Source organism: Rutilus rutilus (assembly GCF_951802725.1).
Source record: "Rutilus rutilus genome assembly, chromosome: 10".
In the NCBI taxonomy this organism is placed as follows: Eukaryota; Metazoa; Chordata; class Actinopteri; order Cypriniformes; family Leuciscidae; genus Rutilus; species Rutilus rutilus.
The window spans coordinates 39,677,063-39,749,151 of record NC_140215.1 but is presented as its reverse complement, the minus strand read 5'-3'; the positions used below and the strand labels follow the sequence as shown (position 1 = coordinate 39,749,151).

Here is a 72,089-nt window from a genome sequence, read left to right as displayed (position 1 = left end):
TTCCCAGATGATTACCAACATTAAGATGAGAAAAAAATGTATTACAAGGTTTCTGTAATTTAATGTTTAAATATGCAAATTAGGCAATATCTAATTAAATATGCGCTAATTTGTATATATTTTAAAAAACGAAATCTGAGTATTGGATAAAGCCAGATTAAAATTTATTTTTTCATTGTGTTCACATATTTGATGGGGAAAAAATTACAGAGGGATTTATGGATATCTACTTTTGTTATCCTGTAAATCAGAATATACTGTCAGTAGCCTTAAAAAAATGATTTTCGCCATGTTTTTTGGAATAAAATGTTATATAAATCAGGCTAGGAATAATATATTTACAAATCCCTCTGTAAATGTCTTCATAATATAACTAGGTACAAGACTGGAAAGTTTGGTGTATAAAGGTGCTACTGAAGTGGAGATTTCGGAGAGAAAGGTCATTTTGAGAAAACGGGCTTTAAAGATTTATCATTAGCCAATGAGATTGCGCATTCAGCCCTTTTACTTTCGGCGATTGGTTGCTGATAAAAAGGAAATGGCCATTTTTGGATCCGACAGCATTGTACAGTGAAGAGAGAGCTTTCCAGCGGTGCCTGTGATGACAGAGAGCAGACAGAGATCGCGGATCGGCGGGATGATTTACAACGACACCTTTTGTTGAATTTATGAGAAGACACAAACAGACATGTGTAATAAAATAAAGACCTAAATGTGTATTTCAGACTTTTTTTCACCACAAGTCTGAAAGAAGACATGTTATTGAAGACAAATATCCAAAAATCTCAAAATTGACCAGTAAAAAACAAACAAAGTTTTTGCCTGCCGTGTCTCGCCTTAATGAATATATGCTCAGCTTCTCATCTGAGGTGATGCGTGTTCCAGTACCGTCGTCATAACTGGCTACATTACATATAACCTATAACACGCTCTCACACGTTTATTTTTTTAGCATTTTTGGGAGGAGTACAATTTACATATGTGGTTTCAACAACCAGATGCATTTACACTTGTCCAGTTTCGTCTGGAATGCGTCTCAGACCTCCTCCTGAAGTGGCTTGAGCGATCGGATTCAAATCCGTCTCGAATGCATTTCGGAGGGCATTTACACCTGGTCTTTTCACGATCGGATAGCTATCCGGTCACAGAAAACGCATGAAGTGGCCAGGTGTAAACAGCCCCTAAGCGTGACTTTGAAGATGGCTAGGTTAAACTATAATTGATAGCTGTCCAATTATATTACAGTGTTTCCCATACATTGGTTCACAATATCAACACAGCCTTTTGGAAAATCTGTTTGTGGTTGGCATTGACATCGTTGAATAAACATGAGCACTGCACATTTCAAAATCAAAAGGCGGCGCGGGTGTTTTTATATGAATGTATGTGAAGTTAACTGACGGTCTTTAGAAAAGCTTCTTTGTTATTACGATTGAATCTTTCTTTATCTTTCCTGATAAAGCAGCTGTTATGAGCGTTGCTGCTTTGTGTACAGCCGTTACCGGGGAAACCGCTATTTCTGCCGCTCCTAAAGCGCCTCTTACACCCAGTCATGCTTGGAAAAAAAAAACGTCATATACCGTGAAACCGGTGTAATTTAGAAAAATACCGTGATGTGGATTTTTGGTCATACCGCCCAGCACTAACTAATACAAAAGAAAACATTTGTATTCACAAAAATGTCTCCATTTGTACAAATTGCTTCACATTCATTCAATTTAGAATTTTTCACACGCAAGTTGAAAGGCATGGATAAAACATTTCTGCAACATGTATCAAGTTCATTGATAAGTGTGCTTGCACGTGTTAATCATTTTGATACTATATTCATCCCATAACTATGATCCTGGGCCCGTATATATAAAACTTCTCAGAAATGCTCTTAAGAATAGTCTTAAGCTTTGTCTTAAAGGTGCTCTAAGCGATGTTGGGTGACGTCACTTCTTGTTGACGCTCGAAGTATTGTCAAACAAAATGGAGGCTAGACCCTCCCTCCTCCTCATCCCGTGTGTCAGCCATGTAAAAATTCTCAAGAATATAAAATTTTAATGTTAGTCGTTGTCTAGGACATCTCTCCTCTAGCTAACTTCCCTCTTCATGCTTCTCTCTCCTCCACTCCCCACACCCCCCTTCATGTGCACGCGAACAATGGAAATGAATCAACACTGAACTCACTTAAGCTGGACAATGACACTATTTTCTTCTAGATCTGCTGTACAGCCAAAACTAACTTTGTTCCATTATTTTCCTGTAATCAATATAAAGCTGCTTTGAAACAATCTGTATTGTAAGAAACACTATAACAAATGAAGATGACTTGACTTGGAATAATTTTGTCAGATAAACACCTTCACTAAGTTTAGTGTTTCTTCCCTCATATTTTAAAATATTTAAAAAATATTAATATACAAAAAAATCCTCATAATTTGATGGTTTAAGCAAACTTGTAGGGTCATTTAAAAAAAGAAGCTCCACACATCACTTCTGGCCACTACTGTATGTATTGTGTGGTCAGTGTAATCAAGCTCTTCAAATTGTCACCTAGTTCTCTTACATGGTTACATTCATATTTAGAGGGAAGGCAACAGTGTGTTAAGGTTAATGGGGTGATGTCAGATCTCTGCCCTAACAACATGGGGGTTCCTCAAGGATCAGTACTGGGGCCATTGTTGTTCACAATGTACATCAATGACTTCCCAGATAGCTGCCAAGGTGCCAACTGCCAGCTGTATGCAGATGATACAGTCATCCATCTATCTGCTAAAACCCCAGCTATGGCAGCGCAGCAGTTGACACTTGCCCTAGTAGACATCTCTAAATGGTTTGAGTCATCTCACCTAACCTTAAACATGAAGAAAACTGTTGCTGTCTGTTTTTCAATTAAAACAAGACCTTCTGACAGCACCTTTGAAGTAAGCATAAACAATGAAATTATTCAAGAAGTAAAAGAGACCAGATATCTGGGAATTATTCTTGACAACAACCTTCAATTTCAAAGTCAAGTCAAAAATGTTTGTAAAAAGGTCAAATCCAACTTGAATTGTTTACGTTTTATCAGGAGGGATCTGTCTCAGCAGGCCGCCCTGTTATACATGCATGCAATGATTTTCTCACATCTGTCTTACTGCGTCACATCCTGGTCACAAACCTCTCCGTCCACACTCAAGCCGGCTGTTTCAGTGTACAAACAGGCAGTCAAGGTATTTGCCAGAAAACCTATGAGATCACATCACTGTGATATCATTCATAGACATAATCTTTTTACTTTTGAAAACTTTATACATTTTAGTACTCTGAAATTGGTTTTTAAATGTTTGAACAGTCATGTGTCGCCGCTGTTTTCTGCTCTCATCATTAGCCGTCAGGGCTCACTTAGACCTTCCACCAGAGCCTCAGTCAGTGGGGACTGTGTTCTTCCAAGATTTACAAAATCTTTTGGTCAGTCCAGTTTCTCTTTTAATGGATCGAGACTATGGAACTCTCTGCCCACTAACTTAAAATTGCAGACAGACATGATCAGCTTTAACAGAAGTCTGAAACAATGGCTGAAGTCAAGTCAAAGCTGCACACATGGTAATGCTTATTGAAATATATTTTGATGATGTGTATTGTTTACCCTCTTAAATATTGTACTGTTTTGCATTGTGTTTTATATACTGTATTTTGTTGTGTTTTGTGAAATGTGTAGCCTCCTATGGACAAGTGTTGCAAATTAGCAGTTTTGCTATAACACTAAAAACAATGTATCTGGTTTGTCCAATGCAGTTGTTATGTCCATATCAAATAAATAAATTAAATAAAAAAATAAAAAAAAATAAGTGCCACAATAGTGCTATTTCAGACCCTGGTTACTGTGGACTGATGAGCTCAAGTCATCACCGGTGCACTGCTACTTTTTACCGTCCTCAAAAAATAATGATCAATTTCATTTCTGCTGTTAGAGCATTGATTTGTAGAGTGGGAGAAGCTATTACATTTCTTAAAGGTCTGTTACAAAAAGAATTCCTTGATGATCAAGCTTTTATCGTTTGATCAACTCTGTCATCATTTAACTCCAATACATTATGGGCCCTATTTTAACGATCTAAGCTCATGGTCTAAAGCGCACGGCGCAAGCGTGTCCGAATCCACTTTTCCTAGTTTAAGGACGGGAAAAATGGTCTGCGCTCCCGGTCTAAAAGGGTCATCCCTATTCTCTTAATGAGTAATGGGTGTGTTTTGGGCGTAATAAACCAATCAGAGTCTCATCTCTCACTCCCTTTAAAAGCCAGTGGCGTTCGCGCCATGACGGATTCGCTATTTACATGGAGGAATTTGCAAGCGGAAAAACTGAATGCTTCTCTAGCGAGGAAACAGATCTGCTCGTGCGCGAGGTTAAAGTGCGCAAGCAAACCATCAACAGGACAAAGTGTTTGAGCGTTGTGGACCCGCCTATAGGCGCATATTAGTAACTCACTCTTTAAATAACAAAAAATATATTGTACTGTTCTTCTCGATCTTTGTTACCTGCAGGAAATGTATGTGATCCTGTGTGTGTGAAAGCTGCTCCAGCTCAGCGTCTCTCCTCCTCAGATCATTGATCTCCTGCTCCAGTCGCTCCAGTCGTTCTTCAGCTCGACTCACTGCAGTCTTTTCCTGATCTCTGATCCGCTGTGTCGCCTCAGAGCGGCTTCTCTCAATGGAGCGGATGAGCTCAGTGAAGATCCTCTCACTGTCCTCCACTGCTGTGTGTGCAGAGCGCTGTTAGGACACACATCACAATCACACAGTGAGCTTCAGTGAGTCCTGACTGAGACTTCTCAAACTTCTCTTCTTCTCCAGACTCACCTTATGAGACTCTACAGCCTCTCTCAGCTGCTGAAGATCTTTCTCTCTCTGCTGGATCCTCTGCTGGAACGACCTCTGCGTCTCCTTCAGCTGCTTCTGCAGCACAAACCAATAACACAGATGGCACTTTATACTGTCACTGTATCATCATGTGAAGAGTTTAAAAAAAGTTTCTGTTGATAAATGTTTGTGGTGTATTTTCACAATTTTTTTTATATATCATTTTTTTCATTCATATTTTCTGTTAAGTTCAATATGAAAGTTAAATGTGAAGCACAAATACTCTCAGCAGTGAAAGTCCACTTACAGCTTCTGTTCACTTCTGTGACGTCTGCAGTGTGAATGATGTTTCCTGATCATATGGTGCCAATATAAAGAGTGTCAACATTATTTCATCAGTGTGTAGTTTCATACCTGTTTCTCTGTCCTCTCTGCTGCAGCTGATACAGTGTCGTGGTTTTTATGATCGTCCATCGTACACAGCACACATATAAACTTCTGGTCAGTGCGACAGAAAACCTCAAGGAGTTTATCATGTGTTTGGCAGATCATCTCCTGCAGTCGTCCAGTGGCATCCGTCACTTTATGTGGCTTACGGGAGTGAAAATCCTCATGACGGTCAAAATGAGTTTGACAGTAAGACTCCAGACACACCAGACAGGACTTGACAGCTTTGTGTTTTCTTCCAGTACAGACGTCACACTGCACATCTCCAGCTCCAGCGTAACAGTCCGCAGGAAGTTTAGTCTTCTTCAGTTTCTCCACCAGTTCAGCCAGCATGGTGTTTTTAGCTAAAGCAGGTCTTGGCCTGAAGGTCTGTCTGCACTGAGGGCAGTTGTAGACTCTCATCTGATCCTCCTGATCCCAGCAGCCTGTAATACAGATCTTACAGTAACTGTGTCCACAGGGAATGGCCACTGGATCCTTCAGGAGATCCAGACACACTGGACACAGGAACTCATCCTGAGAAAATCTGGCTTCTGCCATTTTACTGCATGAATACTGAGACACAAACACACAACAGCTCAACTGCACTTTAGTCTCTTTCCCGAACTCTTCCTGCTTCCTGGTTCCGTTTGAGTGACGTGTGCAAAACAGGTTTATCAAGTCTATAAACCCTCAAAAAGCTTAATTCCTGCTGAGTTCAGATTCTACAACAGTAAATGCAAAAACCTTCACTGTAAACCCTAATGCTCAAAATAAGTAATTGGTTTGAGAAGGGTAAATTTAAATTAAACAAATTAGTTATATTTTATATGTATTTAGAACTTTATTTTTCTTCTGAGTTTACAAAACTTGTAAGTAACACATTGTAAGTAATCTGAATTGTTTAATTGTTTAAAGTTTTAAAGCTTTGAATTTAGACAAACTTATATATATAACTGAAACTGGGCTGGGATTTCTATTACTCAGAATTGTGCAAGATCAATGTTAAGTGGGAGATGTAGTAGTGTTTAATGATTTGCTATGCTAATTTAGAAAAGTTTCTGTTATGTGATGTTTTTTAGGGGGTTTCTATCAGTGGAGCATGAGTTTGGTTTGAGAACAGATATACAGTTATATGTTATATATTGTTGTACTCATTCAACAATTGATATGCTAAAAAAAATTCTGCCAGTTCTGCTAACTTAAACTTTTAATTTCTTAACTTAACATTTTTTATGTGACCGATTACCTCAAATATTTTGAGTTCCCTTTCAAGCTGCGTCGAGACCCTGTGGGAACGCCCCTGCACTAGCTTCTGTGTCCTCAGCAAGCGCTGTCTGTGATACCGTTTCTGTCTATTTAGTGTTGTATTGGCATTGCCGTTTCATTATATATATATATATATATATATATATACAGGGTTGGGGAGTAACGGAATACATGTAACGGCGTTACGTAATCAGGATACAAAAATCCAGTAACTGTAATCCGTTACAGTTACGTCAAAAAACGTAGTAATCAGATTATAGTTACATTTTAAAAAAAGGGGGAATACTTTCAGGATTACAATGGTTTAATTTAAAACTAAATAAATAAGTATTTTGGCATAATAACACTATATTAAGCGCTGCTTGATTATACAGTAGTTCCTGGTTCTGTTGCCAGTATGACTCACGTGTGCCACGCGCTGGTGCATGCGCAAATAACAGCTGTCTACAATCTCCTCAGACGCAGATTGAATCACTGCTGCTAGTAGAAACGATGCTGCCTGCGGGTAAAATAGCTTTTAATTCATGGAAATTCCGCTGCTATTTTGTAGAAATTAGGAGAGTATCTTTTTTAGTACTCAAAATGTCCTTTCTTAATCTTTTCTCACGTAACGGGATGTTCGCTGTCTAGGTAACGTAGGGGAACTCCCACTGCCAACGCCACAAGTTCAGTCAGGCAAATTAAGAAAGATCACGGCTTTAGTCAACATGTAGGCCTATTTTAAAATAAACTAATATGTAGATTGTGTAATTTTTTTAAATGTTGTGTTTTTATTTTTTTGTTAAAAATTAGTTACAAATAAAACAAAATAATCTGTAATACCATACATTAGCCACTAGATGTCTGTATAGCCCTTTACATATATATTCAGGCCTGTGTGTATATTTTGAAAATATTGTAATGTACACTGAGCCAAATTCTTAATAAATAAAAGTTTTTTAATATATTTTTTTAAATAATATTTCTTCTTGCTTGACTTTATTTATATACGTGACCTTGAAGTAATCCAAAAGTAATCAGTTACATTACTTTCATATTATAGTACTTGGATTACGTTACTGAATACTTTTTTTATGAAGTAATTTGTAACTGTAACGGAATACATTTTTAAAGTAATCCTCCCAAGCCTGTATATATATATATATATATATATATATATATAATTTATAGAATAAGAATAAGATTTTAGAATAATTTACAGTTTTTCTCGATTGTTTACACACATTTTCTGAATGTGGCGCGTGGGCACAAATAAACTGATGTGGATTTTAAATTATTTTATCAGCTTGAAATACAGGCATATTTTTGTAGATGTGTTCCTAAAAATATGCATATATTTTACGTTTGCATGTGATTGTTTTAAATCCATGTTTAGACCCATGTTTAGACCCGTGTTTCCCCCGTGTCCGACCGGACCCGCACCCGTATCCGACACAGTTGGATTATTTTTTTTTTTTTTTTTTTTATGTAAACAAAAACTTTTTATTTATTTATTTTTTATAATTCTCTTTATTGAGGTTTTTTACATATCAAATACAAAAAGACAAAAACACAATAACAAACAACATACATCAGAGGGCATCATTTCCATTTCCATGCTAAGCCAATCAATTAAACATTCTCACCAAAGTAATCTATGAAAGTTTGCCACATTGAATAAAATATTTCAGACTTCCCCCTCAACAAGTATTTCATTTTCTCCAATTTCAAATGAACCATTATGTCTTTCATTAAGGCTGAGTGAGCAGGGGGCATTTTTTGTTTCCAACACAAGAGAATCAATCTCCGTGCTAACAAGGTCATAAAACAAGCCATGCTGTTTTGGGTGTCCGAAAGTTGTACATTGACTGGTTTCACACCAAAAAGAGCCCAGATTGGTTCTGGCTTAAGCTGTTTTTTCAAAATCTTGGAAAGGGTTTGAAATATAGTGTTCCAGTGGGTCGTAATGTGAGGACAATTCCAAAACATGTGCAAGAGAGGCTGGCCCTTGTGAACATCTGTCACAAGGACTAATGGAAGGAAACATCTTTGACAACTTTAATTTGGATAAATCCAATCTGTGTAGCACCTTGAACTGCAAAAGACCATGTCTAATACATACAGAGGTAGAATGAACATTTCTTTGGGCTTTTGACTATTGATTGTCTGTAACAGACACCCCTAGGTCATCTTGCCAGGCTCTTTTCAAATGGTCCAATGTAGGTGTTGTTTCTTCCTGTGATAGCACATTGTGGATTTTAGCAATTAGCCCTCTTTGAAATGGGTTAGACAAAAAACACTGTTTCCATTGCAGAATTTGGGGGCTGATTAGGGAAAGACGGAAATAAGCCCTTAACAAAACTTCGGATCTGTAGGTATTTAAAGAAATCTTTACTTTCCAATCTGTATTTGCTCTGTAATTGTTTGAATGTGGGAAATATATTTTCAATAAATAAATCTTTTATACATCGAACACCTTTATGTTCCCACTGAAGAAATGTCATATTTAAGACTGATGGAGGAAATGTATGATTATTTATCAATGGACTTAAAGCTGACACGCCCCTCCATCCATAATGCATCCTAATCTGGGACCAGATCTTACCTGAATGAGAAACTACTGGGTTCTCAAGTTTTTGTTTTGAAATAGGCAAAGCTGAATAAAGTAATGCTTTTAACGAGGTAGGATAGCTTTCATTCTCCATCCTACTCCAATCAGCCCCCTGAGTGGACAACCAAAACGACATTGAGCGGATATTACATGACCAGTAGTAACGTCGGAAACAGGGTAATCCCATTCCTCCCCGACAAGTTGGTCTCTGCAAGAACATTTTCTTGATTCTTGGAGTTTTTCCATTCCATATAAAATATGACATGAGGGAATCTAGTTTATTACAGTTTTTCTCGATTGCTTAAACACTATAACCAGGCTTTTGAACTAAAATTTCAAAACCATAATGCCATTTATCAAAAAGCACACCCATTTCAAACACTATTCCCTGTTTTGACACATGAGTCAGATTTGTTGAACTGTCATTGCAAAACTCTACACACAAATCCCTTCATTTCTCATTGCCTACACCATGTTGTCATTTAGAAAGCACTAGCATTCAATATTGTTCACTCAAGTCAGCACAGCTTCAGCTCAGTTAGCACACAATTACCCAGGTGGAAACACTAAGAGTCAAAATTTAACACACATCAATCAGATCCTTCTAAAGAGAGATAAAATGGCCCAAATCAGTTTACAGTTTTTCTCGATTGTTTACACACATTTTCTGAAAGCATGCCTCATATTCTCAGAACTCTACACACAAATCAAAACACACACACACAATGGGCAAAACCCCTCAATTCTCCTGCAAAATGAAACTTTACATTCAAAACAATGTTATTTCTTCTCAAAATGGTATTTTGTTTTCAAATGACACACACAAACCATCATATGAATAGACATTTATAAGAACCAGTTGAACACTGATGTGCTCAGTGTAAAACACTATGATGAATGGAAAACACTTCTTCTCCATTCATCATAATGACTTAGGCCTTTTTTTGTTCAGTGTTACACTTACTACAGACAGTATAAGTGTGTTGTAAAATATTTGAGAATATTGTTTTTATACTCAGAACACACAAATACACGGTAACAAATATATTTTATTTTTCCCACAAAAACAATGTACACAGTGTACATCCCAACCAACACAAAGTTGTACATACAGTGGTCTACATTAAAAACAACAGAAGAATTGACTGTATACAGTTACAGTAAAAAAAAATAAAAATCCAATGTCGGCATCCATTGCTCCATTGAAGAGCTCACCTGTTGCCCTTTTATGCTAAAGCTCTGATTGCTAATTGTAAAACTGTGTGACGGGTGTTTGCCCATATGATGAGTCAGTGTGCATATTTGAATGGCAGTGTGTTCCTTGTGAAAAAAAGAGATTTTCTGCATGAAAATTGTGCCAAAAGTAGAGAATTGTGTGTAGTGTTTTGAAAAAGGTGTGTTTTAGAGCTGCAATTTGAGTGTAAAGCAGGAATTGTGCTTGTAGTTCAGCAGAATTGGTTCAGGGTTGGTGAATGAGTTACATGTTGTGGTTACTGTGTCTCAAGTACCAGTATTTGTCTGTAAACAATTGAGAAAAACTGTAAACAGATTACAGATTGCACAAAATAAAGCATCTCGGCTTGTTCTAAACTCTTCTTTCAGAACAAGTATCAGGGACATGCACAATCAGTTAGCATGGCTTCATGTAAGAAGCAGAATTAATTATTCTCTTATTAAATTCTTAAACAAATATAATTATTACAAAAGCACCTGAAATTATTTATAAAAGATTGACTTTCTTCAGTGACGTTCATACTTATTCCACTCGCCAATCAAGTGAAGGGGCGTTTCTTGTTACCTGCCTGTCGAACAAATCAATTTCAAAGAACATCATGTTATAGAGCAATGGTGGCATGGAACTCGCTCCCGTTATTTTTGGTCTCAGAGAGTCACAATGTTAGTTTTTCCAAAAGATTGAGACTGTATTTATTTACTTTAATTTTAATTTACTTTAATTTAGTAACTGTAATTATGTAATTAATAACGACTGTATAATGAGCTATGGCAATTGAAATGTGATTTTTATATTTTATATTATACCCAGAGAGTGGTAATATTTTGTACATAGAAGAGCTTATATTGTTATGTTTAGTGTTTATGTGCTGTGTGTGTGTGTGTGTGTGTGTGTGTGTGTGTGTGTGTGTGTGTGTGTGTGTGTGTGTGTGTGTGTGTGTGCGCGTGCGCGTGTGCGCGTGCGCGTGTGAGTTAGACGATTTAGATGATGTTGTGTGCACTTCTGTATTTTGTCTTCATTGTTGTACAGCTTTGATGTTAATATTTTGTTAAGAATTGTTAAGACCCCAGGAAGAATAGCTGCTGCTTAATGGAGTAGCTAATGGGGATCTAAATAATAAACTATATATATATATATATATATATATATATATATATATATATATATATATATATATATTATGGCAAGCCGTTCAGGAAATTATTATATTTATAATATGAAGTCTGAATATATAGAATGAATGTCTGAATATATAAAACGAATGTCTGAATATATATGGAATGAAAGTCTGAATATATATAGAATGAAAGTCTGAATATATAAAATGAAAGTCTGAATATATATATATAGAATGAAAGTCTGAATATATATAGAATGAAAGTCTGAATATATAGAATGAAAGTCTGAATATATAGAATGAATGTCTGAATATATAGAATGAAAGTCTGAATATATATATATAGAATGAAAGTCTCAATATATATATAGAATGAAAGTCTGAATGTATATATAGAATGAAAGTCTGAATATATAAAACGAATGTCTGAATATATGGAATGAAAATCTGATGTTATCAGCGCCATCTTGTGTTATTCATCTACTATTTTTTATACACATTTTGAACAATGAGCGAGTCCGCAGGAAATTTAGTAGCAGCAATTTTAAGTAACGATCATCTAATTAACACCCTGGCGAATGCGTGTACGGGCCAAAATACTGGCAACCATACTCAACATCGTTCTACTGATGAAGAAATGAATTCGCTATTTCATCGCGGAAGAGTGAATGCGGTGAATTTATAAGATTCATAAATTCCTTCGAGAATGATGCATAATGTTCTTTCAGCAACATTTTGTTGAACATGACTGCCCATAAGCACTAAGAATGTTGCAAGAATGGAAATATGATCCTCGAGATGACGTGATGTAGACTCCAAATTGTTTATGTTGTTTGGAGTATGACCAACTGTTGCAACACTGCAAAAAATGCTGTTCTTACTTAGTATTTTTGTGTTGTTTCCAGTCCAAAAATCTAAAAATTCTTAAATCAAGAAGTATTTACTAGAGAAGTAAAACTACATAAGAAATTATTTTTTGTTTTCAGATAAACAGTAAGTAACTTAAGTAATTTTTGCTTAAAACAAGCTAAATTATCTGCCAGTGCAGTAAGAAAAAAAAACTTAATTCAAAAAAACTTAATAAAAACATAATCTTAAAACAAGATTATTTTCCTTACTGCACTGGCAGATAATTTAGCTTGTTTTAAGCAAAAATCACTTAAGATACTTTCTGTTTATCTGAAAACAAAATAGAATTTCTTATGTAGTTTTACTTCTCTAGTAAATGCTTCTTGATTTAAGAATTTTTAGATTTTTGGACTGGAAACAACACAAAAATACTAAGTAAGAACAGCATTTTTTGCAGTAGCTCACCAAAGTATTGGAAAATTTCAGGGAATGACATTTTTAAATGAATCACAATTCAAAAGGCTAAAACAAGCTACACATTATTCAGTGAGAATTGTCAAATGTACACTTTCTTTTCACATATTCACACTTTCACATACATTTAGACTTTCATTCTATATATATTCAGACTTTCATTCTATATATTCAGACTTTCATTCTATATATATATATATGCAGAATTTCATTCTATATATTCAGACATTCATTTTATATATATTCAGACTTTCATTTTATATATTCAGACATTCATTCTATATATTCAGACTTTCATTCTATATATATTCAGACTTTCATTCTATATCTTTCATTCTATATATATTCAGACTTTCATTCCATATATATTCAGACATTCGTTTTATATATTCAGACTTTCATTCTATATATTCAGACTTCATATTATAAATATAATTATTTCCTGAACGGCTTGCCATAATATATATATATATATATATATATTGGTGAACAAGCAGCAGTTTAAGAAGTGTGCTTTTCCCTGCCCTTGTTTCCTTACGGGTGGGGGTACACACAATCTTTGTGTTGCTTGTTTGGAAATGGATCATGCCCAGTCAGTTCTCGAGGGGGCTGACTGTTAGCATTGCCATTGTGAGAAGCTCCACTCCCGCCAATCATTCTTTGAGGAGGACGCTTCGGCTCTCGTTCCTCATGGTTCGGGTCCCGCTGCTGCCGAGGCACAGTGGTGACACTCATCATGGGGTTCGCAAATGGTTCTGACAAAGGGGTTTGAGACCGGCCCAGCCTTATCTCAGCCTTCACCTGCCAGATCCAGTGCCTTATCTCAGGAAGATGCACCCGCTGCAGTTTTATCTCCTCGGGGTGAGGCACCAGTGCTAAAATTATCCAGTTCTGAGGATCTGGATGTTGTAAGCATTGATGCAGGGGATATTGAGGATTCACCACCTCATACTCCTGCTTATGAGGAGCTTATGGAGGTTGTGACTCATGCTGTAGCTAAATATCGATTGCCCAGCCAAAAAACAGGAAGAACAAAAGAAAAGCCTGCTGGATAAACGTTTCTTACCATCCAGATCACAGCCTCCTCGACGGGGACTGACGTTTTTTCCCGATCTCCACACTGAGGTGTTGAAATCGTGGAAGAAACCAGTCTCATATCGTGTTTTCAGCCCTCAAACATCAAACTATAGTAATATCTCAGGGCTGAAACAGCATGTTTATTTGACGATGCCTCGGGCTGAAGAGATGCTTGCGAGCTATCTCTCTCCTGAGTCTGTATTATCACTAAAGTCCCTACCCACCAAGCCTCTCAAAGCTACATTGACGCTGGTGGGTAAAGCGTATTTGGCCGCAGCATGCTTGCATACAGTGTCTATATTGCAAGCATATCAGGCTGACCTGCTAAGGGACCTAGATGAAAGTGAGGAAGTAACCGGTGATGCAATTCGAGAATTGCGTCAAGCTACAGATTTGTCTCGTATAGACACTCCGCTCTCGCCTTCTGCCCTCTTCAGCAATTCAGTAAATAATGTTGTCGAGAGGTTTCAGGAGGCGGAGAAACAAGCAGCGACATTTAAAAAATGTCGTCCTCGCTGATGGTCCCACAGAGTGCAACAAAAGCAAAGCGTCGCCACTTGGACTCCTCCACAATCAGGGGGGTCTGGGTGGCGGTTACAGTTGAAACCTTCAAAAGATAGACAAGATCTGGGGACTGTCATCATCTCGAAGAAGGCTTTGACTAAGAAGTAGTCCTGACGCAGAGGCCATCAGACTTCTGAGGGCAGTCCCCTCCGGGCAGAAACAGATTCCACTTCATTACACGGTGCCCGTTTCTCTTCGCCGCCCTCTAGGCCCGCAGTGCTGCCAGTTTGGTTGTTCCCTGCCGGTTCGCCGCTTCAGGGCACTGAGGTGTCTGCTTTCCAACGATCCTCCGAGGAGGGTTGCAGAACAGTCAGTTCTGTTGTTCCCTGCCGGTTCGCTGTTTCAGGACGCTGAGGTGGCTGTTCGACCAATACCAGAGGCCAGTCTCGAGAGGCTGGTCCCCTTAGCAGATTTTCTGGCAGTTTGGAAAACACTGCCAAATATATCTCATTGGGTCCTGCTCACAATAGAAAAGAGTTACAGAATAAAGTTGGGTTCTCGACCGCACAGATTTCTAGTGGTCCTCCCTACGGTGGTGGACCCCGAGCAGGCTCTGGTTATGGAGCAAAAAGTACAGAATCTTCTGTGAAAGGAGGCTATAGGAAGGGTTCCTCTTCCCAGCAGGGAGTCAGGGTTTTACAGCCGTTACTTCATTGTTCCAAAGAAGGATGGAGGGTTGCATCCTATTCTAGACCTGCATCAACTAAACCGCAGGGTTCAGAAACTTAAGTTCAAAATGCTTACAATCAAACAGATCGTGTCACAGATTCAGTTGAAGGATGCGTACTTTCATGTAGCCATCCATCCTCATCACAGGAAGTTCCTTAGGTTCGCTTTCAGGGGCGAAGCCTACCAATATCGGGTTCTTCACTTCGGCCTAGGTTTATCACCCTGCACTTTCACGAAATGCGTGGATGCAGCTCTGGCTCCACTGAGACTCCAGGGCATTTGCATGTTGAATTATATCGAAGACTGGTTGATTTTAGCTCAGTCTGAGCAGATGGCTGTAATTAACCCTCTGAGGTCGGCAAACGCGCCCCCGCGTTTTGTTGGATTTTCTTCACATTGTAGCACTTTAAACTTAAATTACTCCGTCATTTATGGTCATACAGAAAAAAGAAATATAAAAAAAGAATCTGTGATATTTCTACTTTTGTATGTGTCCACTTACAATCAAATCAAAACATTGTGCTTTTGTAAAATAAAGAAAATAAACAGGCTGTGCGTTCTGCCTCTCCGTCACGGTGAACTTTTTTTTCTTGAGCACGTCTATAAACTGAAACAAAACTCAGCGAATACTTGTCACACATTTATGAGCCATATACCTTTATAAACATTTAAGTGTGTACTTTTAAATGATCGGATTCAAACTGAAAACAAATATTCTCTGTTTAAGTAATTTGTATAAAACCAACAAGATGTCCAGTATCTCAAACGCTTGCTCATTAGTTTTAATTTGACCACGCCTACTCGCGCAAAAGATATTCACATGCAAATCTCCACATGGAGCGCGAACGCGCTCGTTACCTCAAAAACAAAACACCAAAACACTTCATCAGTCTCTGCTTTTCGTCGAGATTGAAAGACGCGTCGTGGGCTTACATTGGCTTTACCCCAAGATGAACGCGATTTGAAGACAAGAACGATAAGGTAAGAAATTCTTACATATTAGTTTGTTATTGTTGCATAAATTTCACATTGCAGTTGAACTGTTGCTAGATATATGGTGAATATTGTCATATTTAGATCCGTGTTTACTGTTACTGTGTCTGTGGATATCTGCTCAAACGTAGATAGGCCCTATGTATGGTAACCATAATGTTTTATATTTGAGCACGATCGCGTTTGAATGTATCACATTTTGGATCGCGATCGCGTTTGAATGTATCACATTTTGGATCGCGATCGCATTTGAATGTATCATATTTTGGAAAAGCAAAACGCTCCAAACGGCTTCATGTTTTTACTATTATCTCATTTCATATCATCATAACGAATGGAAACATTTGAAGTAACATGATAATCAATATATTTTTCTCTAGCTTAGTTACTGAAATCTTTTGGAAGATTTATATAGGCTGCTATATTGTTATTATTTTATGCAGCACTGCGCATAGCCTATGCCTACAAGGCACAACAAACCTGTGTTCATTATATAATATATTGTTGGAAACATTTGTGTGTGTGTGTGTATTCTGTGAATTTTAAAAAGCAAAATCGTGCAGGCCTTTCTCTTGATATCAGTGTGTTCACTTTTTTTTTTTTTTTCAGGACCCAGATGCCACTGAGTCCTGCTGACTTCAACATTCACAGTACATGTCTCTGTACATGAACATGGTAAAGTGAAAATCAAACACCTTGGAAATGAAAGGTATGTACAATGCTTTTAGGAATGGCACAAAGGTCTCTTTCTTTGGATCATGTTGTGTTGTAAATAAATCCAAACAATCTAAAAGCCATTCTTTTTTAAATCTCCTCATTCTTTGTGGAAGGTTGGTCAGAATGATGGGCCCTGATAAGCTCCTAATAGGGCCATTAGGGTGTGTCTTTGTCTTTCTCAGGTGTAAAAAGCCTTACATATTAATGAGATGATCCGCCCCTTCGCATATTGCTTTTTCACACAAAACACGTCGTAAAAATTTCAAATCAATATATTGTCTTCTCTGAATGAGCAGTCAAGGTGATTTTCACATAGTTTTGGAGCAAATATTCTAGGCTACGCCATACAATTTTTAAAAGTCTTGTGAAGAAATAATCAGTATGGGTTTCATGACCTTATTTCAGTGAGAATTTTTTTTTGTATTTTCACAAACCACGCATAAATGTCATTATCTCAAAACTACAAACTTTTACACACATGCTGCTGATATATTATTGTAGCAGAGTTTGTGCTGAATACAGTGTAATCAGACTTTAGCCATGAAAATGTCACAAGTAACAGAAATAAGCACAAATGTCAGAGCATGTCAGAACACCTCCAGGGCCCAGAAAACAGCTCAGACCTCAGAGGGTTAATGTCTCTCAGGGCAGTATATATAAAGTTGAGGCTGAGGCCCGGGGAATGGAGCCTTCACCCTGAGGCAGTGAAGCTCCTATGTGTAACCCTGATGTATATATTTGTCATTTTCTAAATTTACTGCGGGTGAAATTATGATAAAATGCTTTATTTTTATTTTTATTATTTTTTTTGTATTTTGAAACATGTTTATGTTCAACATGTATTGTTTTTTTCTTTCCTATATTAGAGTTTGGTTGGGGTGTACATGTGAAAAACGTGTCTAACATCATCTTGGGTTGTTAGTTCATGTGCATTGGCCACATAAGAGACTGACAAGTTTGTGAGCCAATCAGATTTTCCTATGGGAGAGTTGTTTTGGGGTTCAGAAAAAAGTTCGGAAGAGAAAGTTCGAGAGAGAAACAGAGGAGAGACGAGAGAGAGTTATGGGGAGAAAAGATGCGATTTTAGTGATTTATTTGAGTGTTTAGAACGAGAATCTTTCTTGTAATAAGAAGTACTGCTCGTATTTCTTTACTAAGGAGGTGGCTCGTGATTTCTGCGGACTGTTTCATGTAAGTTTGTCGTCTCTGCATGTTTGGCTCGGTCAGAGTTGAACGCCGTGCACGTTGGCAAACTTTATAGACTGAAACCTGTTGTTGTCATCTGCCTAAACCGAGCGGAGTTTCAGGACAGATACGCAGACTTTTGTTTCACGGGATGAAAATGTCGAGGAGCATCGTCTGGTAATTCTACGAGGATCAGACGTTCAAACAACGTCCGCATCTGTTGCACGCGGACACATTGCAACACATGGGACACAGGACCATTTCAATGTGATGAATGCGGACGTGTTTCAGCGCACACGAGCAACCAGATTGAGGTAACCATCGAAACGATTGTTTTTTGTTTGCTCTCTGAGCGAAGGGGCCAGTTTCGTTTTCCCGGCCACTACGCACTCAAGCTCCGAATCAGGCCTGCAACGGGGTGGGATGTGTGTTAACATTCAAGTGCACTAATTATATTGAGACCGGTCTTTTTCTTTCCATTTTGAGTGTATTTTTGGATGTGTTAAAAGTTGGGGTTATTAGAGCTTATAAAAGCTATACAGAGTATAAGTTAATTCGATAGTATACCTTAAAGTTAAACAGAGAGAAAGGTTTTATGCCTATATGGTTGATTTTAGTGAGTTAGGCCTACATTTAGACAGTGACTTAATATTGACAATTCTGCCGTGATACAGTAAAAAAAGTGTTTAGTTACTGTTAAAAGGAAGGCAATCACAAGAGGGTTGTTTTTTTTTTCATATTTTATTTTATTTGGTTTAGTTTTCATTCACATTGTCAAATTCAAATAATTGATCTTTTTCATTTCATTTAAATACAAAGTTTCAATTTACTTTATATTAATACAATACATATCGATTTAAACGTTATTTTGTGAGTGTGTGTGTTTTTGTAGTTTAAAAGTGATTTCCTGGAGGTTAATTTATATTAGAAGACAGGGTCAAAAGATCATTTAGAAATAAAAGAACTCAGGTCCTTATCAATATAACTCTGGCCTAGTGCAAATGGTTGGTGGATAGGGGCTACATAATGGAGGCACCGCTGGGATCTCCTGTCTTCTAAACAAAAGGTAAAAGAAAATGTCAGAGAGCGATCTTTCGCGAGAACTTTGCAGCTGGTGCGCAGATGAGAAAATTGATCCCCAACATGCTATTTTGCTTGTTGGTGTGCCTTCTGACACCGATGTTGCGTTTATCGAAGACACGGTGCAAACGGTCAAAGTATTTGGTCGGGTACGGGCTCGCGCCACAAAAGCAGGCACAGTTCCTGGGACACTTTTGGTATTGTGTGAGTGCAGAGAGAAAATCTGCCCCGCTCAGGTTCCGTCTGAAGCGTTGTCATCCTCTGGGGAGACCTGGGGAATTGTTGTGATAAAAGATGAGGATCCTAATGTGAATGCCTTTTCAGACAAATTGGCTCAGTTCCTAAACAGGGAGGGCAAAAGCATTACTGACCTTCAAAGCCTGATAAACCCCTTGGCTTCAAATGTTACATCACCTGAGACGATCATTCGTGCCATTGGGGAGCTATTGGAGAAAACTAAGCCTACTAGCGATGGTCAAGCCTATCGTCGCTTACGCATATTTTCTGGTCTCGAGCCTACCCCAGTAGGTGAAGAGAATAGTGAGAATTGGCTTGAGCAAGCTAGATTGATGATTTTTGAGTCAGACTGCTCTGCCAAGGAGAAGCGCAAACGTATTGTGGAAAGCCTTAAAGGGCCAGCCTTAGAGGTAATAAAGGCGGTAAGAGCCAACAACCCAGATGCTACAGCACTTGAGTATATTGAGGCTTTGGAGTGTGCTTTTAGCACCTCAGAGTCGGGTGAGGACTTATATTTTGCTTTCCGTTTGCTTCGACAAGAGCCTGGGGAGGCATTGTCTGATTTTCTTCATAGACAAGAAAGATCACTAACGTTAGTGATCAAACGGGGAGGGTTAACGCCTCAGAAAGCTGATCGTGCCCGTGTAGAACAGTTGTTAAGGGGTGCGATTGAATCAGATTTGATGCTATTGAAGTTGCGACTGCATGAACGGAAAGAAAACCCCCCCACGTTTCTTAAACTTCTCAATGAGATTCGAGAAGAAGAAGAAAATGAAGCGGCTAGACGTAAGCTTGGTATCAGTGTGAAAGATAAGACATTAAAAGACAGAGTGAGAGGCTCACTGTCAAATCGAGACAACTTGAAAGTAGATGCTAAAGAATTAAGACTCCAACTGGGCAGCCCAAGTCTGTCGCGGCCCTCAGAGAGGGATGATGTTAAAAGCAAAACTGAGGTAAGGCCCTCAGACAACCCGCTAAATGCAGAGGTCCTAGCCCTAAAAGCTCAAGTAGAACAACTACAGAAACAGTTGTCTGTGCTCAGTGTAGGGGCGAGTAGTCCAAATACTCAAGAGTTTCCTGTAAGCCGTGGTTCCGTTGCTCCAATAAGATCGGCAGGTAAAAGCAGTGACGGGTTTTTCTGTTACAATTGTGGAGGAGATGGCCACATTGCCAGCAAATGTGAACACGCTGCAAATTCTGCTCTAGTCATTCAGAAACTGCTACAATTGCTTCGCAAATCTAAAGAGAAAAAACCCGATTCAGGACAGAGAGATACTGATGTAGGGAAGAGTAATTGCTTCTCCAAGAAAAGCCTAATTGAGGTTCCTGAGCCTAGTCTAGTTCCAGTTGGTCTAGTAGGGCCATCCTCCACAGTCGAGGTCAAGGTTAATGGACAGCCTTGTTTAGCTTTGTTAGATAGTGGGTCACAGGTGACCATTGTCTTTGAGAAGTGGTACTTACGTCATCTACCCCAAGTACCCTTAAATCATTTCGATGGATTAGCTATCTGGGGTTTGAGTTCATCCAGCTATCCTTACAGAGGGTGTATTGTGGTAGACATAGAATTCCCACAGGCTCTGATGGGTACATCTGAGGTCATTTCAGTACTTGCATTGGTGTGTCCGGATCCAGTCGGGCCTGAACAAACGCCAGTGATTGTGGGGACCAATGCCAGCTTTTTCCAAAGATTAGTTGACATTTGTACTGGGAGCTCCGGGCCCAAGACCTCTCATGTTATGAGGATACAGTCTCAATGGATAATAGATGGGTTAGTCCCTTCAAGTAAAATTGCTGCTCCAGAAGAAAACCCTGTTGGTGAGGTGAAGTGGGTGGGTGATAGCCCTCTTACACTCCCTCCTCAGACTGAGACATGTGTGGTGGGTCACATGGATTGTCAGTCTCCTCTGGAGAAAGATATTTACCTGGTAGAGGGTCCTGAAGATGATGTTCTTCCTGCTGGAGTGTTAGTTCCTCCTGTGGTGGTTCCTTTTTCAGCAATGGAGGCAAACCAACTCAGAGTCTTGGTGCGCAATGATACTTTTAAGGAAAAGTCTATACCAAATGGGACGGTGTTAGCCAGAGTTTATGCAACAGACACAGTGAGGGATGCACGGGAGGTAACAACAGACCATCAAACACTCGATCCCGAATTGTTTGATTTTGGTAACTCCCCTGTGCCTCAGGCATGGAAAGATCGACTCCAACAGAAATTATCAGAAAGAGTGAATGTGTTTTCCCTATCTGATGTTGATGTAGGGTTAGCGCAAGGGGTCAAACATCATATTCGGTTGAGGGACGACACCCCTTTCCGTGAACGGTCCAGGCGTATTGCCCCTGCGGATGTTGAAGATGTTCGTCGGCACTTAAAAAATTTGATGACTGCCGGAATTATTAAGGAGTCGCGGAGCCCATATGCATCCCCCATCGTCATTGCTCGGAAAAAGAATGGCGATGTGAAAATGTGTGTGGACTACCGCACTTTAAATAGTCGCACCATACCCGACCAATACACCACCCCCAGGATAGATGACGCATTGGACTGCCTAGCTGGTAGCCAATGGTTTTCTGTCCTGGACCTCCGGAGCGGATATTATCAGATAGAGATGGCCGCGGAGGATAAAGAGAAAACCGCATTCATCTGCCCTTTGGGTTTTTTCCAATTTGAACGCATGCCCCAAGGAATAACTGGAGCCCCAGCCACTTTCCAACGGCTGATGGAGAGGGCTGTTGGGGACATGCACCTCCTCGAAGCCATTGTCTATCTTGATGATATCATCGTCTTTGGACGAACTTTAGATCAACATGAAGAGCGTCTTCTCAAAGTTCTCGATCGGTTGGAAGAATGCGGTCTAAAAGTCTCTATTGACAAATGTCAATTTTGCCAGCCTGAGGTTAAATATGTTGGTCATATGGTGTCAGCAGAGGGTATTGCGGCCGATCCTGCAAAAATAGAGGCAGTAGCCAAATGGAAGCAGCCGTATGACCTGAAATCACTGCGTTCCTTTCTGGGCTTTTGCGGTTATTACCGCCGGTTTATAAAGGGTTACTCCTCCGTAGTGCGACCACTCACTGACCTAACGAAAGGTTTTCCACCCGCCGGTAAGGGAAAAACAAAGTCTAAGACCGCTGGGGCTCATGGGTACTTCAAAGAATCAGAACCCTTTGGAGATCGCTGGACTCCCGAATGTACTGAGGCGTTTAGGGAAATTATTTATCGATTGACCCATGCACCAGTTTTGGCCTTTGCAGATCCATCCAAGCCATACATCTTGCATGTAGATGCAAGTATGAATGGTCTTGGGGCGGTCCTTAATCAAGAAAACCCGGACGGGTTGCGCCCAGTCGCGTACGTCAGCCGTAAGTTGAGTGAAACTGAACAGCGCTATACCATCCATCAGCTTGAATTCCTTGCCCTTAAATGGGCTGTAGTCGATAAGTTTCATGATTATTTGTATGGGGCAAGGTTTTCTGTCCGTACCGATAACAACCCTCTCACTTACGTGCTGAGCAGTGCTAAACTGAACGCCACCGGACACCGATGGTTGGCCGCTCTCGCCACCTATGAGTTTACTATTCAGTATAAGCCAGGTCGCACTAATACTGATGCTGATTTATTGTCCCGCAATCCGCCTGATGACACAGCTCCCATTAAGTGGGCTGAGATATCTCCATCTGGCGTCAAAGCTGTATGCAAACTCGCTCAAGTTGATGTCCCTTCCAGTACTCCTCACAGGTTTGCAGATCAGTTAGGAGTTCATCCTGATGGCCTCCCTGCGGCATTCATTTGTCCTGTACAGTTAGGTGGTGAGTCCTTGGAACTGTTATCCTTGGTTGACTTAAAAGAGGCTCAGGATTCCGACTCTGTAATTGGAGTTGTGAAGAGGGAACTAGAGACCGGTAATGTAATGACTACTGTGAAGGGAGATAACCCAGCTGTTACCCTACTTCAGCGACAGAGACAAAAATTACGCCTTTTGGATGATGTTTTGTATCGTGTAACGCAGACAGATAAGGGTGAAGAATGTACACAGTTAGTCTTGCCTGAAGTGTATCGCCTGACAGTTTTAAGGTCTCTTCATGATGAATCAGGTCATTTAGGTATAGACAAGACCAAGGAATTGATTAAGGACCGGTTTTACTGGCCGAAAATGGGTAGTGACATTGAGTCCTACGTGAAAAACTGTGGTAGATGCATTGCTCGTAAGTCTATCCCACAAAAGGCTGCTCCGTTGAATCAGCTAACTAGTAGAGGCCCCCTTGATTTAGTCTGTATCGACTTTTTATCCCTAGAACCTGACAGCAAGGGATTTGCAAATGTGTTGGTAATTACCGACCATTATACCCGTTACGCTCAGGCGTATCCCACTAGGGATCAAAAAGCGACAACCGTTGCAAAGGTCCTGTTTGAGAAATTTTTCGTCCACTATGGTCTACCTGCACGGGTACACTCTGACCAGGGGCGAGATTTTGAGTGCCAACTGATTCAAGAGTTTCTCCGAATGCTAGGCATCCGAAAATCCAGGACCACACCCTACCATCCCCAGGGTGACCCACAGCCGGAGCGTTTCAACAGGACGCTTTTGTCAATGCTGGGAACCCTGGAGTCAGCAAAGAGACAAAGGTGGAGCCAATATGTTAGTTCCCTAGTACATGCATACAATTGCACTTTCAATGAGGCAACGGGTTACTCACCCTATTATTTGTTGTTTGGGCGAGAGGCTAGATTGCCCATTGATGTTTGTTTTGGACTTTTCCCCTATGGAAAGGAAAATACTACCCACACGCAGTATGTTCAAAAGTTGAAGGCTTACCTTCAGGAGGCCTACGAACTTGCTTCCGCCGCAGCTTTGAGAAACCACCAGAAAAACAAAACCTACTATGATCGTAGAGTGCGGCATCAGGTTTTGGTTAAAGGAGACAGAGTGTTGGTTAAAAATTTGGGACTCAAAGGGAAACACAAGCTTCAAGATAAGTGGTGTTCCGTTCCACACCTTGTGGTGGAACAATTGCCCAATTTGCCTGTATATCGTGTGAAACCCGAAAATGGGTTTGGGCGAGAGAGAACGTTGCACAGAGATCATTTGCTCCCAATTGGAGAGTTCGTTCGGTTTGGTAACTCTGTTGAGAAAGAAAAAGTCTCTCGTAAACCGGTGACAAGGGCTGAACGAGCAAGGAGAGAATCCACAAAAGCATCAAGAACTGAGTCTGCTCAGTTACCTCATGTATCTGTAGATTTTACCGCCAGCTTATCTAGTTCTGAGGATGAAATGTATTATGGCGAGTCAGAAATTTGCCAAGAGATACTAGATTCCTTCAGAAAAGAGCCTGAACATGGTGATAGCGAGCCGGTTGTGTTGGCGGAAGATAATTTGTCTGTCAGTGAGCAGAGTGATGTGGAAGAACCACCTGTGGTACCTGATGAAATGGTGGGGAACAATGCTGAGTCTGCCGTAGCTAAAGCAGTGGAGTCGGAGTCTGAGGGGGGAGACAATCCCGTTTCATATGATTCTGATAAAGCTGAAGAAAGTAGGCATACTTATAGACTCAGACGCAGAGTAGAACCCGTCATTCGACTCAGTTATGATGAGCCAGGGGTACCTACAGACCGGCCTATTACCTTAGTACATCGTGGGCTTGTCATTCGGATAAGTTACGAAACCCGAGATGTTAATTCCTTTTACACAGGTTGTAAATGTGTACCTGTCCCCTCTCGATATAAGTGAGCAAACGGTTTAAGTCTGGTCTTATGGGGGCATGAAGACCATCTGAAGGGGGAGAGTGTAACCCTGATGTATATATTTGTCATTTTCTATATTTACTGCGGATGAAATTATGATAAAATGCTTTATTTTTATTTTTATTATTTTTTTTGTATTTTGAAACATGTTTATGTTCAACATGTATTGTTTTTTTCTTTCCTATATTAGAGTTTGGTTGGGGTGTACATGTGAAAAACGTGTCTAACATCATCTTGGGTTGTTAGTTCATGTGCATTGGCCACATAAGAGACTGACAAGTTTGTGAGCCAATCAGATTTTCCTATGGGAGAGTTTTTTTGGGGTTCAGAAAAAAGTTCGGAAGAGAAAGTTCGAGAGAGAAACAGAGGAGAGACGAGAGAGAGTTATGGGGAGAAAAGATGCGATTTTAGTGATTTATTTGAGTGTTTAGAACGAGAATCTTTCTTGTAATAAGAAGTACTGCTCGTATTTCTTTACTAAGGAGGTGGCTCGTGATTTCTGCGGACTGTTTCATGTAAGTTTGTCGTCTCTGCATGTTTGGTCAGAGTTGAACGCCGTGCACGTTGGCAAACTTTATAGAGTGAAACCTGTTGTTGTCATCTGCCTAAACCGAGCGGAGTTTCAGGACAGATACGCAGACTTTTGTTTCACGGGATGAAAATGTCGAGGAGCATCGTCTGGTAATTCTACGAGGATCAGACGTTCAAACAACGTCCGCATCTGTTGCACGCGGACACATTGCAACACATGGGACACAGGACCATTTCAATGTGATGAATGCGGACGTGTTTCAGCGCACACGAGCAACCAGATTGAGGTAACCATCGAAACGATTGTTTTTTGTTTGCTCTCTGAGCGAAGGGGCCAGTTTAGTTTTCCCGGCCACTACGCACTCAAGCTCCGAATCAGGCCTGCAACGGGGTGGGATGTGTGTTAACATTCAAGTGCACTAATTATATTGAGACCGGTCTTTTTCTTTCCATTTTGAGTGTATTTTTGGATGTGTTAAAAGTTGGGGTTATTAGAGCTTATAAAAGCTATACAGAGTATAAGTTAATTCGATAGTATACCTTAAAGTTAAACAGAGAGAAAGGTTTTATGCCTATATGGTTGATTTTAGTGAGTTAGGCCTACATTTAGACAGTGACTTAATATTGACAATTCTGCCGTGATACAGTAAAAAAAGTGTTTAGTTACTGTTAAAAGGAAGGCAATCACAAGAGGGTTGTTTTTTTTTTCATATTTTATTTTATTTGGTTTAGTTTTCATTCACATTGTCAAATTCAAATAATTGATCTTTTTCATTTCATTTAAATACAAAGTTTCAATTTACTTTATATTAATACAATACATATCGATTTAAACGTTATTTTGTGAGTGTGTGTGTTTTTGTAGTTTAAAAGTGATTTCCTGGAGGTTAATTTATATTAGAAGACAGGGTCAAAAGATCATTTAGAAATAAAAGAACTCAGGTCCTTATCAATATAACTCTGGCCTAGTGCAAATGGTTGGTGGATAGGGGCTACATATGGGAGAAATTCGGTCAAGTACAAGTAGATCTATTTGCATCTTCAGAGACAACTCACTGTCCCATGTGGTTCTCCCTCACGCATCCAGCTCCTCTGGCTACACTTGTATGCTTTTCCTCCGATATCTCTGCTTCCGGGAGTTCTGGAGAAGGTTCGCCGGTATGGGGCCCCGTCTACTATTAGTAGCCCTGTACTGGCCGGCCCGAGTTTGGTTCTCAGACCTGGTGTCCCTTCTAGATGGCTCTCCGATGGAGATTCCGATCAGGAGGGACCTATTGTCCCATGCAGGGTGCACAATTTATCACCCTCGCCCGTAGTTGTGGAAACTGTGGGCCTGGCCCCTGAGGGCATCATTAGGGAGAGATCCTCTCATTTCTCGTTTTCTTCATGGCACTCTGAGACTGAGACCTTCACTGCGCACTAGAGCATTGGCTTGGGATTTGGCCTTTGTGCTTAAAGGCCTGACTTTGGCTCCCTTCGAGCCTATTGAAGAGGCTTCAAAAAAGTTTAAGTGCATTGTGTCCTTCAGTTGAGCTTTTGACCCTTGACTTTTTTTGTATGATTTCTTCTGGCTGCCATAACTATGTTTATCAGGCACATTTACTATGGTTAAGAAAATGTTGATATTGGCTACTGATAATATGTGGTCTGATTCACTGATCTCATCGAGTGTCTAATCTCTGATTGTAAAGATGATGTGTTATTAACTTTACATTATTTCTGACAGAAACCCTGATAAACTGCAGCATGAGGTCCAGCAAATATCCACTGTAGACATTAGATATGTATATTGTGTCTGATGATAGGGTTGGGCGGTATTACGGTAATATCGGATACCGCGGGATCTTAAAATAGCACCGGTATCAGTTTCAATACCGTCATTACCGGCACTTATATAGCCTATAATATATATAATTTATTTATTGCCTAAAAAATGCTTATGTGTGGTTGCAGTTTGGCAATATTTCTGGTTCCAACCGAATGAGAAGGGAGAGGCGGTAAATACAAGAGATGTAAACACCTCTAACCTAATGTCGCATCTCCGAAACAACCCCCACTCACTGCTGCCAGGATGCATTTTGTTCTCGAGTTCATTAAATAAGCGCATTAAGTTTCGTATTTGTTAAAATATTATAATGTTATTTTTTCCATCTTTGTTGATTATGAAAAGTGAACGGCACAAATAAGATGGGATGCATCGGGAGTCAGACGATTTGACCACTTCAATAAATTTCGTTTTGTAAAAGGCCTCTTTAAAACGAATTTCGTTTTGTATATATTGTTTCTTAATTTGAATAAATTTTTCATCAACCAATTGCCTGGATTTAATATAATCATGACATGATGGGCATGCCGCGGTCACTTGCATTGAAATCTCATAAATTAACCGAAACTCAGCGTAGGCTATGCCTCACAGACATGACAAATATAAATAAAGCTTGAAATTTATTTAAACGAAAAAATTAAAAACGAAAGAAATAGGCAACTCACTGATTAGGCTAAGTAATCCACGATGTGCATTTCTCTCTAGGCGCGTTCATACGGAGATGCGATCATCAATTTCAGTAAACGAAACAATTCAAAACGAAAATAAATAGACTAGCCTACTCTCTGTAATCCATGATGTGCATTTCTCTCTACAGCGTTCACTACGGAGATGCCGATCGTCAATTTCCATCTTTGCAGAAAAGTTTTATTAATAAAAATCAATGGACACGCGCCACCGGATTACAAAGGCACTTCTTGCTTGTTGCACGCACACAGATATTATGTTGAATAATGGCAGGCTCGGGCTCATAATAACAGTTAATGCCGTCGGCCTGACTCAGACACAACGTGCACGGGTTGGGCTTGATTTTTTTATTTTTGCCCGATCTGGCATTCAGTTTCTGAACGGTGTAGGCACAAGCCAACAGTTTGGTGACGCCGTCTGAGCCCATTATGTCATAATTTTTAATTAGTCACGGTAATACCGTTTACCCCGGTAAAATAGGGAGGAGGTTTGACGGTATCAAAATTCGAATACCGCCCAAGCCTATCTGATGATATTTTTTTTCTGATGTGAACGGTGTAGATACGGTATCAGACGGATATTCCACTGGGGATAATGAATGTTTGACTGGTGTTATCATCAGAAGTTGAGTCAGCTGCGAGGTTGTGAAGAAACTCTATGAAGAGTTGTGTAGCTTGTTCTTTTTCAGACACATCTGAGGACACTTCTAGTAGAGAGGAACTGGCAGGACTGTGTGATTCGCAACACCACCATCAGAAGGTTATTGATGCACTACAAACTGTTGAGACATGAATAACCATGTGTAACATTGATCTACTGATGAATGAGTTCCCTTTTTGAAGCCATTGTCAGTGCAATCTATATACACAGATTTTATTCATATTTTATATGGATCATTTTGAGAGCAGAGTTTCTGAGAGAGAGTGTATGGTTGAATGGATGTGGATGGTCAGAATGACTAGAATTACTTGCAGCATCCTTACATTTCTGTGTTTCATGAGACTACAGCTTGTGGAACTCCCTAAACCAAGGACTTTCCTTCTTGATGCCACAGTCTCACCCTCAGGACATGCTGGCACTTCTATTGAGATAGTCGTCGAAAGACAGCTGGAGAAAGGGCCAGAAGCAGAGTATGGTCACTCAATTGTCCTGCACAAGTCATGCTTGGGAAGGTGGTTTGGGTCGATCAGTTTGTTGTTCTGTCATTATCAGACTCAAACTTATATACCATAATTAGCATGAGCAGTATTTGAGCGCCTCTGGACTCTAAGGTTATGGTAAGTGATGTTACAATTCTGCAACATGCTCTAAGTAGTAGACCAATGACAACAGACTGGAGCCGGCTGACCAATGAGAACAGACTGGGCTTTTTGGAAGGCGGGGTTTTTTAAGAAACCGAAACTTAAAGTGAAATCAGGTACTGCAACAATGTATATTGCAATAAAATTTTGTTTTGTTAACGTTAAATCATATAAACGTATTCTAGTAGACCCCTGAACAAAATTATGACCCTCTAAATGAGCATAATAGGGGCTCTTTTACACTCCAACAAGGCACTTTGAATACCAAGGACTGCCCTTTGGTGTCCAACACACCGGCTCTCTTCCAGGCTCTTGTTAAAACAGAGGTGTCCAATTCTGCTTTTGGAGGGCCACTTTCGCTGACTCACCTTAAAGGTAGGCCTACCTGCGTGCTGACGTCATCTCACGCTTTGTTAGGGGGCGCACCCGTGATGTGCTTCACTTATGGTAAATACACATTAGCGTTGTTCTTTCTATAACTTTATATACTTCTTTTCAGGAGCACTACACACACACACACACACACACACACACACACAGTATATATATCATTATCGGACTGATATACAAACTATATATATATAGCGCCTTGGTCATATCCAAAAGGCTTCAAAATCTTTAATGGTGTAGTGAAATAACATGAATGTTGGATTGCTTATGATTATATATTTTTTAATAAGCTTTCACACAAACTCTAGCTCATAGCTAAAAGATATCATGCCAGCCTTCCATGCAAGCCAGATTATTTACGCAAATTAACTCCAATGAAGGAACTATGTATTTCTTTCTTTCTTTTTTCACTGTAAACTGTAGAAAATAGCCTGTAGATTATTTTGCATGGATGGGTGGCAAAAAAGTTTGTACATAATATTATGTGGAAAAATAGCATGGTCATATTTGATCAACTTGTATAAATGGACATTTCAAGTAATGATTATATAATTCTTACACTGAAAACAATTCTGCAGTTGTACAGTTATTAGTTATTTTGTGCAGGTCATGTGTGGAGCTCAGAGGCCCGTCAGGGAGTCCTGGACATCAGTAAAAATGGCCACAAAGCCCTGAAAAAGCCACAAACAATATCAAACGAAATCCAAACCCCATATATTTCAGAATACAAACATTCAATAGTTTAACATTTAATAGTACTCACATTTTTTATGAGCAATTGAGAATTGATCAAACTAAAGCCTTTCAGTGTGGGTAAGGGAAAACCAGCCTTCAGGATGGCTAAAATGCAAAGTAGAATAAGGTGTTAATTATCAGTTACCAGACTTGCTAAAAAAAAACAGTTTTGCAAAGTATATAGTTTTCAGAAGTTGCTTTTTTGGTTGCAAGTTTGTAATAAATGCAATATCATTAAGAGATTTTTTACCATTTATTTTTGGAAGTACAAAGATCTTCACTGCCATCACTGACATTTGCTCGAGCGTGTCAATCTGTACATTGAATGATTAGACAAAGATTAAAACATTTTTTATAATGCTGATCTACCAAAGTGAATATTTGCCATGAATCATCACTGTCTGGTCTCACCTTAAAATCACCAATCTCAGATGATCCGAGAGTCAGCGTTAAACTTGCAGCATTCAGGGCAAAAGATGATGCAGAATACTTATTTCATATGTAAAGATGCAGTGGGCATTCAAAAATAGGGTAGAAAATGGCCAATTATTTCTTAAATATAAGTGTTTGATACTAGTAACATTATAAGTGGACCTCAGTGAACTTAATAAAAAAACTAAAAACAAACAAAACTGGGTAACACTTTAGATTACAGCCCGGAAAGTACTGCACGTGTTTTTATTGTACTTACCCTGTAACTACATTGAACAAGAGGGTAACACACTTTAATTTACAGCCCGCAATGTCACACTTATCCTGTAACTACATGAAACAAGAGTATATTTACCCACTGTTTAAGCAAAAGTTGAAATAGGTTTAGTTTTACTTGCCTTGAAACACAGAAGCTAAAACTTAATATGTGCACTTTTGCTATCAAAAAAAAAAAAAAAAAAAAAAAAAAACTGTATAAATGCACTATGTACCCTGTAATTTTAAAAAGCCTTTATGTATTAGTACACTATTATAACAAAAAGCTACACAGTATGTTCTTAATAAATTGCTCCCAAATGTAAGGTTGTTGTACCATAATAGAAGAATAAGTGAAGAATAGAAGAATAAGTGCCCCTTAGTTCTAAAATAATTACAGTAGAAATAATTTGTTAATTTTCCAGGTTATTACCCCTTTATTTCCCAAACTTTACATATTGTTCCCTTATACCTACACTTACGTACTTTATAGATACGTTATAATTACAGAAAGGTACGTTGTAAATTCGTTTTACTTACACAATACTTTTCGGGCTGTAATCTAAAACGTTACCAAAAACTGCAATGCATGATTGAAATGAAAACACAACTAAAAATGGAGCTCATTTGACTGCGTCTTTAACTGGACAAATATAAGTGAAACTCACTTTTTCATCTGGAAAGCTCCAGTCAGGCTTTTGTCAATCCGAGCACTTCCACTGAAGCTGCCGTTCTGCAGGTGGAGTGAGAGAAGAACACTGAAGTTAATTCTAAGCTGAATTGCTGTTTCCTTTTTGATTAATTGATAAATTTGGTGAACACATGGTTCTATATCACTGTTTGCAGTTTTGACTTTACAGCTTATAGAAGGTCTTGCCCAGGGCCATGGCTAGAGGATTCAGGGCCCCCTGAAAAAATATTGATGTGGGCCCCCACCTCCCTCCACCAATATCATATACTGTACAATATATGAGCATGGAGGCCCACATGTAACTTAACAGGATTTTCTTACAAAATAACAAAGCAGATAACAAATAAATGTAAATAAAGGTTTTTACTGAACATCAGCAAAAGCAAAATACACAAATATAACATTAAATATAAAAGCCAATAAATAGCAACTTTTATAACACTAAAACAAATTTTCCTTCAGCAATGAACATTGAAATAACTATGAAAATTATACGAATCATTATATGTATATCGGTTTGCTTGATCTTTAACCTTTGATGACCTTACACGTCACTTCACCTAGGGTGAACCAAAATCCCATTGTCGGACCTTTTTGTTGGCAAAGTCACTTATGATGTCTTTGAAGTCCAGCTGTCTGCTTAGCTGGCTTTCAATTGAAAGTCGGGCAAGGCTATTAAACCTCTCTTGAGTTTGGGTAGACCTGAGATAGTTTTTGACAAGTTTCTGCTGAAACTTGCTGAAAGCCCTTTCTGCACCAGAAACAGAGACAGGTAGAGTGCAGAAGATGCGCACTGCAACGCACACTTCTCCAGAAATGCTCTGGAGCTGCATCATGTAGACTGAATTCAGCAGGTCGAGAGGAGACTGACTGACTGGCATTATACACAGACTTAAGATGCCTCACTTCATTCTCAAAGCCTGCTGTAAGATCCTCTGCATATTTGCTCACTAATGAGTGCCAAGCTGGGTGAATCTGATCTTCTTCTAAGTCTTTTAACTTTAAGATTGCAGAAAACTCTTCATATATATTTGCAGTGGTTTGGAAGCGGGTATCCAAGGCAGAGATTATATTATCCAATGCGACAAGGAACACATTGTTCCGAAACCAAATTTGTTCTGTCTCCTGTTGGTTTGCATCCTCTGAACTCTGACTCTCATCTACAAACTTCTTTCTCCTTTTCTTGTGGCGGACTGGAAACCCCCTGGGCACATCCAGAGCTTCTGCAATGAGGGAGGCTTTTGCAAAAAGATGATCCCATGAGTTTCGCAAAACTCCCATCTCTTCTTTCAGTGGCTGTATGTTGTACTTACAACTTCCATTGAAATTCTCCCTGATTGTAGAATTGGGTTTCTGTCTTCAATGGACTGCAGGATTTTCTTCCATACAGTGAGAAGAACTGTAGCTTTGAAGGACATGAAGTACTGTTTTAGACCACTGGCCTCTGACCTAGCTTCACTTGTTAAACTGCACTTAGCACAGATGGTGTCCAGAGCTTCTATAATTGATGGCAAGTGGTTTGCAACAGGTTTAACCACAGCTATGTGTGCACTCCTGGTCTCTGACAAGCGTTGAAGGGAGTAGCCAGTCTGACTTTTAAGGATTGCCCACCGCTCTGGACTTGCACTAAAGAGATTGTATAAGCGGTTCAAACAGCCAACAAATGTGGACACCTCAGGACATGACTCTGCTGCTTGTACACCAACAAGATTCAGAGAGTGTGTGGCACAGGGTGAATATGTGGCAAGAGGGTTTATTTTCTTCATTTCAGCTTGAACCCCTTCAACTTTGCCGGACATATTTGCCCCATTGTCAAATCTTTGTCCCCTGCAATCTGAAATATCAATGCAATGCTCCTCCAAAGTCTTCAATATCATTTCTGATATTTCCTGGCCAGTCTTACCATTGAAAGCCTTGAAGTGTAAAACACGCTCAATTATCTCCCACTGATCGTTCTCTTTCTCTTTCTCTTTCTCTTTCTCTTTCTCTTTCTCTCTCTTTCTCTTTCTCTCTCTTTCTCTTTCTTTGCTACATATCTTACCAGAATCACATTCTGCTCCATATGAGAAATGTCAGGAGTTGCATCACAGATGCTCTCTTTCCTTCAATATTTCTTTCGAGACCTTTTCTCCACAGATCTCAATTAATTCATTTTGTGATTCTGGGCTAAGGTAATGTGTCATTCTTGCACCTGTCCTCCTCTCTGACACTTTTTTGCAAATTAGCACTGAGCAGAGGATCATAATGAGCCAACAGCTCTAATGTGCCAAGAAAGTTACTATTGCGAACATCAACTAAATTGTCTCTGGTTCCTCTGAATGCTAAGTTTCTTGATGCCAAAAAAAGTGTGACATCTTTCAAGAACTGCTTTGTTTTTTTTCAACTTCCAGTTGTATTTGTTTTTGCAAGCTGCTATCTATTCCTTTTGCTTCTATCATAGAATATTTCAGATTTTTGAGGTTATCCTGTGAAAAGGGCATGCATGGCACACAATATAATGAATCCATGCTTGGACTGATGTTGGCCTACTTTCATGCATTTGCTGGGTTGAAGAACCTGGATCTGTAGACAACATTTTGACCACGTAATCATTCGGTGGATTGTGGTGCGCACCGATAATGAAGAGTGACAGTACTCGGCAGGCTGTACACGGCAATTTTCTTATTCCCAGCAAAATAACAATACATCCTGTCTTTAAGAACGTCTTGATCGACTGGGATACAACAACTCTCCTGGCCTCCCTCTCCTTCTTTTCATGGCATTTCTAGTAACCTGATTTATGTTTTCTTTTCCCCGACATTTTTCATTCATTCAGTCAGTCTCCTGCTCTTCCACCAAGTTCATCGTTAAAGGGTTAGTTCACCCAAAAATGAAAATTCTGTCAGTAATTACTCACCCTCATGTTGTTCCAACCATGTAAGTCTTTCGTTCATCTTCGGATCACAAATTAAGATATTTTTGATGAAATCTGACAGATTTCTCACTCCTCCATAGGCTTTCAGAGGGACCCAAACTCGCCGACCCAGAATAGTTATTAAAAACATCGTTAAAATAGTCCAAGTGACTACAGTGGCTCTACATTAAGTTTATCATGCGACGACAATACTTTTTGTGCAGAAAAACAACAAAAATAACGACTTTATCCAACTATTAGTGTTCTTCAATGTGGGCCTCTGACGAGAGTTCACGGGAGCGCCAGGACGCATGTGCGAGAACTGAGATTACGGCGTTCTTCTTCTACTACTACTTGTTACTGGCTGCTCACTCCTTGGGAGTATTACCGCCATCTACTGTACAAGATGACGTCCCGACATCATCGAGACCTAAATCACAATAAGTGTAGAATTCAATAGCTTACATACAGTGCGCGTCTTCCTCTGCTTATAAACAGACCGTTTTGCGCTTCCGGCAATGTTGGGACGTCATCCAGTAGATGGCGGTAATACTCCCAAGGAGTGAGCAGCCAGTAACAAGTAGTAGTAGAAGAAGAACGCCGTAATCTCAGTTCTGTCAGGTCCATTAAGTCAAGAACACACAGACAATAAAAATAATTAAGAATTTTTATTGAATAGATTGCAAACAGGTTGATGTTCCTGAATTGAAATTTGGCGGTATGGCTCTGTTCAGGGAGTCCTCTGACCTTTCATGAGTACCATGAAATAGCAGAGAGTCAGAGGACAGCAGCAGCAGCATTAGGGAACGCTCACACAGTTTAGGACTGTGAGAGCTAAAATATCCCCCCTGTGAACAGAGCAGGCAACATGACATAAAGCAAAATGCCACGTTATGCATAAGGAGGAGCTGGGGAGGTGGCGGGCAGCAGTAGCGAGCAGCAAGCATGTATGAGCAAACTGAATGTGCTTTAAATAGGGCGCCTTGTTTGAGCTTGGCCATTGAGCAGCAAGGGGAGTTACCCAGCTAATGCAGCTCAGCTGAAGCAGATCAGCTGGCGGGACAGTGTTGAAGCTATAGCATTAGCAGCATCTTGACTACCTGGCCTGCCAGAACTGACGCTGACGCTCAATTTCTCGCGCATGCGTCCTGGCGCTCCCGTGAACTCTCGTCAGAGGCCCACATTGAAGAACACTAATAGTTGGATAAAGTCGTTATTTTTGTTGTTTTTCCGCACAAAAAGTATTGTCGTCGCATGATAAACTTAATGTAGAGCCACTGTAGTCACTTGGACTATTTTAACGATGTTTTTAATAACTATTCTGGGTCGGCGAGTTTGGGTCCCTCTGAAAGCCTATGGAGGAGTGAGAAATCTGTCAGATTTTATCAAAAATATCTTAATTTGTGATCCGAAGATGAACGAAAGACTTACATGGTTGGAACAACATGAGGATGAGTGATTACTGACAGAATTTTCATTTTTGGGTGAACTAACCCTTTAACTTCAGGCACTGCCGCTTCAACTCTGATTGGTTCTGTTCACGAGCTGGGGAGGGACTTACAATTTTATTGGGTCCATCTGATGTTTGTCACTGACTGAATAATTAATAAATACTTTAGATCAGACTAAACCATTTTTAGGGAGGCAAGAGAAGCAGATATTTGGAAAAAATATTGAACCAAATTGCATGTTTTTGTGGTTTTCATTTAAATCTCAAGCATACAACTAATATAGATATTAGAATTATTCATACAACAGGGTCCTATATAGTATAACTGCTGGATTTTGTGGGCCCCCTGGGCATGGGGGGCCCCTATAATTGTCACCACCTTTCACCCCACTAGTGACGGCCCTGGTCTTGCCAACATGTTTTGTGCAATTTTGATATTAGCCTTTTCCTGTTAAAGTGTGAGAGTTCCTCTTCCCTTTTTTATACAATGTTTTTGTGCATAATTTGTGTATCCAAACTCACCACATCCAGTCTGAAGAGAGGCACCAGCGTACCATCAGGTTTAACAGCGGAGAACTTTGCTGCAGCCGGCACATGAATGTCTATCACCCCTGAACTGAAGGAGAATAATGGCGTCTCGCTGGCGTATAACAGCACCTGCATCTCCATGTTGGGATACAATGTGCGTAGCTGAACAAATAATTTGTAAACAGAGCACATTATTCATCTTGAAAACAACTTGATTTTACTTGAAAACTATATGCAAACGTAGTCATATTCTCTAGTTATTTACTGGTTGACATTAAACAGATATTCTATAAAAATAAATGTTTTCCCCTTACAAAGTCACGACCTGTACACTGACCTGTGGAACGAAGTCACCAAACTGACTGGTGTTCAGATGGATTGGAGAACTCTTTGGTATCTACATTAAATGAGAAGAATGAGTGACTTAATAGCTAAATCTATATTTTAAATCTATAAGAGGGCATGATTCCTTGTAAGTCTATAATGAGTGTAAGATACAGAACTCTTCCAACACAAATGCATGTATAGTTTCATTCACTGGAGACAGTAAAAGTATATATATTTTTTGTACTTCCTCACCATGTCATCTCTGATGTTGATTTGAAGAGCCCCAGAGCTGAGGAATGCATACGCTGCTGAATTCACGAAGAACTCAGAGGCAGCCATTGAAAGCATGTAGTTTTCTGCATACGGCACGTCAAACACGCTGGCAGGGAAAGGCGGTTCAGATGGAGAACTGCGGCTGTAAAACTCACCCTGTCACAGGAACAACAACCAAACGTCATTGGCAGGTTACGGTAAACATTCCAAAGCGAATAAATAGAATCCACAACACTGTTTACAAATCGAGAAATCTATTCGAATTCTAAATATATTCAGAAAGAGAAACCTAATAATAGTTGGGGCTCAGGGATGGTTGGACAGCTCAGAGAAGCCAATCCTGCTCCTGGAGAGTTTAGCTCAACACTCATGCCTGGAAGTCTCTAGTGATTCTGCAGACCTTGATCAGCTGGAAAGTGGCCCTCCATGAGCAGGATTGGACACCCCTGTTGTAACTGTATGCATTTAAAGGGATAGTTCACTTTGAAATAAATTTTTGATATGTTTTAGCTTACCTCAAGGGCATCCAAGATGTAGGTGTCTTTGTTTCCGCAGTAGTTTCAATTTTGATATTTTTAGGTCAAACCGTTCTTGTCTGTCAGTCATATAATGCAGGTCTATGGTCACTGTCTCAAAACACAAGCACAGAGTCCAAATTAAAACAATTCCCCATCGTCCAAATGAAACAATTCCCCATCATAAGTACACATTGATGGCCTAAGACACGAAACGAGCGGTTTGTGTGAGAAAACGAACAGTATTTATATCGTTGTTATCTCTTGAAAACAGCACACGTCCAAATGATCTGACGGCGCGGGCGGGTATAGATATATACATAGATGTCGCCTTGGCTACTGCAGTTCATTGGAACGAAACCGTAGCCAAGCGACATCTAGTGTATATTTCTATACCCGCCCGTGCCGTCAGATCATTTGGACGTGTGCTGTTTTCAAGAGATAACAACGATATAAATACTGTTCGTTTTCTCACACAAACCGCTCGTTTCGTGTCTTAGGCCATCAATGTGTACTTATGATGGGGAATTGTTTCATTTGGACGATGGGGAATTGTTTTAATTTGGACTCTGTGCTTGTGTTTTGAGACAATGACCATAGACCTGCATTATATGACTGACAGACAAGAACGGTTTGACCTAAAAATATCAAAATTGAAACTACTGCGGAAACAAAGACACCTACATCTTGGATGCCCTTGAGGTAAGCTAAAACATATAAAAAATTTATTTCAAAGTGAACTATCCCTTTAATATATGGCAATAAAATGTTAAACTGGGCAAACACTGTGCAATTTTCGTCTGAATCTGAGCCGATTCCTGAGTTGTATGACTCTTTTTTTGAGTCCGGCCGAACTTCAGCTTTGTCGTGCAGTGTACAACGGGAAACGAGAGGCGATTAACCTCTCCCGACCGGCAATCAGATGCTCGGGTTAATTACTGATGTTAGGACTTTTGGTCTCCTCTTTTGATGGTATCGCACAGTTGAAGCAGAGCTACGAACCGATTGCCCTAAACTCAGTGCCTTTTCCCTTCACTGCGCCTGCCTGAAAACAGAAGTTAAACCATTGTGACACGAAATGGATATTTTAAGTCTCAGCTCTACGATCAGACCGTATAGATCGTGAGCTTTGGCTTTACATCTAATGCGATTTACTCGTACAGTGAGAGTTGGTATTTAACAAAATAAATGCTGAAATCACACAGTGTATGCCTGGCTTTAATCAGTATTATAAATGCTGAAATAAAAATCCTTACCTTAATATCTAACTCAAAGCTTTGTGCTGTCACAGCCGGGGAGGATGTCAGAGGGATGCTCAGAGATATATACGGACCCACAGGTATGTTAACTAGAAAGAATTAATTTGAGCGTGATTACTGTAGTCATCTAATGAAGAGGAATGTAATGCGTGCTGTTGTTTTCTAAGTAGTTTTCCAAGGATTTTGTATTTACAATCACGCCAACAACATTAATGTCATTAAGTAGCAATAGCTCAATAATACGGCCGAAATAACCCACAGTAGGGTGAATCTCACAAAAATGTTCACAGCAAATTCAAGAAATTAAGGCCTTTTTAATGATTTTTGAATAACAATTAATCACATTTATCTTAATGATTGTGGAAAATAATGCCACAATGCAAAAAAAAAATGTATTGGTCCTAAAAATAGTTTTCTTTATGCATAATATGTCTTCTTTTAACTATAAATCTATGTGATCTAAATATAATATATCATTTTGAGACATTTTTTGTGCCAGTACCAGGTGTTTCCTGGAGAGTTGTCTCTAATCCAATTATTGCTTGTTGAATTGCCGGGCAAATCTAAAAAAATTAAATAAAAATAATAATTATGACAATGACAATACAAGACATAATGAGAAATATCATCAGAAGCAGATAATAGTGTTGGCTAATTTGTTTTGATAAAATGACAAACCTGCTCACGTATCATTTCTGATATTTTTCCACTGAAAGCACTTATAAACGGCTTGAAAAAAATGCTGCAGAATAGAAATGCTCTATTAGTGGTAGTCATAAGAGATATTCACAATTGTTGCATGTATCTTCAGGTATCATCAGTCTTTTATGCTTTGTTAATACTTACCTAGCTCCTCCATGGAACTGAATATTCACATCTCCTACATTAGCACTACACTGAACAGTGGTGATGGAGAGACGGCCAGCATCATCCGCTAACTGCAGGAGGGTGTAGATGTGGATATTGTACACAGCCAGATCAAATGAGCCGCCATCATGGCTGCAATCATAGAACAAAAGACAATCATATTACATATCTTATAAACAATCAACTCCTTTACATTACAAATGTCTTATTTAACACATTTTACTTTGATATGTTTAACTTGCCAGCTATCTTGAGGGATCTTTCCCATTCCTCTTTGGCAAATTACTCCAACTCTTCCAAATTACATGACTTTCGAGCATGGACCTTAAGCTTGAGCTCCCGCCATAGATTCTTAATGGGATTTAGATCTGGGCTTTCAGGGGCCACTTGTCCCTCAACTAAATCTGGACCAACCTGGATGTGCTTTGGGTTGTTGTCTTGCTGGAAGACCCAGTGTTGATCAAATTTGGCCGTTTTGCCTGTTGATAATTTTTTTGCAATAAAATGCAATTATTTACGAATATAGTGACGTATTGTTACGAAACTTGTCATCGCATCCATGCCCTGAAGGACTCTGAGAAGCTTGGGGTCAGTGCATTACAAAAGTATTGTTTTTTGCTGTAACGCAGTAATATAACGCATTTCTGATAAAATATTGGTAATATTACACGCATTACAATCTCAGTAATGCAGATTACAACAGTGCATTTTAACCAAAAAATATATAATTTTTAAAGAATTTACCAACACCGCGAGACATTCCAGCACCAGAGGAAACAATCTGCGAGTAAAGTAGTTTCTATTTCCTGTTGCTGGAATGCGATGGTTGAGATGGCGGCAGTGACGGAGTCTACATTTGTGAGATGGACATACTCCCATTATTTTCAGTTTGTCAGAGAAAAGGACAAGAAAGTAATAGTCAAGAACAATCTATGTGTGACATCGAGAAATAGCATAAGAAACTTGAAGAAACACCTGGACCAGTGCCACGCTAAAACTAAGTTAACGGAAAGACCTTTCCCTTGTCCATGAAAAATACTGTTTTTCTCTGCTCACTTCTTGATGACGGCGCTCCTCTCAGCACAAATTTGGTATCGTTGTAAAGCACAGCATTTTGACTTTGTGAATATTTATAGTAATTTCTCAATAGCATGAGTCTGAACCAATGAAATGTGATTTTCAAACTAATATGCTTGTGTAAACAAAATGATCTTTCTCCTGCTGACTAACAGCGCGCAATCCCGATATACATAGAATTAGTCTTGCCGAGTATTCACACAAACATTATCTGTTATGTTTTAGTGAATGTTTGGTTATTTGTTGGGGAAATCATCTGATGTATAACATTATCAACAACACATTATCAACAACACATTCGTGCGCACAGTAGAGTCGGACTGTCTGTTTCTGTAATGTTAATCAAACAATTGCGGTATCATGGAAAAAAGTTGAATAGATATATATATATTCCTATAGATATTGGTTTTGACTGGGTTTGTGCCAAATTTTGTGTTATTACCAGGGATTTTAAGGTATGGTTGCTGGGTGACTTTGTTTTGAAACCTTCAGAAAACCTGATGTTTCTCAAAATGGACTTTGCTGACTCTATCAACTTCAAACAGGTGTAACTCAGTAATTATTTGTCTGATTCCAACAAATCATACATCATTTTGAAGGTTTTTGTGAAAATAACAATAACTACGTTTTTTTGTTTTTGTTGCTCATTCAGACTAATTTTGCCAGCACGGGTCACATATGTTGGTTATGTGTCTATTCAGAATGAGTAATGTGCAGCAACCTTTTTATTTTGGGAATGTCAAATATGCTCATTTGCCAAAATGGTTGCTGTGTGGAAAAGGGTTAATAAACAGGATGACTGTACATTATCTTTTAATTACATGTTCGACTTGTTTTTACGGTGACGCATTGCTGCCACATACATATTATTTTTTCCCCTCAATTATGTCGTAATAACAAGCTCTTATGTCGTTAAAACGACATCTTTTCTTGGCCTTATAAGGACGTGTAGTCATGTACAAAATATGCCTTTATCCACATAAAATTGATAGCCTATCACGCCTTTATCACACTTCTACGTTCAAAAAGCTTAAGCAAATAGTAGCAGCCCCCAATCAGGCAAAATTAATCAATTATTTTTTTCAATATTTTTTATATAGGCCTATAATTTTTTTTATATAAATCTTATTTTTGTTAATAGGCATTACCTAGAGATATAATTAAACAAAAAGTAGTCAAAACACATCTAACAGAACATACAACATTGTGTTCTTATTTTGTTTAATTAACGAAATGCCAATCTTCGTCTTTATAACAGAAGATACAAAAATCTTCAAGATACAGCCTACAATCTTCACATGTATAACGGATTGTCACTTTATAAACAGTCCTTTGTGTGGTGGAATAAGCAATGCTATATAGAAATATATGGTTAGTATCTTAATTTAAACTTTATTTTATTAGTTCATTAACTTAATTAATTAACTTAATTAATTAATTAATTATGCTAACTCAAAAATTCAATGTAAAGAGCTGGGTACTAATTAGCCTACTAATTAAATAATGTAAAATATTAAATGTAGGCTATTGATTAGAGTTGCCATATGATTTTTCTAGACTAGTAGTCATTCATTTAAGCAATTAGGACTAATCGCACGTTTATATTCAATCCTGGGTGCATGTAGGCTATAGCCTATATTCCGCGCTCAAGCGCAAGCATTAAACTTGCTGCAAAAGTAGGCTAATGATAATAAATGTGTCTGAAAAAAAATAACGAAGCATTTTAATTGTTTATTAATAGTCTTTTCTAAATCAGTGTAGGCTGCCTGCAAACATGTCTCCATACCTCCGCTGTATTTGCTCTCGATTGGATTTATTTCGTTGGAGGACATTTTTTTATAAGCTTTATATAGATAGCTATATTTCTCATGTCTGTGAGGCTTGTCTATACACTGTTTTTCAGTTCATTTTTGAGACGCGCTCCAATTCACAGAGATCATGAAAGCGCGCCCTGTTCGTTTTATTTTATTTTACAAAAGCACAACGTTTTCTTGTTGTTGTGAGTTTACACAAAATTATTCTTTTCTGTATGACCAGAAATGATGGAGTATTTTAAAGGGACACTCCACCCATTTGCATTAAGCTTTGCATTGTTAGAAACCCAGTCATACTATTGAATGGTTGTGCAACACTCTCTCATTTTCCCCTGAGATGGGAGAAATCCGTTATTTACCTCTTACACTTCCTCCTACAATGACGCAAAAATCGTCATTTTGCGTCATTGTAGGAGGAAGTGTAAGAGGGGGGGATTTCTGTTGAGACTACAAGCACAAGTTCCTCATCTTTCCCAGGGGGCGGGACCCGCTCACGCTACAGACCTATTACAGATCAGTGGGTGGGACTTTACTCTCTGAAACTGAAAGCAATATCCTCCATCTTGTTTGAAGCTAAGCTAACAGGCGCTGTGGAGACAGATGTAAAGTTATGACAATAGCGGAGGAGAGTGCTCAATATGATATAGAGGAAGAGGATTTCGGAAGTCTGATGCTTGAATCAGGTGTTTGTGGCTACCTTTACAAGCCGCATTATAGCGAAGAGCAGCCAAGGCAGAAGACCTGCCTGCCGCGGACGAGGAGCCCGGACTGGCTCGGGTTAGGGCGGACTGGTGGCGCCGGTGATCTCACTATGTAACTATGAACCGCTACGAACACAGAGATAGAGTCCGTCTGCGGCAAATAATTTCAACGATGACAATTTCTCTTAGACGAAATCTCTGAATCAGACGAGGACACAGATGTTTGTGTTGTGAACTATCCTAGTTTTGCACCGCATATGTTCTGACTGAACATCCAGGTACCATGCAATAATTCACCTTTTCGAAAGAAATACAAACGAGGAGTAATGCACTAATGAGTTCGCCAACTAACTAGACATTTTGTGTGAAATGAATTTCAAGCTCTGGTGGTAGCTAGCCTTGTTGACGGAAGAGTGATTTCGCATTCTGGATAAGTGGAAGTGGCTTGCGGAGCTGTGCAATGTGGTGCATTGTGGGAGTTGTTGTCTTTCATACAAATGCGTCCTGAAGTTATTTTTTGTCTTTCCTTGGTCACAAAGGCACCAAATTCAAAAATTATTTTACATTTCGACTACATATATGACCCACTTTAAATAAAAAAACAATGTTCAAATGGGTGGAATGACCCTTTAAGTTGTTTCCACTGTTGATAGGAAAATGCGAGTGATGGCACCGGCGCCTCCATGTCATGCAGTGCGCGCTCCACACTCTGCACAAACACTTGGATATGCGCTTAATAATAGCGAACATTTATCTAGGTTAACGTTAGAGCGAGCGGCCATGCCAGACTGATAATCCTCTTCATGTTTAACTAATCAAATTTTGTTGCATTTTCTTGCGCCAGTTTGAAAAGGGCGGCTGAAACACTTAGCCTATACAGATAAACGCCCAACGCTGGTGTTTTTCTTTAAATAAATTCGTTTAGGCTTTAAAATAAATATTGTTTGTGGGCTAATTAATGGCACAATAATTTGTTTATTTTATTGGCTACTTATATGTTTCATTTTTGTTTTGCATTGAATACCATTTAAAGGATTTGCTGTGCACCGCAATGCCATCCTCCTATAGAAAGCCATGTTAAGAGCCATCTTTATTTTCTTTATAATAAAGGGTTTCTATAAAGGTATATTTTAGGTGCTTTATTTTATTTTAAATGCTTTAATTATAAGGTGTGTACAGAATTTGATCTTTTAACATTAATGTCCATTGGGGGCTGCTATTTCTTCAGCTTTTTGAACGTAGAAGTATGATAAAGACATGATTGGCTATCAATTTTATGTGGATAAAGGCATATTTTGTACATGACTACACATGTCCTTATAAGGCCAAGAAAATATGTCGTTTTAATGACATAGCATCTCGTTATTGCGAGAAAAAGTTGTCGTTTTAACAACATAAGAACTCGTTATTACGAGAAAAGATGTCGTTAAAACGACATAAGACCTCGTTATTACAAGAAAAATATGTCGTTTTAACGACATAACATCTCGTTATTACGAGAAAAGATGTCATTTTAACGACATAAGATCTCGTTATTACGACATAATTGAGTGAAAAAAATAATATGTATGTGGCAGCAATGCGTCACCGTATGTTTTAACTGGTTTGCTCGTCTTGGATAAAAGCTGTTTGCTAGAGTGTGGGAACTGTTTTTCTTTGTTTATTAGTTTTATTACAATTAGTTATTAGTTTATTACAAGTGAACTAATCATTTTTTTCAACTCAAATCAGTAGGTCTTGCCCAATTCTTTACTTATAAGTCAAATAGCTGTGAAATAAGTGGGATATAAATAAACCAACGGTTATTACCACTTTATGTTGGGTTCTTGATCCCCCTTGTTGGGGTTTATTTGACTTATGTCTGTGTGCATGGTCCTTATTATCGACTAAGTTCATGTGATTGTGTAGTAAGGTTTATAGAAAATGTTACTTATTTTCAAGATCACGTCAGGTAAAACTGATTTGATTGCTGTTCCCTTCCCCATGATTCACTGGTACACTTACATTATGCCAAACTGTGTTGCCCAGTTGCCGGTGATGGCTAGTGTGAGTTGACTGACTTCCACAGATACACCAGTTCCCTCTACAAACACCAGTGACGGGTCTGGCATGCTGCACTGCACAACCCACATGCTGGAAAGACAAAAACACACCGGTTCACCATTTATGGAATATATTCATGTAGACTCATATTTTCTAAGTTAAAATAACTGTTTATTAAGAACTATATATATATAAGACTATATAAGAACTACTGACTGAATTTCATGTATTTGTGTTTGAATAAATGCATTTAGTATCTGTGAAAATTAAGAACATTTTAATTAGTTAATTTGGTTTGATTGATTGTTAACAAACTGACTTTGATAAGACATAATGTACAGTGCCGATCTTGATGTCCACTCCACCCTGGACCTCTGGGATTTCAGTACTCTTCAGTTTGCTTTGTATTTGGACAGACAACATCTGAGACACTGAACACATGCACACAAACAGATACAGAAACACATATCACCTCTTTAGCATCCTCATGATTAAAATATACAAGATTGTATTTTAAAGGGTTATTCACCACTGGCAAAGTGAGTTTTTAATAAATCTTGGCTAACTAATAAACAGCCAATATCCTAATAATATGCATGCTAATAAGCAACTAGTTAATAGTGACAATTGGACCCTAAACTAATGTGTTACCATATTAGTTTCAAGAAAATTGCTGAAGTTACCCTTTAAGTACTCAAACAAAATACGTCTTTTTAAAGATGCCTCGCCCGTGCACTTCTGGTTGCGGTCGGACTGTTTCTGACTTTGATGGGCAAAATCGCTGCCTTGCGTGTTTGGGCGTTGACCACGCTAGGGCAGCGTTTGTGGATGAGTCATGTTCTCACAGTGGGACATGATCATCGCAACATTACGGTCAAGACTCAATGATCTCTCTAAACGAGGGAGAGTCCCCAGATCTACGGTCTCCTCTGAGGTCGTACTTCGGCTGGTGGCCAGGGTGACCTGAGGGTGACGGTGTGGACTGATATGCCGATGATACGTCCTCGGCCCACATCCCCCTCTCAAGTGTTGCAACCCGTGAGCGCTCAGACTGAGCGCGGTGGTCCCTCCTCGGAGGCTCCTCGCGTCTCTTTCGAACACGCTCCAGATGATGATGCCATGTCCATCGCAGCATCACAAGGTGGGCAGGAGTCCTCGGGAAGTGATGATTCGGCTGTGCTGCCGCCTTCAGGGGTGCCAGCATTGCCCGAGTCAGATCTCGAGCTGACGGCCATGCTTTCCCGGGCCGCCGCGAGCATTGGGTTAAAGTGGAACCCTCCGCCCTGTCCTCAGCGTTCGCGGTTGGATGATTGGTTTTTGGGTGCGGCCGCTGATCAACATCAGTGTCCAACCCCAATACCTTTCTTCCCAGATGTGCATGAGGAGGTCTCGAGGTCCTGGAAGGCACCACTGTCTTCTCGCGATCGCTCGCCGGCCTTCTCCGCCTTTCCTCCCCTCGACGGGGCCGCTGCCAAGGGGTACACTGGGGTTCCCCCGGATGAACGTTCTGTTGCGATGCAACTGTGTCCTCAGAGCGCTTCTTCTCGGGGCGACCCTAAGCACCCATCCAAAGCCTGTAGGTCAGGGCTATTCAGTTAGCTTCATTTGAGGGCCGGATTATCAAATCGAAAAGTTGAGGTGGGCCGGTGAGTTGGTTTGGGGGTTTAGCTTATTTATTGAAACATAACAGTTTTAATAAATAAGTTAAAGTAACCCTAAAAAAATGGTATTTACTTGGAAATGTGGTACCCAACAGTATGCAGATATATAAAACCATAATAAATAAAAACTTGATAATTTACAGCTGTGTACAACTATTTTCCTTGGAACAAATAAATTAATTATACAAACTTGTAGCTGTTGGTGAGAAATAATAATTATTTTATTTATAATTGTTATGCTTAAATGAAAATATTCTGACAGTGAGACTTGATAACCACAGGCTACTCGCTCCCACTGTATAAATAATGCCTAAACACAAGTTAAAAACTATATGCACCTTTACAAAGAAACTGACATAATTTCATAACAAACATTAATTATATATTCCTCATACCCACCTAATAAATCTAATGCAATATAATCACTATATTTACTATTATACTATATAATATTATAGTAGGCTAAATATATATATATATATATTTACTATATTTATTTATTACTACATAGTATTCAATATAAATATTGCACATTTCTGCCCAACCCATGGTAAATTACTAGAGTACATTCATGGTAAATGTTTGTAAGGGTGATTAGGGGATTTAAAGTCTTCTAATTTCGTTCATGCCACAATGGTTCTTCTGCTTTCCTCATCGGTCTTGTTGGGAATGTTGAGGCTGTTTCATCCGATTTAATACTAGTTAAATCATCGAGTGATTTGTGGTTTGTAACAGAGAGGTTTCTGTCGAACTGAAACGCTTCCCGCTGGTTGTCGCAACGCTGTTTAATATTAGTATCCGGGACCGGGAGTAAACGCAACTCTGTGGTGGGCCGTGTTGAAACAACTAGTAAAACAACTGAAAACAGCACTATTTGTTGTTACTGTACTGACTGAGAAACTGCTTCAGATGATTCAGTGACAGAGCGGTCCGAATGAATCCGAATAGTTTTAGACCGTTATGCAAGCGTGTTTAGAAAGAATCAAACCAAAAGAATGATTAATTCACGAATGATTAGTATCGCTGGTTCAGTCGACAGAAATTCGGGACACATGTAATATTCACACATAATAGACACACTGCTGAAATATTCACACGTAAAACGTTTCTCAGGTCAATCGGAGCGAGTATCAAACTAAATTAGCCGCACAGCCAGGAAAAGAGGAGGAGGGAGGTTGGTGCCGTCGGGCCGGATGGAGATGATTGCTGGGCCGCATTTGGCCAGTGGGCCGCATTTGGCCGGTGGGCCGCCAATTGAATAGCCCTGCTGTAGGATTTCGTCTACTCTGGTGGCGAAGTCCTACAGAGCCGCGGGACAGGCAGCCGCCTCACTGCATGTCATGGCCATTCTGCAGGTCTACCAGTCCCAGATGCTCAAGGATATGCACGAGGGTAGGACTGACCCAGGGTTCTTCGATGAGCTGCATGCCGCCACTGACCTCGCTCTCCGGGTGACGAAAGTGACCACATGCTCCCTGGGCCAGGTGATGGCCACCAACGTGGTCCAGGAGAGACATCTGTGGCTGAACCTGACCGATATGTGGGAAGCCGAGCGGACCTGGTTCCTCGACACCCCCATATCCCAGGCCGTTCGCTCAACAGTTCTCAATCGATCAGAAGCAGACTCAGGCGATCAAACACATTCTGCCACGACAGCCCACTGCTGCCTCCACCCAGCCGTCGGCACAGAATCCTCAGCCTGCTTGCCGCCGAGGGCGCCCTCCCGCACGGCCCCAGCAGCAGCCTCCACCCAGGCCGCGTCGTGGAGGAAGCCGCAGGAAGGCCCCCCCGCCCTCTCCAGCCCCTCGCCCCGCTAAACGCCAGGCTAAGTGGCGCTCTTGAGACGGGCCGCTCAGCGATTGCTGTCAGTTCTTTACAGGAGGTGGTAGCAGGACCACTCCTTCCCCCAGTGGAGGGCCGGGGGAGAATCTTTTGTCCCCGGGTGAGCAGCACCCTAATGTGGTTAAAGAAAGAACTGACACCCCCATCCCTGAGCACACAGAGTTCTCGGACGATAGTGAGGGCCGCCCACGGGTCCCGCCAAGTTCTCGGATGACAGTGTGCGCAACCCACAGGCCTCGCCACTCTCGTCCCCCTCTGTCGCCAGACCCCTGGCAGAGCAGACCCCAGCGGAACGCTGGTCCTTCCCTGATCTCCTCTGTCAGGACGCGGCTAATGACCTTGCCCCCACACTGGGCCGCTATGCCACCCACGTCCGAGTCGGTCATTCCGCTTCGCTGCACCACCAAGGGGACGTCTGTGGTTTGCATGATCCCGCTGGCACAGTTCTTGGGAGCCTGGCTAGAGCTTCCCAACCTGTCCCGCTGGGTCGCCCAAACCATCATGCTCGGCTATGCGATTCAGTTCGCACGGTCTCTTCCCCGCTTTGGTGGAGTCTGCTTCACTATGGTCGGTGGCAATGCCCCTATCATGAGAGCGGAGGTTGCCACGCTACTGGCGAAGGGTTCGATGTCCCTACAGCCAAAATGAGGTCCAGGTTCTACAGCCCCTACTTCATTGTCCTGAAGAAATCCGGTGGGTTACGGCCAATACTGGACCTGCGCGTCTTGAACCGCTCCCTTCAGAGGCTGCCGCATTTTCGAATGTGTGCGGCCACAGGATTGTTTTGCAGCGAGCGACCTGAAGGACGCCTACTTCCATGTCTCCATTCTACCTCGACACAGACCGTTCCAATGGTTTGCTTTCGAGGGGCAGGCATACCAGTACGCGGTTCTTCCATCCGGTCTAGCCTTGTCTCCTCACGTCTTCACGAAGGTCGTCGAAGCAGCCCTTGTTCCTCTACGGGAACACGGGGTTCGCATCCTGAACTATCACGACGACTGGCTGATCCTAGCTCACTCTCGGTTTGCGAACACAGGGACCAAGTGCACCTAGCTCATCTGGGCCTTCGGGTCAACTGGGAGAAGAGCAAACTTTGCCCTGTGCAGAGGATCTCTTTTCTTGGTATGGAAATCGACTCGGTCGCCATGTGCACGCTGCTTTCGAGCGAGCGCACGTAGTCACTGCTGACTTGCCTCCATCAATTCGAGGGCAAATGTGTGGTTCCACTGAAACTTTTCAGAGGCTCCTGGGGCATATGGCATCCACAGCAGCGCCGCTCGGATTGCTTCATATGAGACCGCTTCAGCACTGGCATCGCGATCGAGTCCCGAGGTGGGCATGGCAACATGGCACGCTCCGAGTACCAGTGACTCCAGCCTGCCATCAGACCTTCACCCCGTGGACGAACCTCAGCTTTCTATGGGCCGGAGTGTTGTTCCAGGCATGTTGTTGTATCGACAGATGCCTCCACCACGGGCTGGGGCACCATGTGCAATGGACATGCTGCCGCGGGCTCCTGGACAGGACCCCAGTGCCTTTGGCATGTCAATTGCCTCGAATTGCTGGCTGTACGTCTCGCCCTGCACTGCTTCCATGCGTTGCTCAAGGGACAGCACGTACTAGTCTGATCAGACAATACCGCGACAGTAGCGTACAGCAACCGACAAGATGGTCTACGCTCCCGCCGTATGTCGCAATTTGCCCGCCACCTCCTCCTATGGAGTCAGAAGCAATTGAGGTCGCTTTGAGCCATTTATATTCCGGGAGAGCTGAACTGTGCAGCCGACGAGCTCTCACAGCTTCGGCCTCTCCCCGGAGAATGGAGACTCCATCCCCGGTCGGTTCAGCTGATTTGGGATCAGTTCGGGGACGCACAGGTAGACCTGTTTGCCTCCCACGACTCGTCCCACTGCGACCTGTTCTATTCCCTGACCGAAGGCGCGCTCGGCACGGATGCACTGGCGCACAGCTGGCCGTGGGGCCTACACAAGTACGCGTTTCCCCCAGTGAGCCTTCTTGCACAGACCCTGTGCAAGATCAGGGAGGACGAGGAGCAGGTCATTTTGGTTTATCTCTGGAACCTCCCATGTGGCTCCTGGATGGGACGAGGCAGGTTTGAGTACCCTACCACCAGCGGTTGTGGCTACCATCACTTCCGCTAGAGCATCGTCCACGAGACATGCCTATGCGTTGAAGTGGAACCTCTTCGTCAACTGGTGTTCTTCTCACCGAGATGACCCCCGGAGATGCCCGATCAGTGTTGTGCTTTCCTTCCTGCAAGATGGGTTGGAGCGAAGGCTGTCTCCCTCCACTCTGAAAGTGTATGTTGCCGCTATCGCCGCACATCACGACGCAGTTGATGGTAAGTCCGTTGGAAAACACGACCTGATCATCAGGTTCCTGAGAGGAGCGAGGAGACTAAATCCTCCTCGCCCTCCTCTCATTCCCTCTTGGGACCTCTCAGTGGTGCTAACTGCCCTGCAGAGTGCTCGCTTTGAGCCTCTGCAATCAGTGGAGCTTAAGTTCCTGTCAATGAAGACAGCGCTCCTGGTTGCACTGGCCTCCATTAAGGATAGGGGACCTGCAGGCATTCTCCATTGATGAAGCGTGCCTGGAATTCGGGCCGGCTTATTCTCACGTGATCCTGAGACCCCGGCCTGGATATGTGCCCAAGGTTCCCACCACTCCCTTCCGAGATCAGGTGGTGAACCTGCAAGTGTTGCCCTCGGAGGAGGCAGACCCAGCCTTGGCATTGCTCTGTCCAGTACCGCCCTCCGTGTTTACGTAGACTGAACGCAGTGTTTCAGGACCTCAGACCAGCTCTTTGTCTGTTATGGTGGGAAGCTGAAGGGAAAGACTCTCTCCAAGCATAGGTTGTCTCACTGGATAGTGGACGCCATTGCTTTGGCATACCAGCAGCAAGGTTGACCCCCTTGGTGTGACGGTCCACTCCACCCGGAGTGTGGCCTCCTCTTGGGCTCTAGCGCATGGCGCCTTGCTAACAGACATCTGCAGATATTCTCCTCAGGTGAAGTTCCTCCAGCACTGTTGATGTCAGCGCCAGAGTTATGTCACCGGCAGCTTTCGCGCATGGCTAGGTGCCTCCATGTGCATGGTTCCCCCCCTGGGCAACCCCCACATGTGTATTTCCACTGTAAGCCTCTCTGAGCATGTGTCTTTCCCTTGGCAAGCCACCTTGCCACCCCTGGGGTTGAAATATTCCACCTGCGGCTGGACACCCCCAGTGATTCTCCATATGCAGCCCCCTCCCGGGTCATTTGTGTATTCTGTATTCTTTACATCTAAACATACTATGCCAGCATACTTCCTTATATACCCACGAGGTGGGGCGGAGTTACACATGCAAAACCCGCAGACCCAAGGCATTTCCATTGCCATTGGCTCATTTTCTAAATCTCGAAGGTGATAGGCTTTCTATGCGAAACCCCATTTCGTCGTCACTGACGTAACGTCTCCGTTCCCTACTCAGGGAACGAGGGTTAAATACATAACTGAGACATTTTTACTGTTACTACAAATAAAGCTATTTCTGAGAATGCTATGTTTGCCATTTGACAAAATATTTTTTTTTCTGATTTCTTAATAAAAAAAGAGATTCAAACAATAAGACTAACAGTGCTGAGCTATATAACAATGATTTCTCTGGATTTAAACATCGTTGGAAACATTTGGGATAATGCAAGCTCACAAGTCAACAAAATATAAGATTGTTCTAGTGGTTTTTGGGTATATTAATCCAAAAATATTACAATTTTAAATATTGTGCCTTTAAGCCCAGTTTTCAACACTTTTATCACTGCATGTGCCAGTGGCTGGTGTTTATGTCCTACTACTGCCAGCCTAGAAACATTTATGATTAACATTCACGGATGTCATCCTGTTTTGGTGACATGAAATAAGTTTTCCTCTTACTAAAAATTTAGATTTTAGAGGGAAAAGGTTATATATGAAAGGAATCAGTGGATAAATGTATAATATAGTAAAGAAAACAACCACTGAGCATTTCCCTGATGGACAGTATGTCTATCTCACAATAAAGAATGTTGTTAGGTGTCATTTCAGATCAATGCAGTGAAAACTTACCATCTCTGAGCCCCTTCTCTGACAGAAGAGCTTTTAATGCAGGATAATCTGCATGTGTGTATGTTAATATCATCAGGAAATAAATTACCAGCTGCATCCTTCAACTCCTGCTGTGTAAGACAAAATATATTACTCATGAGATTAACCTGTCTTTTAACTTTTGACAGGTATTTACACTGCAAAGCTAAAAAAGTATCACATTTGGTACATCAATGTATTATTGCAATTACTGAATGTTAATTCTCACACACACCGGTTTTATTTGTTTATTTATTTTTGGTCAAGATGAAAATCTAATTTAACCAGACATCACATCAATTGTATTATGATAAAAAAAAAAATTGGATGTACATTTTTTTTTACTGCTTGCTGTGTATTAAACTCATTGGTGTAGAGTATTCTCTTTTTAATCTTCATTTAAGTGGCTCTAGCAGCAGAAAACAAATCTTAGATGTCATTAGACTGTATATGTGTTTGACCTTCTCTGCATCCAAACGCCTCCCTTCGGATGATTTGAACCGACACTGCTTTCGGTGTACATTTATCAGTATGTGTGTAAATGGAGCCCTTGACCTTTGTATTGCTAAAAGAGTGTATATTTTATTTTTGCATTCCACAAATGATCTGCTTTAGCAGAAGTTTATATCAAATGTCAGTCATGATCCCTCAGTTCAGCTGCATCAGTCACTTCCTTAAATGATAGAGAACTGATACTGCATAGGCATAAATGGCAGGGGTTTGATATCTTCACTCTCTGACGATGTGAACAGTAATCTGTATGCTGAGCTCTGGATGCTTCAGTTTTATCTGTGTATAAAAACCCTTCATCCCTCAGAATCTTTTACAGTCTTGCAGCTTTTGAGTTGCACAGCAGAGAAGAAAGCAGCGATTTCAAATAAAGACAGCACATTTATATTTATCAATTGGGAAGATGCTTTTATCTGAAGTGACTAACTGTGGTTTTAAGTTTGAAGCTTGTATATTTCTTGCCAATCAAACTCCAGACATTGGCATTCCATTCTACCGGTTGAGCTTCAACACGTTTCAAAAAGTTTATGTTTGGTATGTTTATATTTCTATCCAACATGAAAAAAAAAGTTTATATATGAAAAAACGTTATTTAATAAACACTTTCTTATTCATATTTGATATGAAATTGTAAGAACGTACCTCAAATCATACAGCACAGCCTGTTGTCTGAAGGGAAAGTGAGTGTTTCTGTGTGAGTGTTTCCTCAAAAGCTTCAAAAGAACAGCGTTCACAAGGGAGGGGTGCGTGGTCAGTTCCTGTTCTGGGTGTCTTTCAATATTGAAGGATAATTACTAGTGCTTTCAATCAATAATAATAATAATAATAAAAAAACATTTAATCAATCACACATATTTCTATAACTAATTGCCAGCTTCCTAAATTTGTCACGAGAATCGCTTAGAAAAATGTTGTCAGCTAAAGAGAAGCTTTAAATGTCTCCCTGAAGCTGGAGATCGAAGTAGAAACTGTTAAAAAATTATTTAAAAAAAGTCTATGGTTAGGTTTTCCCTTGTGCTAAAATTGACTTTACATCCATTTTATTTTATTTTTTTTACTACATGATTTTGCATTTCTGTCCACCAAAATCCCAACCAGTCTTGGGTAAGATTATAATTATAAAAAAGTAATTAATTAATTGCATTTTCAACAGTGTAATTACTTACTCTCTCTAGAAAGTATTGCATTACTAATTACTTTCTAAATCCCATATCACCCTCGACCAGTTGACCAATACAAGGATTGACTTGAAGTTGCTCTTTTAATCCTTCCAAATAAATAATATAAAACTGCATGATTCATTCTTGAATTGTACAAAGTATTTAAACAGAGAAGGTTACATTAAAAACATACATTTCAACATTAAATGTTAAATATTGATGTTAAATCCACTTTTGTTTTATAATTGTTCCGTAGTCTATACAGTATTTAATGCACTTGCATTAGAACTAATTAAATGACAGAAACATTAACAGTAATCCCTTAGTTTACTTTTCAAGGGAAAATTAATTCAACTACAGTAATTATATACTTAATGGGTAACACTTTAAAATACGGATCCTTCGTTAATGAATAACTACACAGGAACAAATGAGTAACACAATATTAACAATCTAGTAACTACAGTTAACTAACAAGTAACTCTGATTAACGAATTAGTAAGTAATAGCACACAGATTTAAGTGGTAGTTCACTATTAACTAATCAATAACTACTATTTTTTAATACTTCACAGAGAACTACTGAATTTTTTTACAGATTTAAGTGGTAGTTCACTAATAACTAATCAATAACTACTATTTTTCAATACTTCCCAGAGAAATAATGAAAAAAATTCACAATTCATGCAAAACTAATTAATGACTAATGCAGGACAAATTACTAGCACTAGATTAACATTACTGCTAGATACTGTACACTAATTATAAATATGTAATAGCGTAGCAGACTTATGATTTGGGAAAGCTGTCAATAATTAGCCTATGCACTGCTGTCTTTTAGAGAACTATTCATAAACTAAATAATTTTTAAGAATTGTTTTTATAAATGCACTTGTCTGGAACACTTACCCTGTGGCCGATTTTCCGGCATTCCTCTGGACTGGCTTTGAATAACTAGACTCATCATGGTGAGTACTGGAACATACTGAGCCATCCAAATACCAGTTATTTTATTATAGCTTGAGTCATTTGAAACACTTGAGTCATTACTAGTTAGTTAACATGATCTTCACTTTAGAATACGGATCCAAATAATTAGTAGTTCCTATAGAGGTATGTAGTAACACTTGAGTCATTACTAGTTAGTTAACATGATCTTCACTTTAGAATACGGATCCAAATAGGGGTATGTAGTAACACTTGAGTCATTACTAGTTAGTTAACATGATCTTCACTTTAGAATACGGATCCAAATAATTAGTAGTTCCTATAGGGGTATGTAGTAACACTTGAGTCATTACTAGTTAGTTAACATGATCTTCACTTTAGAATACGGATCCAAATAGAGGTATGTAGTAACACTTGAGTCATTACTAGTTAGTTAACATGATCTTCACTTTAGAATACGGATCCAAATAATTAGTAGTTCCTATAGAGGTATGTAGTAACACTTGAGTCATTACTAGTTAGTTAACATGATCTTCACTTTAGAATACGGATCCAAATAGGGGTATGTAGTAACACTTGAGTCATTACTAGTTAGTTAACATGATCTTCACTTTAGAATACGGATCCAAATAATTAGTAGTTCCTATAGAGGTATGTAGTAACACTTGAGTCATTACTAGTTAGTTAACATGATCTTCACTTTAGAATACGGATCCAAATAGGGGTATGTAGTAACACTTGAATCATTACTAGTTAGTTAACATGATCTTCACTTTAGAATACGGATCCAAATAGGGGTATGTAGTAACACTTGAGTCATTACTAGTTAGTTAACATGATCTTCACTTTAGAATACGGATCCAAATAATTTGTAAGTCCTATGAAAGTATGCATTAACACTTGAGTCATTACTAGTTATCATGATTCCATGCTGTAGTTACTAATGAAGAGCCAACCCGAAAGGGTAGAATCATCTAATCATTCACAGGATATATATACACACACATATTTATATATATATATATATATATATATATATATATATATATATATATATATATATATATATATATATGAACAAAGAGACATACATAAAAACAATTTTGAGAGGTAGGTTAAATAATAAAATAACTGGTATTTGGATGGCTGATGACTCAGTATGTTCCAGTACTCACCATGATGAGTCTAGTTATTCAAAGCCAGTCCAGAGGAATGCCGGAAAGTCGGCCACAGGGTAAGTGTTCCAGACAAGTGCATTTATAAAAACAATTCTTAAAAATTATTTAGTTTATGAATAGTTCTCTAAAAGACAGCAGTGCATAGGCTAATTATTGACAGCTTTCCCAAATCATAAGTCTGCTACGCTACTACATATTGATAATTAGTGTACAGTATCTAGCAGTAATGTTAATCTAGTGCTAGTAATTTTTCCTGCATTAGTTATTAAGTTTTGCATGAATTGTGAATTTTTTTCATTATTTCTCTGGAAAGTATTAAAAAATTGTAGTTATTGATTAGTTATTAGTGAACTACCACTTAAATCTGTAAAAAATTCAGTAGTTCTCTGTGAAGTATTAAAAAATAGTAGTTATTGATTAGTTAATAGTGAACTACCACTTAAATCTGTGTGCTATTACTTACTAATTCGTTAATCAGAGTTACTTGTTAGTTAACTGTAGTTACTAGATTGTTAACATTGTGTTACTCATTTGTTCCTGTGTAGTTATTCATTAACGAAGGATCCGTATTTTAAAGTGTTACCACTTAATGCATTACACCATCACTGATCCCAACCCAAAGCTCCCTGCTGATAAAATGATCATATTGGCATTGGCATTGCCCTGTATTTTACATCAATAAAAACCTGCAGATTAATGACAGGACATGCTATTTTGTGCATCTAAAAGATACAATCTTCAGTAGACTACAGAGATCAGCTGGACATGACATTTGCAACGTTTGGTAAATCAAGGCCTAAATGTAAAATAAGGCAGATGTAAGCTATTGCAATTCAATAGTTACATTCTAGCAATGCTCTACCACATATATTATATACAGCTTTTGCCAACAAGTTTTCCATCTGCAGCCAAGACTAATGGACAAACAAGGTGAACTCATATCAAAATGTGAAAAACAAGGTGAACTCATATCAAAATGTGAAATATTTAGTAAATGTTTGCATAATCTCCTAAAAATTTAATTAAGTGCATATCTATTAACCCTCTGAGGTCGGCAATCACGCCGGCGTGATCTGCTCGCTTTTTTCCTTATCAGTGCAAAGGAGACTCTAAATAGTCTGTTAACTTTGATGGTACAAACCAGTTTCATACATCAATCTATCCTGTTAAGTGTGTATTATGTTTGTGTATACTCACAATAAAAACAAAGTGTTGTGCTTTTCGCCAAATAAAGAAAAATAAACATGATGTGAGTTCTGCTTTCTCTCTGTCAGTGAAGTCAATTCTGAAACGCGTCCGAAAATGAACCATAACTCAGCGAATACTCAGTCAAACAGGCATACAGACACACAGGCATGAAGCTTGAATTATTTTCTTTTGAATGAAGTAATTTATATACAAAAAAATATATATATTCTCAGTTTATGTAATCTGTATGAAAAGAGAGAGATGTCAGTCGTTCTCATCTCAGCTCATTATTTTTAATTTGACCCCGCCCACGGAGAGCGCGCGCTATTCAAACGCAAATGACTGAGGCAATCCATGTAAACTGTGAACGCCCACATATCAGCTTGAGAAAACACATCGTACTTGTTTACACCATCTCGCGGCGCTGTGAGGAATAATACTATCGTAATAATAATAATGGAAAATGTACCTCAGAAGTGCGGGTATTTCGAGGAGCAACGGATGCCACTGAGCTGAGGAATACTGTAGTAAGTTTTCAAAGTGAATCGCGTTTCTGTGTGTAAATGAATGATCCGCTTTTATATTCCTTATAATAAAAACGAAAGATCTATGTTACAGACATATGAAAGACAACATTTCGTTGACTAGTTTTGGATAGATTATACATTTTTACTGTAAAATATCTGCCACCTCAAATAAGCTTTTGTTTGCCAATTTTTGCTCATATGTTAAATATAGTATGTTTTGTCAAAAATAAAGTCATCAAATAATATGTTATTAGTGTTTTTTTCCAATGTAGCCTAGGCTATATTCAAAGTAATGAATCCTTAACTTTGAAATATGTATGTTAAAATGTATACTTTAGTTTTTACAAAGAAATATTACATTTGAATTGTTGTAATTGTAACCTTTTTAATAAAAAATATATTTACAAGGTATATGTAAACAAACTATTAAAAGGTAAATGTAAGCCTTTTCTTTAAATAATTTTTATTGTGTTTTATTAGTGACAAATTTGGGGAGAGGATACATATTCTAAAACTGAAAATACAGTATGAGAATTAACTGCACAATTACTAGACATGTTTTCCTAGGATATTTTGCAAGCACAATTTGTGGGAAAATATATATTTTTTTAGATGCTTCTAACTGTGAACATATTTGGTAGAATATATATATCATTCTGATATGATTTTTTTTTTAAATCGATGTTGGAAACCGTCATGCTGCTTAACCCTCTGAGGTCTGAGCTGTTTTCTGGGCCCTGGAGGTGTTCTGACATGCTCTGACATTTGTGGTTATTTCTGTTACTTGTGACATTTTCATGGCTAAAGTCTTATTACACTGTATTCAGCACAAACTCTGCTACAATAATATATCAGCAGCATGTGTGTAAAAGTTTGTAGTTTTGAGATAATGACATTTATGCGTGGTTTGTGAAAATACAAAAAACAATTCTCACTGAAATAAGGTCATGAAACCCATACTGATTATTTCTTCACAAGACTTTTGAAAATTGTATGGCGTAGCCTAGAATATTTGCTCCAAAACTATGTGAAAATCACCCTGACTGCTCATTCAGAGAAGACAATATATTGATTTGAAATTTTTACGACGTGTTTTGTGTGAAAAAGCAATATGCGAAGGGGCGGATCATCTCATTAATATGTAAGGCTTTTTACACCTGAGAAAGACAAAGACACACCCTAATGGCCCTATTAGGAGCTTATCAGGGCCCATCATTCTGACCAACCTTCCACAAAGAATGAGGAGATTTAAAAAAGAATGGCTTTTAGATTGTTTGGATTTATTTACAACACAACATGATCCAAAGAAAGAGACCTTTGTGCCATTCCTAAAAACATTGTACATACCTTTCATTTCCAAGGTGTTTGATTTTCACTTTACCATGTTCATGTACAGAGACATGTACTGTGAATGTTGAAGTCAGCAGGAGTGGCATCTGGGTCCTGAAAAAAAAAAAAAAGTGAACACACTGATATCAAGAGAAAGGCCTGCACGATTTTGGGAATACATTTTAGATTTTTCTGGTTAAAATGGCTTTTTAAAATTCACAGAATACACACACACACACACACAAATGTTTCCAACAATATATTATATAATGAACACCACGTTTGTTGTGCCTTGTAGGCATAGGCTATGCGCAGTGCTGCATAAAATAATAACAATATAGCAGCCTATATAAATCTTCCAAAAGATTTCAGTAACTAAGCTAGAGAAAAATATATTGATTATCATGTTACTTCAAATGTTTCCATTCGTTATGATGATATGAAATGAGATAATAGTAAAAACATGAAGCCGTTTGGAGCGTTTTGCTTTTCCAAAATATGATACATTCAAACGCGATCGCGATCCAAAATGTGATACATTCAAACGCGATCGTGCTCAAATATAAAACATTATGGTTACCATACATATCTACGTTTGACCAGATATCCACAGACACAGTAACAGTAAACACGGATCTAATTATGATAATAGTCACCATATATCTAGCAACAGTTCAACTGCAATGTGAAATTTATGCAACAATAACAAACTAATATGTAAGAATTTCTTACCTTATCTTTCTTGTCTTCAAATCGCGTTCATCTTCTGGGGTAAAGCCAATGTAAGCTCACGACGCGTCTTTCAATCTCGACGAAAAGCAGAGACTGATGAAGTGTTTTGGTGTTTTGTTTTTGAGGTAATGAGCGCGTTCGCGCTCCATGTGGAGATTTGCATGTGAATATCTTTTGCGCGAGTAGGCGTGGTCAAATTAAAACTAATGAGCAAGCGTTTGAGATACTGGACATCTTGTTGGTTTTATACAAATTACTTAAACAGAGAATATTTGTTTTCAGTTTGAATCCGATCATTTAAAAGTACACACTTAAATGTTTATAAAGGTATATGGCTCATAAATGTGTGACAAGTATTCGCTGAGTTTTGTTTCAGTTTATAGACGTGCTCAAGAAAAAAAAGTTCACCGCGACGGGGAGGCAGAACGCACACCCTGTTTATTTTCTTTATTTTTCAAAAGCACAATGTTTTGATTTGATTGTAAGTGGACACATACAAAAGTAGAAATATCACAGATTCTTTTTTTCATATTTCTTTTTTTCTGTATGACCATAAATGACGGAGTAATTTAAGTTTAAAGTGCTACAATGTGAAGAAAATCCAACAAAACGCGGGGGCGCGTTTGCTGACCTCAGAGGGTTAATTTATTTTTATAACCAATGATACGTTTTTTTTTTTTTTCAGGATTCTTTGAATACAATTTTGATTGCAATCAACAATTTTGATTATTTATTTTGCTCACATTTGATTTGCTTAGAGCCCGCATCAATGGGGCATAAGCATTTACTGTGAGATACCTGCCTTTACTTTTGTTTATTTATCGCTCACAATTGCTTTGTTTATAGCCGACTGATTATTTTTTTCTTTTGCTCACATTTGATTTGCTTAGAGCAAATTTAGGACATTTAGTTCCTCCACATAGAGGAATTACAATAAAACAGATTGAAAAACAAAACCTTTGAATATCCTCTCATTCTTTGTTCTTTGTTCAGGCTGCCTCACTTGATGGCCCATTAGCCATTGGGGGAGTGTCTATGTCACACCCCTGATCTGAATCTCATTAATATTGATAGGCCATTACCACTCCCACGCATAAACCTCTTCTGACAAAAAAACTGACTTACAAAGTTCAAATCAATGTATTGTTTTATGTGAATGATTAGGCAGGATGATTTTCACATCATTTTGAAGAAAAAACTCTAGGCGACAACATCCATTAGTCAAAAGTCTTATTGACACATATTTAGTATGTGTTTTGTGGCCTTATTTCAGAAACTTTAGTTTTTAGTTTTTTCAATAACCATGCATAAACATTATTCTCTCAAAAATACAAACATGAACATAGGCTATATGTTGCTCACAAAGGCAAAGAAATAATGGCAAAGGTATAATTACACTCTATATAGCACAAACAGGGCTACCATAATATGTGAGCAACATGTATGTACATGTTTGTATTTTTGAGAAAATAATGTTTATGCATGGTTATTGAAAAAACTAAAAATGAAAATGTCTGAAATAAGGCCACAAAACACATACTATATATGTGTCCACAAGACTTCTGAATAATGCATTTTGTCGCCTAGAGTTTTTTCTTCAAAATGATGTGAAAATCATCCTGCCTAATCATTCACATAAAACAATACATTGATTTCAATTTTGTAAGACACTTTTTGTTTGGAAAGGCAATATGCGGGTGGGCGTGATTCACACCTGAGGAGACAATGCCCCCGCATAATGAGGCTGCATACTTAATGAGCCTTTCATTCAGGTGTGTGACTGAGCCACAAGAAAGAATGCAAGGACAATATATATATATATATATATATATATATATATATATATATATATATATATATATATATATATATATACATATATATATATATATATATAATTGGTTCACAGTTGTTGTTGTTTTTTCCACAAATTGTGCTTGCAAATTGTATAATATCCAAGGTAAACATTTCTAGTAATTGTGCAGTTAATTGTTCTCATACTGTATTTTCAGATTTGGAATATATTCTCTACCCAAATGTGTCACTAATAAAGCATAATAAAATTATTTAAAGAGAAGGCTTATATTGACCTTTTAAGATTTTGTTTACATCTATCCTTGTATATATATAATTTTAATTGTTGTTGTAATTGTATAACCTTTTTAATAAAATAGCAAAAATATATATATTTGTTTTTTAGTTTTTTTTGCTATTTTATTAAAAAGGTTATACAATTACAACAACATTTAAAATTGTAACAATATTTCCAGTGTAATCTTTCTTTGTAAAAACTAAAGTATACATTTTATCATACATAATTCAATTCATATGAGCAGAAATGGCAACATTATAAGCTTATTTGATGTGGCAGTATTTTACTGTAAAAACTTTATAATCTATCCGATTTTTACTCATCTCAGTATAGCAATAGAGTTTGGTACAAGCTGTTCATTCATTCACACACAGAAACGCGATTCATTTTGAAACAGTATTTATGTCAGCTGTAGTAGCTCCACAACAGCACGCATCTGTGCGTTTATTCATTCACACTCTACGCGCAAAAGACTGTTTTATGAATCGCGTTTCTCAGACACTTGCGATTAGAACAAAGCAAATATTGAACTGACCTATTCCTCAGCCGGATCCCTTTGCTCCTCGAAATTAAACTTCCAGCACTTCTGAGGTAAATTTTTCAGGATTACCAAGATAGTATTATTCCTCACAGCGTCGTAAAGTACAGTCTGAAAGTGAACTCGTGGTGTGTGTTATCCAGCTGATGTGGGCGTTTCACAGGTTTGCATGGATCGCCTCACATTTGCGTTTGAATAGCGCGCACTCTCCGTGGGCGGGGTCACATTAAAACTTAATGAGCTGAGATGAGAACGACTGACATCTCTCTCTTTTCATACATATTACATAAACTGTGAATATTTTTTTTTTATAAAAATTACTTCATTTAAAAGAAGAGAATTCAAGCTTCATGCCTGTGTGTCTGTATGCCTGTTTGACTGAGAATTCGCTGAGTTACAGTTCATTTTCGGACGCGTTTCAGAATGGACTACACTGACAGAGAGAAAGCAGAACTCACATCATGTTTATTTTTCTTTATTTGGCAAAAACACTTTGTTTTTATTGTGAGTATACACAAAAATAATACACACTTAACAGGATCGATTGATGTATGAAACATGTATTGAAGATCAAAGTCAACAGAGTATTTAGAGTCTCTATTGCACTGATAAGGAAAAAAGCGAGCTGGTATCACCAGCGATACCGCCGACCCCAGGGGGTTAAAGATTCTCTTGCCTTCATGCGTGAACTGATTGCTGGTTCTCATGTTGTGTAACAGGTTCTTCAGAACGTGAACCGCTTTCATGGCCATAGGGGAAATACAGGGACTTTTACAGTGGATGATGGAACCACTTTCATACATGGACATAGTAATAGAGCTTTTTAAAATGTATTTATGGGGCCTTAACTGCCTATAGGATGTTTAGTCCAGCAATGTTTATGGTAACTCAAACTTATTCGAGTTACTCAGATGTGCCATTACATTTTAAATGTCTGTTTCTAGCTACCAAATTTGTCTAATATATAGTGCTAAAAATAATATGTTCACCATCTCTCCTCATGAAGCTTTTTCAAAGCAAACATACAATGAGTTAAACCATAATAATGGTGTCAATGACAAAAAAGTTAAACGTCTGAAAAATGATAAATAACTGAAAGTGATGTAGCGTCTGGGCTATGAATTAACAAATTCAGACTCTCTGTGTTTTCTAAGCACATTTCTTCTAAAAAACATTCTTTGCTAAGCTTACTAAAGCTTTTAACCTCCTGACTCTCGAGCATCTAAATTACTGGCATGGAGCCACCAGGTCTGGGTTTAGATTGCTTTCTGACACTTTATGGCACCTCGGAGTATTACCAGAACAACACGACACAGCTTCTTTTCCGAGCTTCGCAAGCCTCAGAGAGATGCACCGAAGAGATAACGGAACTTTCTACGTGACATTACACACACACACACACACACACACACGCAAACATCCCTTTGCATTTAGTTCAAAATACAAGTGATTCAGAATCTGTATATACATGTTAAAGCATGTACGTTGGATTAGTTTTGTTTTGATCAAATAGTTATGATCTTCTAGTGTGTGGCTCTGAAATGTATTTTTGAAGAATGTTTCTCCCAGTGGAATCGCATCCTGTAACCCTACCTCATGCTAGGTCATAAAGTTTATGACCACCAAGCTTCAGCAGCTCATCCAGTTCCTCTGCAAGAGAGATAATGGGGAGCGCAACGCGACCGACATTCCAACACACACATTAACGCACACGCATACACGAACTTTGAACATTAAACTTAGAATATAAGCATGTCATATTTCATATACTCCTGTGTGTTTCCCAGTTTATATTCACTTCGTTTATGACGTTTATTTGAAGGAACGAACTTTTAAATGCCTCTGTTCGTGCATTTGATTGTAACTTTGTATACTTAAAGGAACACTCCGACTTTTTGGGACTTTAGCTTATTCACAGTATCCCCCAGAGTTAGATAAGTCCATACATACCCTTTTCATTTCTGTGCGTTCTGTAAGTGTTATTTGACGCACCCACCGCTAGCCTAGCTTAGCACAAAGACTGGATGTAAATGGATAATGGTAGCATACTAATCCCAATAAGTGACAAAATAATGCAAACATTTTCCTATTTACATGTTGTGATCTGTATAGTCACAGCGTGTACAAATAACAAGGCTATATGAGACAGAGACCATTTTTAATCGTATAAATACTGGGAACTATATTCTCACTAGGCGTAGGAGCACAGCTAACGTTACTTGGGCGGAGTGGCTACATGGGCGGAGTGATTAGCGCAGCGTAAACAAAACAAACGTGACTAACTAGCTTGTAGCGAACGTGACTCATGATCATGGCTGACTTTGAGGAATTGTCAGAGGAATTTTACTGTGTATCAAACCTTTTCTTTTCTTTTTAGTTTAGTCTTTTGTCTTTGTTTTTCCTATTCTCCTTTGTTCATTTCCACCTAAGAGTGAAATGAACTTAGTCTGAATTGTTTCACGTTCGATGAACTTTAAACTTCCCGCGAGTCTGCTCGCCCAGGAAGCAACGAGAGAACACGCCCAGCTCCGAAAGACCGACACACACGCCTTCCTCAGCAACAGACTATATGCAAGTATAATAGAGCTTAATCGAGCTCTTAATTCGTTTAAAGGGATACTCCACTTTTTTCGGAAATATGCTCATTTTACAACTCCCCCAGAGTTAAACAGATGAGTTTTACCGTTTTAGAATCCATTCAGCCGAACTCCGGGTCTGACGGTACCACTTTTAGCATAGCTTAGCATAGATCATTGATTCTGACGAGTCCAGTAGCATTTCTTTCAAAATGACCAAAGAGTTTCAATATTTTTCCTATTTAAAACTTGACACTTCTGTAGTTAAACCGTGTACTAAGATCGACAGAAAATGAAAAGTTGCGATTTTCTAAGCCTATATGGCTAGGAACTACTCTCATTCCGGCGTAATAATCAAGGAACTGTGCGGCTGTACCATGGGTGCAGCAGGCGTAGTGATATGACGCAGCGCCTAAAAATAGTCCCCAGCTCGGTAACTTCTTCCAACGTGACCGGGACTAAGTTTGTCTAACCTATTAGACCTATTTTCAGGCGCTGCGTCATATCATTACGCCTGCTGCACTCATGGTACAGCCGCACAGTTCCTTGATTATTACGCCGGAATGAGAGTAGTTCCTAGCCATATAGGCTTAGAAAATCGCAACTTTTCATTTTCTGTCGATCTTAGTACACGGTTTAAATACAGAAGAGTCAAGTTTTAAATAGGAAAAATATTGAAACTCTTTGGTCATTTTGAAAGAAATGCTACTGGACTCGTCTGAATCAATGATCTATGCTAAGCTATGCTAAAAGTGGTACCGTCAGACCCGGAGTTCGGCTGAATGGATTCTAAAACGGTAAAACTCATCTGTTTAACTCTGGGGGAGATGTAAAATGAGCATATTTCCGAAAAAAGTGGAGTATCCCTTTAAGGGTGCCTGTCCCTGCTTAAGGTGATTTGATTTCTTGGTGTCTCTCACGAGTTAACTGTGAAAATTGTCATCCTGACATTTTGCTTTCACTTTCTCTCGCTCATCCTCTCTCCCTCTCTCTCCCTCTCTCTCACTCCCATTTTCGTTATTCGTATCTTGTATTGTTCATGTGTTCTGTATTTTGTGTATGCATACTCGTGTAAATTGTAGTGTTCTTATACTCGTAGTTCCATTTATTAAAACAATATATCCCTGATTGTTTCTGGTTGTTCAACATTTCAGAGTCCCTGAAACGTCCGATCTAAGCTACAAAGCTTTACAATTTTGTTACTATTTGTAACCTAAATTTTATGAGAACAGGAAAGTTGTTTTCGTGGCCAGAAAACAGCTTTCTTCGAATTATAAGAAAGAGATCATTTTTGTTGAGAAATTGTTGGGTTAATCTTACGGCCGTTTGCTGGACAAACAGTTTGATAGCTCCATTCATTTCCATTATAAATTATTCTGATAATTGATCTGAGGAATGGACTGTTGATATATTAGTGATTAAATCATAATTCATTATGATGGGTTACTAATGTATACAATTGATCTAATTTTCAGGTTCAATAATTGTATTAATTCTGTATTGCGAATTAGATGAAACAACCCCGATTCATCAATTTTGATTCCCTATATCAATTGAGCTAATACCTAGATTCGTTACAGTGAAAGAAATACAAATTTACATGAATAAAAAGGGCAGACGGTAAAACAAATAGTAACAGACTAACATTGTTTGTCAAGGGATACAAGTCATAACATGCTTTCATAATATGAGGAAGAAGCTCAAACACTGTCAACATGACAAAAATCAAAAACATTCACAGTTAATCTACAAAAATATTTTCTGCTTTTGATTATTTTTAAAATATACATTTAAGGTGCAGTGTTTCTATGTATAGTTCATATATATATATATATATATATATATATATATATATATATAAAAAATGTTATTAATATATTTTTAGTCTACTGATTGCCTTGATTTTTTTTTTTTTACTGATGTTTTAGCTTCAGTCAATACCAATTTTGCTTTATGATCTTTATGATTTTGTTGCATCATCTAAATAAGTCTATTTGTACACTGTTATGTGGGCAGTTGATCAGTCACCTAGAATACACACCTAGTGTTTTTATGTTCATTTTTACAACACTGGAGCACATTTTCATGATCTCACCTTTAGGTCCCACAAACCAACATGTTGGCCATGATTGAAAATAACTGTTTAAAATAACTGATTCTTAAAGAACTCAATTATTTAATCTCTACACTGGTTACCTATTAAGTTCCGTATTGATTACAAAGTATTGCTACTGACCTATAAGGCCCTAAATGGTTTAGCTCCTGTTTTTAACTGATCTTCTATCGCTTTACAATCCATCACGCTCTATAAGGTCACAAAACTCTGGGCTTCTGGTAGTATCTAGAATATCTAAGTCCACTAAAGGAGGGAGAGCGTTTTCACATTTGGCTCCTAAACTCTGGAATAGCCTTCCTGATAATATCCGGGGCTCAGACTCAGTCTCCCAGTTTAAATCCAGATTAAAGACACATCTCTTTAGCCAAGCACTCATATAGCACACCTCATAACCTTATATCAGATCAAATGCACATGATTATCTTTGCTTGAAATGTTATGAACAGCAGTACGCTAATTATTTTCCATTTGCTTTCTGTTTCTTTGTCCTTCCCGAGGGAAGAGTATGTCAGCTCCAGTTTGGATCCAGCCTCTTATGAAGACTTCACATGATGCAAACTCTGAATCAACAAGCACCATTGCTATATTTTTCATGAATTGTAATCATTACAATCACAACTTGTAATAATTGCTTTAATTAGCTCTTTTTTTCTGCCTAAATGAATACATGCTAGCCTAGCTAACTACATGATTTGTATTATTAAAGAACTGTACATTTCTGACATATGGACATGACTTTCACACAGACACCTCTGATAACAAATTATTCTAAATTGTAATCTAGACATGCATTTTCTGTAAAGCTGCTTTGGTATTTATGAACAACAGCAGAGATGATATCTTTCTGGCATTACTTGTAATGTTATTTAAAGTACATTATGATAAATACTTTGCTTGTTACATATATGTGCAACATTTCAGCCATAAATAAATAAATGTTAGCTATATAATGTTCATTACCTGTCTAGTGATGTATATTTATGTTTATGAAATATAATAAAATTATGGTTTCTTTTTTAAAAGATGTCTATCACGTGTCGTTATGTGTTGTGAGTTAAAGAACTTACGTTAAGTGAACATGAGCGTCGATGCTCCCTTGTTTTCACAGTGCATTGTGGTACTTTACAGTGAACGCTTCAGTGCTCTGGAAGGATTCTGCGAAATGGCCGACTCTGATCAGGGCTGAACTAGAGCTGATTGAGACACAGTCTCTATAGGATGGCTTACATGTGTACTTCTATAAATTAGGTGGGAAGAACAACAAAGGCTGTTATTTGAGGTTCGACTTACTAGTCAAATCTTAAATCACAGCACCTAATTTAAAAGCTAGCTGTCATGGCCCATAACCAAATTATATCTAGCTCGTTTCATTTTATAAAATGAATGGGTTAGGACCGAATCAATTACATGATGCTGCTTAAGACGTCAATTCATGCCTTCCTTTAACCCTCTGATGGTCTTTATTTTTGTCTACACTCGTGGTCTTTGGGGTCTCCAGAGACCCCAGACAATAACATTTAATTTTGTAACAAGATAATAGTTTTTTTTTTTTACAAATGTAATTTTATTCTGTTTGTTAATGTTTTTACTCAACATTTGTGCAGTTCTTGGAGAATTTATGATATATTTTAAATTTCTATAAATAAAAAAATAAATATTTATTTAAATAAGCTTTTTACAAAAAAACAGCATTTGATGTAAAATTCACTTTATAAAAGACCCAGATTTCTAACTTTAATTCATGGGGATAACATGGATCATTTTAAATGGTTTAATGTAACATTTATGCCCATTTTTTGGAAAATGCAGTTAAAAAAAAAAAAAAAAAAAAATCACTTTAACCACTAGATGGCTATAGAGCTCCACTATATGCTATTTGCTATTAGACTACCTGAAAGATATCTTTTCACAAGTTGGATTCAGTTGGATTCATATCTAAATATTATAAAATCACAATTATAACAAAAATAAAATATTTTTGTCAAAGTTTAGCATTTTTTTGTACTGACAAGCTTCTCCATCAACTTAGACAGAAGTGACAGGTGAGATATTGGTCGAAAATTGGACAGTATGGTGGGATCTAGGTTGGGTTTCTTGAGCAGTGGTCTAACAATAGCGTGTTTGAGAGCAGCGGGAACAGTCCCCAAACTAAGACAGCTGTTTATGAAGGAGACAAGAAAAGGTCCTACGATGTCCATAGCCTCTTTCAAAATCTTGGCAGGAACAGCGTCTAGAGGGCAGGTGGTAGGCTTCAGCTCATGGACAGCTTTTTTGAGGTCCTCCAGAGTAACTGCATCAAAGTTCTCCAGCACGCATTGCGTCGCTCGGGAGGAAAAGGCAACAGCAGGAGCTTGTGTGATAGTTTGCCTAACAGACGAAACCTTGTCCAAAAAGTACTGTTTGAATGCATTGCATGTATTTTCTGATACATCATTCAAAACAACAGACACTGGATTTATGACAGAATTAATAGTGCTGAACAGGATTCCAGGGCGGTGGCTATTGCTATTGATGAGATTAGAAAGGTACTGCCCTTTAGCTTCAATGAAAGCACCAAAGTCCAAATAAAACTGTAATGAAAAGCTGGATCGCTCCAGCAAAGGGAGAGAGGATTTTAGATCTGGTCTGAAACATGATGCAGGCAGAGCAGGACTCAGGAGTATCATGGCTTGTAGACCAGAATTAACTGATGTTAAAATCAGCCAGAAAAAATAAATGGTCCTAAAAACTGTATTTTACATTGTTTCTTTGACAAATAAGTTGCTTGCCTTGTATCAAATAACCAGAGCAGCTGAGCCTTAAGCCATTTTCAAGAAACAGCTAAAGATGCATGTTTTTCCAGTAGCACCTCACTGCAGTACATGAGATCCAGGGGGCGGAGTTGGATCCAGATCTAAGGGGTGGAGATTGGTAGGTTTAGGGGTGTGTTTAGGGATCAGGAGGTGGAGATGGGTAGGTATATGTAAGGTGGGAGGAGTTAGATCTGGATCCAACTCCTCCCCCTGGATTTTGTGTTCTGCAGTGAGGACCATCTCTCTTTTTCGTCAATACTCGCTGTTCTATTCTTTCTATTTGTTTTTGTATTTAAAAAACAACAACAACCTTGTTACTTGTACAATGCTGGACAAAATGAGACTTGTCACAGCACTTTGATTGCTTTTATTGTTCTCCTCATTTGTAAGTCGCTTTAGATAAAAGCTTCTACTAAATGATTATATGTAAATGTGTATCAAACAGCACAAGCATACAAACACTAGCAATCTGTCGGTGAAACACTACTCACGGAAAACAGTTCCATTGTGATTTTGTTCCTCATATTTTTGTTTGGTTGCCTCTAAGGCAGTCAAACATGTTTTGGCACACAATAAAGAAAAGCTTGCCTTTCCAGATAAACACATGACGGTGAATTTTTCATTAGAGTTAAACTTGTTGACAGTCACTGATTTCCTCATGTTTCTCTAAGTTTGTATTTCCTTGATTTCCATGTGTTTTATTTCCTTGATTCAATAATGTAGCAGTACTAAATATCATTCTGACACTGAACCAAGTATTATGCTGCTATTCATAAAAAGTAAAAAAAAATAAAAAAAAAACTGTCCAGTAACAATGTTTATTAAGTTGACCAAAGCCCAAATTTTGAGACTTGGCAAATGTTCATTTTGAGCTCTTTTTACTAGTATCAGAGGACTGGTTTTATTAAGGTTTAATGTATTGCATCATGACATAAACCAGAAACAACATGTTAGAATTGTGGATGATTCTGTTTCTGGTTTTATGAATGCCGAAATTACAAAATAAATGTTAACAGCATGATAGTGTAAAACTGCATTTCTCGTCTGTCACCACCTTTTCCTTCTTATAGCAATGATAGAAATAAGTTATTGATATGCTGACTCTGTGATCTTTGTACTTGTACTTGTAGATATAGCAC

General features: G+C 39.0%; 2 protein-coding genes across 3 annotated transcripts in view; both read right to left on the bottom strand.

The window, feature by feature from the left end:
• The window catches only part of LOC311298316 (tripartite motif-containing protein 16-like), a 16,755-nt gene extending 10,860 nt beyond the window's left edge, over positions 1–5,895 (bottom strand). Inside the window, exons 1-3 of the mRNA XM_084421128.1 lie at positions 5,242–5,895; positions 4,828–4,923; positions 4,507–4,740 (exon numbers count right to left, since the gene is read on the bottom strand). Of these exons, the coding sequence (XP_084277254.1) occupies positions 4,507–4,740; positions 4,828–4,923; positions 5,242–5,814 (903 nt within the window). The 5' untranslated portion in view covers positions 5,815–5,895. The remainder of the gene's footprint in view (positions 1–4,506; positions 4,741–4,827; positions 4,924–5,241) is intronic.
• A 24,072-nt stretch (positions 5,896–29,967) lies between these two features.
• LOC311298236 (bactericidal permeability-increasing protein-like) lies at positions 29,968–54,484 on the bottom strand. 2 transcript variants are annotated; one of them, XM_084420995.1, is made up of 16 exons: positions 54,417–54,484; positions 53,247–53,353; positions 45,959–46,070; positions 45,601–45,729; positions 39,984–40,136; positions 39,816–39,879; positions 39,640–39,700; positions 39,135–39,226; positions 37,343–37,519; positions 37,101–37,160; positions 36,758–36,925; positions 31,870–31,934; positions 30,926–30,968; positions 30,765–30,828; positions 30,543–30,619; positions 29,968–30,450 (listed from the first exon to the last, which is right to left on the bottom strand). In XM_084420995.1, exons 2-16 carry the CDS (start codon positions 53,341–53,343, stop codon positions 30,400–30,402), a joined length of 1,413 nt encoding a protein of 470 aa, XP_084277121.1. In that variant the 5' UTR covers positions 53,344–53,353; positions 54,417–54,484; the 3' UTR covers positions 29,968–30,399. The 2 variants fall into 2 exon arrangements, with proteins under 2 accessions (XP_084277121.1, XP_084277120.1); XM_084420994.1 differs by having other exon boundaries at positions 53,247–53,356; positions 54,417–54,483.
• Between the last annotated feature and the right edge of the window lie 17,605 nt (positions 54,485–72,089).

Coding starts and splice junctions, on each gene's coding strand:
- LOC311298236 (XM_084420995.1), bottom strand. CDS start 53,343: ATGCAGCTGGTAATTTATTTCCTGATGATATTAACATACACACATGCA. Junction 45,730..45,958: donor GTACATTATGTCTTATCAAA/GTCAGTTTGTTA, acceptor TTGTCTTTCCAG/CATGTGGGTTGTGCAGTGCA. Junction 39,701..39,815: donor CAGAAATGATACGTGAGCAG/GTTTGTCATTTT, acceptor TAATTTTTTTAG/ATTTGCCCGGCAATTCAACA.